Source organism: Panthera leo, chromosome A1, assembly GCF_018350215.1.
Source record: "Panthera leo isolate Ple1 chromosome A1, P.leo_Ple1_pat1.1, whole genome shotgun sequence".
Taxonomy (NCBI): domain Eukaryota; kingdom Metazoa; phylum Chordata; class Mammalia; order Carnivora; family Felidae; genus Panthera; species Panthera leo.
In genome coordinates this window covers 86,600,591-86,672,679 of record NC_056679.1, presented here as the reverse complement: position 1 = coordinate 86,672,679, position 72,089 = coordinate 86,600,591, and the positions used below count along the sequence as shown (strand labels likewise).

The 72,089-nt window shown below is 34.6% G+C and overlaps 1 pseudogene; it reads left to right on the top strand.

The window, feature by feature from the left end:
• The first annotated feature begins 49,705 nt into the window (after window positions 1-49,705).
• LOC122229719 lies at window positions 49,706-63,172 on the top strand (annotated as a pseudogene).
• The last annotated feature ends 8,917 nt before the right edge of the window (window positions 63,173-72,089 follow it).

The window sequence follows — 72,089 nt, the reverse complement described above, 5'->3', positions numbered from 1 at the left end:
ATGTTTCCTTCCAAAGCATAGGGAAGTTTTAAGTTATCATTTCTGCAGATAATATTTCTGCCCCATTTTCTCTCTACCTATTCTGGGATCCATATAATGAAAATATTATTATGCTTGATGGAGTCACTGAATTCCCAAAATCTATTTTCCTTTGCATATTTCTTCTCTCATTTATTTGGCTTCATTATTCTGCATTACACTGACATTTATCTCTCTGATACAGTCCTTTGCTACTTTCAGCCTCTGACTTATTCCATCAAATATATTCTTAATTTCATTTACTGTGTTCTTCATCTCTGATTTTTTTTTTATGTGTTAAGGAACTCAATGATGTCCTCCACTATTTCCTCAAGTCATTGAGTATTTTTATGATCTTTATTTTATTTATTTTCTTTAATTTTTTTTTTTAAATTTACATCCAAATTAGTTAGCATATAGTGCAACAATGATGTCAGGAATAGATTCCTTAGTGGCCCTTACCATTTAGCTCATTCCCCCTCCCACATCCCCTCCAGTAACCTTCTGTTTGTTCTCCATATTTATGGTTCTCTTATGTTTTATCCCCCTCCCTGTTTTTATACTATTTTTGTTTCCCTTCCCTTATGTTCATCTGTTTTGTCTCTTAAAGCCCTCATATGAGTGAGGTCAAATGACATTTGTCTTTCTCTGACTGACTAATTTCACTTCGCATAATACCCTTCAGTTCCATCCATGTCATTGCAAATGGCAAGATTTCATTACTTTTGATTGCTGAGCAATATATATATATATATATATATAATATATAATATACATATTATATAAATATATATATATACTCCATTATATACACACACATTATATACTTCTTTATCCATTCATCCATTGATGGACATTTCAGCTCTTTCCATACTTTGGCTATTGTTGATAGTGCTGCTATAAACATTGGGGTGCATGTGTCCCTTCAAAACAACACAATTGTATCCCTTGGATAAATACCTAGTAGTGCAATCTGGGTCGTAAGGCAGTTCTATGTGTAGTCTTTTGAGAAACCTCCATACTGTTTTCCAGAGTGGCTGCACCAGCTTGCATTTCCATCAAAAAATGCAAAGGGATCCTCTTTCTCTGCATCCTCGCCAATATCTGTGTTGCCTGAGTTGTTAATGTTAGCCATTCTAACAGGTGTAAGGTGGTACCTCATTGTGGTTTTGATTTGTATTTCCCTGATGATGAGTGATCTGGAGCATTTTTTCATGTGTTGGTTGGCCATATGGATGTCTTCTTTGGAGAAGTGTCTATTCATGTCTTTTGCCCATTTCTTCACTGGATGATTTGTTTTTTTAGCTGTTGAGTTTAGTATGTTCTTTATAGATTTTGGACATTAACCCTTTATCTGATATGTCATTTGCAAATATCTTCTCCCATTCTGTCTGTTGCCTTTTGTTTTGCTGATTGTTTCCTTCACTGTGCAGAAGGTTTTTATTTTGGTGAGGTCCCAGTAGTTCATTTTTGCTTTTGTTTCTCTTGCTTCCAGAGACTTATTGAGTAAGAAGTTGCTGCAGCCAAGATCAAAGAGGTTTTTGCCTGCTTTCTTCTCGAGGATTTTGATGGCTTCCAGTCTTACAATGAGGTCTTTCATCCATTTTGAGTTTATTTTTGTGTATGGTGTAAGACAGTGGTCTAGGTTCATTCTTCTGCGTGTCGCTGTCCAGTTTTCCAGCACCCCTTGCTGAAGACACTGTCTTTATTCCATTGGATATTCTTTCCTGCTTTGTCAAAGTGTAGTTGCCCATACGTTTATGGAATGTTTATGGGTTCTCTCTTCTGTTTCTTTGATCTGAGTGTCTGTTCTTGTGCCAGTACCATACTGTCTTGATGATTACAACTTTGTAGTATAGCTTGAAATCTAGGATTGTGATGCCTTCTGCTTTGGTTTTCTTTTTCAAGATTGCTTTGGCCATTTGGCATCTTTTTTGGTTCCATACAAATTTTAGGATTATTTTTTTAGCTCTGTGAAGAACGCTGGTGTTATTTTGATAGGGATTAAATTGAATATGTAGATTGCTTTGGGTAATATAGACATTTTAACAATGTTTGTTGTTCCTATCCAGGAGCAAGGAATGTTTTTCCATTTTCTTGTGTCTTCTCCAATTTCTTTCAAAAGATTTCTATACTTTTCACTGTATAGATTTTTCACCTCTTTGGTTAGATTTATTCCTAGGTATCTTATGGTTTTTGGTGCAGTTGCAAATGGGATCGATTCCTTGGTTTCTCTTTCTGTCACTTCTTTGTTGGTGTATACGAATGCAACTGATTTCTGTGTATTGATTTTATATCTTGCAACTTTGCCAAATTCATGAATCAGTTCCAGAAGTTTTCTCATGGAATCTTTTGGGTTTTCCATATAGAGTATCATGTCTTCTGCTAAGAGTGAAAATTTGACCTCCTTCTTGCCGATTTCGATGCCTTAATTATTTCTTTGTGTTGTCTGACTGCAGAGGCTAAGACTTCCAATACTATGTTGAATAACAGTGGCGAGAGGGGCATCCCTGCCTCATTCCTGACAATAGGGGGAAAGCTCTGTGTTTCCCCATTGAGGATGATATTAGCATTGGGTCATTCATATATGGCTTTTATGATCTTGAGGTATGCTCCTTCTGTCCCTACTTTCTTGAGGGTTTTTATCAAGAAAGATGGTTGTATTTTGTCAAATGCTTTCTCTGCATCTATTGAGAGGATCATATCGTTCTTGTCCTTTCTTTTACTGATGTGAGGAATCACATGAATTGTTTTGCCGATATTGAACCAACCCTGCATCCCAGGTAAAAATCCCACTTTGTCGTGGTGAGTAATTTTTTTGTAATGTGTGATTGGATCCAGTTGGCTATTATCTTGTTGAGGATTTTTGCATCCATGTTCATCAAGGAAATTGGTCTATAACTCTCCTTTTTAGTGGGGTCTCTGTCTGGTTTCAGAATCAAGGTAATGCTGGCTTCATAGAATGAATTTGGAAGTTTTCCATCCATTTCTATTTTTTGGAACAGCTTCAAGAGAATAGGTGTTAACTCTTCTTTAAATCTTTGGGAGAATTCCCCTGGAAAGCCATCTGGCCATATGTTCCTCTTTTTTGGGAGATTTTTGATTACAAATTTGATTTCCTTACTGGTTATGGGTCTGTTCCAATTTTTCTATTTTTTCCTGTTTCAGTTTTGGTAGGGTATATGTTTCTAGGAATTTGTCCATTTCTTCCAGACTGTCCATTTTATTGACATATAATTGCTCATAATATTCTCTTATTATTGTTTTTATTTCTCTGTGTTGGTTGTGATGTCTCCTCTTCCCTTTTTGATTTTATTTATATGGGTTCTTTCCGTTTTCTTTTTGATAAAACTGGCTAGTGGTTTATAAATTTGGAAATTCTTTCAAAGAACCAGCTTCTGGTTTCATTAATCTGTTCTATTTTTTTTTTTTTTTTTTTTTTGGTTTCAAAAGTATTGATGTCTGCTCTAATCTTTATTATTTCCTAACTTCTGCTAATTTTGGGTTTATTTGTGGTTCTTTTTCCAGCTCTTTAAGGTGTAAGGTTAGGTTATGCATCTGAGATTTTTCTTCCTTCTTTATGAAGGCCTGGATTGATATGCACTTTCCTCTTATGACCCCCTTTGCTGCGTCCAAGAGATTTGGGGTTGTGGTGTTATCATTTTCATGGGCTTCCACATAGTTTTTAATTTCCTTTTTAACTTCTTGGTTAGTGCATTCATTCTTTAGTAGGATGTCTTTCAACCTCCAAGTATTTGTTACCTTTCCAAATTTCTCTTGTGGTTGATTTAAAGTTTCAAAGCGTTGTGTTCTAAAAATATGCACGGTATGAACTCGATCTTTCTGTACTTGCTGAGGGCTGATTTGTGTCCCAGTATGTGGTCTATTCTGGATAATGTTCCACGTGCACTGGAGAAGAATGTATATTCTGTTGCTTTAGGATGAAAGGTTCTGAATATAACTGTTAAGTCCTTTTGGTCCAGTGTGTCACTCAAAGCCATTGTTTCCTTGTTGATTTTTGATTAGATTATATGTCCATTGCTGTGAGTGGGGTGTTGAAGTCTCCTACTATTGTGGTATTTCTATTGATGAGTTTCTTTATGTTTGTGATTAATTGATTTATATATTTGGGTGCTGCCACATTTGCCACACAAATGTTTACAATTGTTAGGTCTTCTTGGTGGATAGACCCCTTGATTATGATATGATGCCTTCTGCATCTCTTGATACAGTCTTTATTTTAAAGTCTAAATTGTCTACATATGGCTACTCCAGCTTTGTTTTGTTGACCAATAGCATGATAGATGGTTCTCCATCCCCTTATTTTCAATCTGAATGTGTCTTTAAATCTAAAGTGTGTCTCTTGTAAACAGCATATAGCTGGATCTTGTTTTCTTATCCATTCTGTTACCCTATGTCTTTTGATTGGAGCATTGACTCCACTGACATTTAGAATGAGTACTAAAAGAAATGAATTTCTTGCCATTATGTTGCTTATAGAGTTGGAGTTCCTGGTGTTCTCTGATCCTTTCTAATCTTTGTTGCTTTTGATATATATATATATATATATATATATATATATATATATATATATATATAATTTTTTTTTTCATGTGTTCTCCCCTCAGAGAGTCCCCTTTAAAATATCTTGCAAGGCTGGTTTAGTGGTCACAAACACCTTCAATTTTTGTTTTTCTGGGAAACTTTTTATCTCTCCTTCTATTTTGAATGACAGCCTTACTGGATAAAGAATTCTTGGCTGCATAACTTTATGATTCAGCACTTTGAATATATCCAGCCAATCCTTTCTGGCCTGTCAAGTTTCTGTGGATAGGTGTGCTGCAAACCTGATCTATCATCCCTTGTAGTTTAAGGACTTTTTTCCCTTGCTGTTTCCATGATTCTCTCCTTGCCTGAGTATTTTGTGTATTTGTCTCTGATATACCTTGTTGATGGTCGGATTTTGTTGAATCTTATGGGAGTCCTCTGTGCTTCCTGGATTTTGATATCTGTGTCTTTCCCCAGGTTAGGAAAGTTTTCTGCTTTGATTTGCTCACATAACCTTTCTACCCCCATTTCTCTCTCTTCCTCTCCTGGGACCCCTATGATTCTGATGTTGTTCCTTTTTAATGTGTCACTGATTTCTATAATTCTTAAATCATGCTCTTTTGCCTTAATCTCCCTCTTTTTTTTCTGCTTTGTTATCCTCTATAAGTTTGTCCTCTATATCACTGTATCTCTGTTCTGCCTCATCCATCCTTGTCATTGCAGCATCCATTTGTGATTGCAGCTCAGGGCATTTTTTTAATCCTGACTAGTTTTTACTTCTTTTATCTCCATAGAAAGGGATTCTAATTTATTTTTGATTCCAGTCAGTATTCTTATTATTGTGATTCTAAATTATGGTTCAGACACATTTTTGCATCTGTGTTGATTAAGTTCCTGGGTGTCATTTCTTCCTTCTCTTTCTTTTGGGGTGAATTCCTTTGATTCGTCATTTTTAAGGGAGAAAAGGAATTAATGAGGTAGAAAAAATTAAAATTAAAAAAATATTAAAATTAAAAAATTAAACACACACACACAAAATTGAATAAATGATGCTAGACCTTGGGTGTGTTGTGGTCAGCATTTTGAAAGTGGCTTGAAAGATTAGAGAAAAAAAGGGGGGGGGGAGAAAAAAAGGAAATCGTTTGAAAATTTGTAAAAATGAATACACTGAAGTAGACTAAAATGAAATGATGGAAGTAAAATAGAATTTGAAAAAAATTACACAAAAGTAAAGAATATAGTAAAAAGTAAAGAAAAATATTTCAATAAAATTAAAAATAAAGACGATTTTTTTCTCTTTCTGTATTCAAGGAAAAGAAAAGAAATGAAAATAGAAAAAAAAGTAAAAAACCAACAATGAAATTGAAAAGGTGGACCTGCAAACAGAGTGAAATATGACTTAAATTACTTCGTATTACCCTAGAAGTCAGACTATGAAGCGCTTTATTGTCCATAAACTTATCAGGCCTTGAGACTTCTGTTTATGAAGAGTGATGTTGGCCCAGTTGGGCGGGGCTTAGTGTAAGGGCTCCGTTTTCCACTAGATGGTGCTGCTAACCTATTGAGATGGATTGTTGTGGCACTAGTAGGTGTATATAAGCATGTGAGGGAGCTGTGAGAATGGTGTCACACAGTTACCCAATCTCTACTATCAGAACTCTGTTCTCCCCGATCAGCATTCACACACCCGTCTTTTGTCTTCAGCTTTTGTCCACTCCCCGCTTTTACACTGTCCATGACCAAGCCCCAAGTAGTACCTCTCCCCTGAGTTTTGTCTCAGATGTGGCTACCTTCCCCGGCCCTCCACTTCTGAGGGTCTGCAGCTTTGACACGTTCCACCCCTCTGCAGAGGGTCTCACTGAGCAAAGGTTGAATCCTGGCTGCATCCAGGAAAGTTCATGGGACCATGCTGCTGCTGATGCCCAGAGACTGCAGCCTGGTTCCAGCCTGCCCCAGAAAAAGTTTACAAGATGTTGTAGCAGCAGTGTTTCAGGGATTATGGAAAATCACAACACTCATGTGGCACCAGGCTTCACCCTTAATGACCTTTTCCAGCAACAACAAATGTAGCCGTTCTCTGGGGTCTAATGGGACCAGGTGGTCTCAGTCTCTACCAAATGTCCTTCCAGCAATGGAACCACTTCTCCCATGTGGCACGAGAACCTCCTGGATCCCACTCTGCTCCTGGGGATTTGCTCTTCCTACCAGAGCACAACCAGGTATCTAGCTGCAGAGTTGGAGACATTGCACTCCCCCTGTTTACAGTCTTAATGGAATTTAAACCCTCTTCTTTCTCCCTTTTTAGTTTAGTCCCTACAGCTGTTTCTAATTTTCCACTTTCTCTCCAGCTGCTTTTGGGGGGGTTGCTTTTGCCGCACCCACCCCCCCCATCTCTGTTCTCTGCACGCAAAAGCAGCTCCCTGCCTGCTGCAGCTTCTCTCTCCCCAAGTTCACCTCTCTGCACTGTGTACCTGCTGAATTCTGTAGTTCAGTTTGTGCAGATTGTTGTGTTAATCCACAGATCAGTTTTCTAGGTGTGCAGGATGGTTCAGTGTTGGTCTGGTTGTATTTCATGGACACAAGACACACAAAAAACTTCCATGCTCTTCTGCCATCTTGGCTCCCTTTTATGATATTTATTTTAAATTTTTGATCAAGGAGGAGCTAGTAGTGTAGTAGAGGAGGAATCTAGGCTTCCCTCATCTCTTGAACACATCTAGATAAATTTCAAATTATTTTGAATAAACCAGAAATTTCTGAAGACTGAGAAAATATTGAACAGTTAGATGGCGAGAAGAGGCCACATTTTGGAAGGTAGGATGTGTGGAGATGGTTTTGGGGAAAAATACAGATAGTTGTTGAAGAGGGGTGAGAACACTGGTCATGGTGAAAGGTGAGACAGAGGAACACTCAGAGGATCCCACAAAGAGAATACTTCCACAGAGCCATTGATGGGGAAGGGGAGAGTGGCTGATTTTTGTGAGATTTGCAACCAGCAGGGTTCAGAGATTGGAGTTTTTGAGATCACAAATATGGCTTGTGTAGAGTCCTGTGTACTGTGTACTCTGTAGTGTTTCTGTAAAAGCAGGCAGGTAACCCAGGGGCAAATGGTGCCATCTCAGGATCATCGAAGATGCACTGGGAGAAACTGTTCCCTTGTCTTGGAGTGCAGCTGAGAGATGCATCTTTGTTTCTCCAGGGACAAAAGATCTTGTTGACATTCCCCTTCCCTTCCCCTAACCATCCTTGCAGAGACACCTGCTGAGGATAGCTAACCCAAACATTGGCTGCTTAGTGTGCATTGTTCCTAATTCCATGTTCCTGTGTCTGGTGTGACTGGTGTGACTTATTTTTTTGTCCCATGACACCAACCTGTAGGTATTAACACCCTAAAAGTGCTAACAGTTTTTTTTTCCAGTTTTTTCTGAGTAACAAAAGTGACATTACACTGTTTGCAGTACATACAATTGGTCAAAAATATTTTGAAAAATATTATAACAACAAATATAAAGAATTTATAATTTAAGAAAACTTTTTGGATATGAGTTAGGAATAACTTTTTAAAATATATTTCATGAAATGAAAGGAAAAGAAAGAAAAGGAAAACACAATGGTCCCAAACCTTTGGGATGCAACAAAAGCAGTCATAAGAAGGAAGTGTATAACAATAACAATACAGGCCTACCTCAAGAAGCAAGAAAAGTCTCAAATAAGCAACTTACCCCTACACTTAAGGGAGCTGGGGAAGGAACAACAAATACAGCCTAAAACCAGCAGAAGGAGGAAAATAATAAATATCAGAGCAGAAATAAATGATATAGAAACAAACAAACAAAAAACCCAGTAAAACAAATCAATTAAACAAGGAGGTCGTTCTTTGAAAAAATTAGTACAATTGATAAACCCCTATACAGAATTATCAAAAAGAAAAGGAAAAAGACCCAAATGAATAAAATCACAAGTGGGGGAGGATAAATAACAATGAACGTGACAGAAATAAAACAATTATAAGAGAGTATTATGAAAAATTATTTTGCAATAAATTGGGCGATTTGGAAGAAATTCATAAATTACTACAAACATATAAACTACCAAAGCTGAATCAGAAAGTAATATAAAACTTGGGCAAGACAATAGCTAGGAAGGAAATTGAATCAGTAATGAAAAATTACCTAAGAAACAAAAAGTTCAGGGCTAGATGGCTTTGCAGGGGAATTCTACCAAAGGTGCAAAGAAGATTGAATACCTACTCTTCTCAAACTATTTCAAAAATAGAAATGGAAGGAAAACTGCCAAACTCATTCTATGAGGTCAGCATTACTTTGACTGGAGACAAACACTCTGCTAAAAAAGAAAACTGCAAGTTAATATCCCTAATCCACATGGATGCAAAAATTCTTAACAACAGTGTAGCAAATTTAAGCCAACCATGTATTAAAAGATTCATTCACCATGAGCAAGTGGGATTTATTCTTGGGTCGCAATGGGGGTTCAATATTTGCAAATCAATCAGTGTGATATTAACAAAAGAATGAACAAGAACTATATGGTCCTTTCAATAGATACAGGAAAAGTATTTGACAGAGTAAAACATATATCCTTAATAAAAAACCCTTAAAAAAGTAAAGATAGAAGGAACATACCTTAACCTAACAAAGGCCATAACCAAAACCCCACAGCTAATATCCTCCTTCATGGGGAAAAACAGAGTTTTCCTCTATGGTCAAATAAAAGACATGGATGTTTGCTCTCACCACTGCTATTTAACATAATACCAGAAGACCGAGACTCAGTAGTCAGACAACAAAGAGAAAAAAAAGTCGAGAATGACAAGGATGAAGTCAAACTTTCATTCTTCTCAGATGACATGATGCTCTATATAGGAAACCTGAAAGACTACACAAAAAAAATGCTAGAACTGATACAAAAATTCAATAAAGTCACAGGATACAAAATAAATGTGCAGAAATATGTTGCATTTCTCTACACCAATAATGAAGCAATAGAAAGAGAAATCAAGGATCAATCCCATTTACGATTCACCAAAATCTATAAGACACCTAGGAATAAATCTAACCAAAGAGGTACAAAATCTGTATTCTGCAAACTATTAAACATTTACCAATGAAATTAAAGAGGATAAAAAGAAATGAAATGACATTCTATGCTAATTGATTGGAAGAACTTTGTTAAAATGTTTATATGACCCAAAGCAATCTGCATTTAATGAAATCCTTATCAAAATATCAACATAAGTTTTTACGGAGCTAAAACAAACAATCCTAAAATTTGTATGGAACCAAAAAAGACCCCGAATAGCCAAAGTAATCTTGATAAAGAAAAGCAAAACTGGGATCATCACAATTCTGGACTTCAAGCTAGATTATAAAGCTATAGTTGTCAACACAGTATGGTAGAGGCACAAAAACATACACAGAGATCAATGAAAAGAACAGAAAAACCCAGAAATGGGCCCACAACTATGTGGTCAGCTAATCTTCGAAGAAGGAGGAAAAGAATATTCAATAGAAAAAAAGACAGTTTCTTCAACAAATGGTGTTGCGAAAACTGGAGAGCAATATGGAAAAGAATGAAACTGACCACCTTATATCATACACACAAAAAAGTTCAAAATGGATGATAGACCTAAATGTGAGATAGAAAAGCATCAGAAATCCTAGAGGAGAACACAGGAAGTAACTACTTTGACATCAAGTGTAGCAACTTCTTAGAAGACACATTTTCTGAGGCCAAGGAAAGAAGAGCAAAAATAAACTATTGGGACTCTATCAAGATAAAATACTTCTGGACAGTGAAGGAAACAGTCAGCAAAACTGAAAGGCAAACTTCAGAATTGCAGAATATATTTGCAAATGACATATCTGATACATGATTATCATCCAAAATATATAAACAACTATAAAGCTCAACACCCCAAAAGCAAAAAAATACAGTTGAGAATGGGCAGAAGACACGAATTGACTTTTTTTCCTAGGATGCTGTGGAGTGGGTCTTCCATATGCCACATTTCCTGTGCCCCACTGTGGGGTGGGGATTCAGCGCTGGGCTCTTCCCTGTTCATTCGCCATTCTTGAGGGAATCCTGGTTAGTTTCTTTCACTCCACTGACTAATATGCTTAAATTCAGTGGGTTGCAACGTCCAATTTGATTTGGATGGATAACAGTCATGTGAAAAGATGCCCACCATCCCTCATCACTACGGAAATAAAAATAAAAACTACAGTAATATATCATCTCACACCTTTCAGGATGGATAAAATTAATAACACAGGAAGCAAGAGGTGTTGGTGAAGAAGAGGAAAAAGAGGAACCCTCTTAGACTGTTGGTAGGAATGCAAAATGATGCAGCCACTCTGGAAAACTGTAGAGAAATTCTCAAAACATTAAAAATAGAATTACCCTATGATCATGGAATTAGGCTACCTTACTAATATGTACCCAAAGGATAGAAAAGTACTTTTTGAAAGGGATATATGAACCCCAATATTTATAGCATCATTTTTAGCAATATCCAAACTGGAAAGAGCTGAAATGTCTGTTTACTGATGAAAAAAGAAGATGTGGTTTATATATATATATATATATATATATATATATATATATATACTGTGTAAAATATATAAATTATTATATAAATATGCACAATGGAACATTACCTAGCCTTAAAAAAGAATGAAATCTTACCATTTGGTGTGAATGGAGCTACAGAGTATCATACTAAGTGAAATAAGTTAGTCAGTGAAAGGCAAGTACCATATGATTTCGCTCATGTGTGGATTTTAAGAAATGTAACAGATTGACATAGGGTGACAAAAATGAGAGAGGTAAATGAGAAACAGACTCTGAACTATAGAGAACAAAATGAGGGTTGCAGGAAGGGAGATGGGCAGGCGGATGCATTAAATGCTTGATGGGTATTAAGTAGAGCATTTGTTGTGATGAGCACTGTGTGTTGTATATAAATGGTGAATCACTAAATTCTACACTTGAAACTTAAAAAAATATTAAACTCTCTATCAGGCATTTTACTTATATCTTTTTCACTTTGGTCTCCTACTGTAGTTTTGTCTTGTTCTTTCATTTGTGACATATCCCTCTGTCACCTCATTTTGCCTAATTCTCTTTGTCTGTTTTTGTGTGATAAGAAAGTCAGCTAGGCCTCTTGGTATTGAAAGTAGGGAACGGGAAGCACACTTTTTTCTAGGAGGTGCTGCTACACAAGGTGAACTGGGAGTGGCATGGTGCCACAAGCTGTGCACACTGATGTTCCTCCACTGTGGACAAACAGCCCCCTGGTGACTAGAGTTCCTGGAGCTGTTCACAAAGCACACTCACGTGGGAGAGCAGTGTTAAGAAGGCATGTGCATTGTCCACTAGAGGTTGGGAGATTCAGTGTTCCCAAAGATCGCATTGGTCTCAGGAGAAGATATGTTGCACAGGGACTGAGGCAAGCCTGGCTAGAAGAGTCAGGGTGTGGTGTAAGGAATTTAGGTAGGAACTTCGCTGGTTTCCACAGGTGGCTGTGTGTTTATGTTGGGTGGGAGTGGAGTTGATGCCTGCCAGCTCCTTCACTCCTGCAGAAGCCCTTCAGTGAATTCTGATTTCAGTAACTAAATCTTCCTTCCCAGGCACCTTTCAAACTGCTCCTTCCAAGCTGTAACTCTGTGCGCTGTTTGCTGTGCTATCATTTTAAGGCTGGGGACTCAGATTCCTACTGTCTAACTCTACAGTAGCCAGGCCTGCTGACTTTTAAAGTTCCAGGCTTTAAGTCTGGGTAGTTGTAAGCACCCATGAAATTTGGCCCCTTTGATTTCAAAGCCCGACGCTATGGGAATTCCTCTTGCCCTTGCAGGCTCCCAGGTTTGATGGTCTGTTTCTCTTCCCTATTGTTGCCTGCCCCTCCCACACTCTTGCAGTCTATATTGTTTAGTTTCTCTTCTCAACCTTCTCCTATCTTTTATGATGTGTCCTCTTCTCCACATTTAGTTGTGGATGTTGTGAGACTAGTCTTTGTGCCGTTTTCTGCGTTGTTTCCACTAATGTGAGTGTTTTCCAGTTGTAGCCATGGGAGAAAGTGAGTTTAGGAGCCTCCTATTCTGTCATCTTCCGTGGAAGTCTCCAAGATACCTTCATCTTTTGTAAGGTTTTTTTTTCCTTATGTCCATGTTATGTGATATAATCTTAAGAGAGTATTTTTTATATTTTATTTTTGTAGATATTTAATCATTTGTTTTCATCCAAGATTTTACTTACATTTATTGGATGTATTGTGGTAATTATGTCACAGAGTATACATACATGAAATCATTATGGGGGCAACTGGGTGACTCAGTTATGCATCTGACTCTTGATTTCAGGTCAGATCATGATCCCAGGTTGTGGAACTGAGCCCCTTGTTGGGCTCCATGATGAATGAGCATAGAGTCTGTTTAAAATTCTCTCTTTCTCCCTCTGCCCCTTCCCCACTCATGCTCACTCTCTTTCTGGAAAAAAAAAAAAAACATTATGTTGTACAACCTAAACTAGTATGTTATGTATCAATTACATTTCAATTAAATTCTTGAGTATGAATTACTGGTAAACCTTACTGGAATATTTGAAACATAAACTCTGTTGAAACAAACATTTGTTTTTTGTCATAGTATTAATGGCCGTGTGGTGCACTATAGATATAGTAGATATTTTTTCAGGATATCCATCATGCATATCCCTACTAGTTAGATACTGTTAAATGGTCAAATTATGTTCCTATGATGAGGAGACTTATTTTTTTGTCCCATGACACCAACCTGTAGGTATTAACACCCTAAAAGTGCTAACAGTTTTTTTCCAGTTTTTTCTGAGTAACAAAAGTGACATTACACTGTTTGCAGTACATACAGTTGGTCAAAATACTTTGAAAACTATTATAACAACAAGTATAAAGAATTTATAATTTAAGAAAACTTTTTGGATATGAGTTAGGAATAACTTTTTAAAATATATTTCATGATTTTGATTTTCCTATTCCACAAGAAAAATACTACCATTTACATTATTCATTCATTTCCAAGGGACCTTATATCATCTATATTGCAATTAAGAAAAATATTGTGTGACTATATTTCTTCTAGACTTAACAAAAATAATTAACAATTTGAAACAAATAGACCTTTGGCAACCAAAGCAAGTCAACATCGTTTCAAAGAAAAATATCTTTTGTTTTTCTAAATACAATACAACTAATTTTGCCTTCGGAAATAGGATTGTAAATTCTTTAATGGTATACAAACCTAGGAGAGAACTGGAAGTAAAAAAATTAGTTTTAAAATAATTAATACTTGTATCCATTTAAACTATAATTTAAATGTGAAAAATAATTTGTATATGATTTTAACTTATTTATTGTTTGTAATTTACAAGATATGTACTTATCCTGCATGCCAAACAAATGCCAAAGCATATTGCCTTTGCCAACAGAAATATCCAAAATTATAAAAGTACTGTTATGTAATTCCATTACTCTGTAGACAAAGGAGAAATAATATGAATCATATCCCCCAAGGAACCCTGACAGGTCCAACACCTCTCAAATATGAACCCCTGACCTGAGAATAGGGAAAGAACGACACACACTAGTTCTACTGCATCCAGCAGTGGGCTGGGGGGAGACCTCTCATCTGGCTGCAGGCTCCATCCAAAAATGAAAGTTCCTCATAGGACAACACAAGGAAATTTCCCTGGAGTTCAGTGCTATTGCATGTCTGGAATATGCCTGGTCTGACTCAACTCAAGCCCAGGGTGGACCAGACTGAACCAATAATAACACAGGGACTGAACCCTTCCCATAACAGGCAAAGAGAACCAGTAGAGATGACTGGAAAAAAGGCAAATGTGGATCAACCACAACATTAGGGGCACACAGTGCATACAGAAGACATCACTAAAGCACCATTTCCAGAGAATAGAGGACATTACATTATAGGGCACTACAAGACCTGCACCTCATAACACTACTATTTTCAAGAGCGAGAGACATAGCTAAATTCCCTAACACATAGAAACTCCCACAGGAATTTACACAAATTGAAGAGACAGAAGAATACTTCCCAAATGAAAGAAAGTGACAATATCACAGTAGGAGAGCTAAATAAAACAGAGATAAGTAATATTCCTTATAACAATTTAAAGTACTGGTCATAAAGTTACTCGCTGGACCTGAGAAAAATCATGGAGGATGTAAGTAAAATGTTCAACAAAGAAATAGAAAAAGTATAAAAGAACCAATCAGAGATGAAGAACAGAATAACTAAAATTAAAAATACATTAGAGGGGGAAAAAAGTAGACTAGAGCAAGCAGGAGAATTTAACAGAAGAATTTATTTATTCTGCAAAACAGAATAATGGAAAACAATCATCGTGAATAGTCCAAAGAAACAAACAGTAATAAAAAATTAAAATAAATTAAGGATACTCAGTGACCAACGGAGTTGGGTGACCAACCAACAAAAATAACAACCTTCTTATTGTAGAGATTCCAGGTGTAAAAGAGAGAGAAGAGACAGCAGAAAATGTGCTTGAAAAAATAATAGCTAAAATCTTACCAAATCTGGGGGAGGAAACAAACATCTAGATCCAGGAGGCACAGAGAACCCCCAACAAAATCAACCAAAGGAGGTATCCTACAAGAGAAATAATTATTAAAATGGAAAAAAAAAAAAAGGAGTGACAAAGAGAGAAATGTTACAGCAGCAGGAGAAAAGGCAAACAGTAACCCCATAAAGCAATCAGCTGATTTTTCAGCAGAAACTTTGCAGGCTAAAAGAGATTGGCAAGATATATTCAAAGGATTGACAGAAAACAAACAAACAAAACCCTGCAACCAATAGTCTCTCTAGCAAGACTATAATTCAGAATAAAAGGAGATAAAAAGAGTTTCTCAGAAAAACAAAAAATAAAGGAATTAAGTACCAATCTTACAATAAACTTAACAGGAATCCTTGGAAGGAGAAAGCAAAACAAAACAAAACATAAGCACCATTAAGAACAGTAGAAACACAAAACCAGTCAAATTAAGTATATTTTAATATTAATTTAAAAAATTACAAAAATATTACAAAATATGACACTATACAAGTAAAACATGGTGAGGAAGGTATAAATTTTTTTTATAATGTGCTGAAACTTTAAAGTGACCATGAACTTAATTTTTTTTAATGTTTATTTGTTTTAGAGAGAGAGATAGAGCCTGAGTGAAGAAGGGGCAGAGTGAGAGGGAAACACAGAATCTGAAGCAGGCTTTCGGTTCAAGGTGTCAACACAGAGCTCACTGCGGGGCTCAAACCCACAAACTGCAAGATCATGAGCTGAGATGAAGTCAGACACTTAACCAACTGAGCCACCTAGGTGCTCCAAAGTGACCATCAACTTAAAGTAGATTGCCATATGCATCAGATTTTATATATCCACCTAGTTGTTACTACAAATCCAAAACCATCTCTATAGAGATGCAGAAAATAATGAGAAAATCATGAAAGTATATCACTAAAGAAAGCCAGCCAACTGTGATAAGAAGAGAACAAAATAGAAAAAAAAAAAGAGAGAAAATGTACAAAAACAACCATAAAACAAGCAACAAAATTGGAAAATTAACATGTCGATCAATAGTTACTTTGAATGTAAATGGAGTAAATGTTCAATTTAAATGGTGTCATATAGGGTGAAAAAATGGATAAAAAAGCAAGACCCTTCTATATACTGCCTACAAGAGAATCATTTCAGACCGAAAATACATGCATATTGAAAGTGAAGGGATGGAAAAGCATTTTTCATGAACTTTGAACTGTAAAGAAAGTAAAAACAAAATAGAAAGAAAAATTCAAAACAAAATTTGTTAAAAAGAAGTAAGAATGACATCACCTAAGTAAAAAAGGGACAATCCAAATGATAGAACAATTGTAAATATTTATGCACCAATCATGGGTGAACCCAAATACATATAGCAACTCATAATAAATCTCAAGGAAGTAATTGAAACAAATAAAGTAATGTTAGGGGAATTTAACAAAATAACGCACACACACCAAAGGATAGATCATCCAAACAGAAAATAAACAAGGGAAATATTGGAATAGATGAATTTAACAAATATTCAGACCACCCCATCCTGAAAGAGTGGAATGCACATTCTTTTCAATTGTACGTGGAATATTCTTAAGAATTGATTACAAATTGGGGCATCTGGGTGGCTCAGTTGGTTAAGCCTCCAACTTTGGTTCAGGTCATGATCTCACGGCTCATGGGTTCAAGCCCTGCATGGGGCTCTGTGATGACAGCTCAAAGCCTGGAGCCTGCTTTATATTCTGTGTCTCCCTCTCTCTCCCCCCTTCCCCCACTTGCTCTCTCTCTCTCTCTCTCTCTCTGTCTCTCTCTCTCATAAAACAAAAATACCAATTAGGTAACAAAACAAATTTCCACAACTTCAGAATGATTGAGTCATACCATGTGTCTTTTCTGAACAGAATGTTATGAAACTAGAAATCATCAACAAGAAAATTTATGAAAACAATACAAATACATGGAGGTTAAAAAGCATGCAATAAACAATGAATGGGCTGATCAAGAAATCAAAAAGGAAATCACAAAATACATACAGACAAATGAAAATGAAACAAAATGGTCCAAAATCTTTAGGATGTAGCAAAAGCTGTTCTAAGAAGATAGTTTATAGCAATATAGGGCTACCTTCAGAAGAAAAACAAATATCAAATAAACAAACTAACCTTACATATAAAGGAGCTAGAAAAAGAAAAACAAAAAAAAAACCCAAAACCAGTAGAAGGAAGGATAATAATAAAGATTACAGTAGAAATAAATGCAAATGAAACTTTAAAAAAATAGAAAAGATTAATGAAACGAGGAGCTGCTTATTTGACTTGAAGAGATTAATGTATTTATAAAACTCTAGCCAGATTCACCAAAAAATTTAAAAACAGAGAACTCAAATAAACAAAACAATAAGTGTTGGATAAAAAACGAATAACACCAGAGTAATACAAATAATTATAAGAGAATACTTTAAAAATATGCCAAAAATAGGACTACCTAGAGGAAATGGATGAATTCAGGAAACCTATAATCTTTGATACCTGAATCATGAAGAAATAGATTATGTGAATAGACTGATTACCAACAAGGAAATTCAATTAGGGATGAAAAATTTTCAACAAATTAAAACCCAGTACCAGATGGTTTCACAGGTGAATCCTACCAAACATTAAAGATGAGTTAATCCCTTTTTATCTCCAAAACCTGCAATAACTAGAAGAGGAAAGAAAGCTTCCAAATCTATTCTATGAAGGCGGCATAGATACCAAAACCAGATAAAAACACTGCAAATAAAAATAACTGTAGGCCAATAACTCTGATGAACATACATACAAATTTTTCAATTAAACGTGAAGAACAAAGATGGCAGCATATTAGGGGGACCCTAGTCTCATCTCCTCCTTTGAACACAACTAGATAACTATGAAATCATTTCAGATACCCCATAAATCCACCTGAAGACTGAGAGAACAAAACTACAGCTAAAGGGAGGGAAGAAGCCACATTGAAGCAGGTAGGAAATATGGGGATGTGGTTTTGGGGAGAAACATATCTTGGGTGCTACAGAGAAACAGAGATATCTTGTTTGCAGAAAAAGGCCGAGAGAGAGAAGCACACAGGGGAATGCGATGGGAGAATGCTTTCCCAAGGGCATTGGTTGGGAAAACGAGAGGAGTTGATTTTTTTGTCAGTTCTTGCAACCAGGAAGACTGAAAGACTGGAGTCTTAAAGGTCTGAAGGCTTGGTTGGGATAGAGCCCTGAGAGCATTGCCCTACTCCTGGAGAGAGGGTGGGCAAACTACAATACACACTACATGGGAGCAGAACATGTAGAAACACCAATCCGAAGAGCCTCTGAGGTATAAAGGGGATAAAGTATTCACTCTTCTTGGAGTGTGTCTCTGAGGTGTAGCAATCACAGAGATGCCTCTCCAAGGAAAAAGGAACGGGTTGTTGGACTTTTAGTTTTTTAATGTTTATTTATTTTTGAGAAAGAGTAACAGAGTGTGAGGGAGGGAGAGGCAGAGAAAGAGAGTGGGAGACACAGAATCTGAAACAGGCTCCAGGCTCCAGGCTCCAGGTACTGAGATGTCAGCACATACCCTGATGTGGGACTTGAACTTGAACACAATGATCATGACCTAGGCCAAAGTTGGATACTTAACCTACTAAGCCACCCAGGCATCCTAGGCCTAGAGTTTTAAAAGTCAGCAAGATTGGCTATTCTAAAGACTGGAAGACACTCTGCTCCCTGGAGAAAAGGCAGGCAAACAATTGGAAGATAAAAATTATGGAAATAGCAATCTTCAAAATGCCTGGACCACAATGGGGAGATTATTTGCACTTCTCAGTGTGCCTCCTGGAGAAGCAATGTGCACAGAGGCACCTGTCCAGGGACAAAAGGGTCAGCTGGTGAGTTTTCCCGCTCCAAAGACTCAGCATAAATGCAGAGCTGATTCCAGTAAACAGCACAATGCCAACACTTGATGCCTAGCTTGCTTATACCAATCCCACATCCCTGCACTCTGGAAGTACTGCCCTTCTCAGTCAAGCTTGTCTCAGTCCCAGTGTGGTGGACCCCTTCCCCAGATGACCAGCCCAAGCCTTTGTCCTAAGCACATTTCTCAATCATAGAGTTCTGCAGGTCTTCAGTTGTACTCAGAGTATTATTGGAGATCACCTAACAAGTCAACCAGAGCACACCTATATAGAATTCACCACACTCTGACCAAGGACCAAACACTGTCCACTTCAGGCAAAGAGAGCCTCTGAAGATGAATTTCCTGAAGGATAGAGCAGGCAAATGTTAACATCAGATCACACACAAGGCACACAACAGACATCCCTGGTAGCACCAGGCCTAGATACTATATGACCTCTTCTTTATAAACATATTACTCTTAGGAGCAAGAAACATGCCTGGCTTTTTTTAAACACAGAAGCATGCAGAGACTTAGGCAAAATGCTAAGATGGAGGAATATACCCAAATGAAAGAACAAGATAAGATCATGGCCAGAGATCTGAATGACACAGATATAAGTAACATGCCTGATGGAGAATTTAACGAAACAATCATAAGGATACTGACTAGGCTTAATAAAAGAAAGGAAGACTTCAGGGAGGCCTTTCCCACAGTCAGGAAAGGGATTAAAAAGTCTGTCAAAAATGAAAAAATGCAGAGCGCCTGGGTGGCTCAGTCAGTTAAGCGTCCAACTTCGGCTCAGGTCATGATGTCGCGGTCCGTGAGTTTGAGCCCCGCGTCAGGCTCTGTGGTAACAGCTTAGAGCCTGGAGCCTATTTCAGATTCTGTGTCTCCCTCTCTCTCTGTGACCCTCCCCCGTTCATGCTCTGTCTCTCTCTATCTCAAAAATAAATAAACATTAAACAAAATTTTTAAAAAAATGAAAAAATGCAATAACTGAGCTTCAAAACAGATTTGTGCAATGAATACAAGGAATGAAGAATCAGAGGAATGAGTAAGTGATATAGAAGATAAAAAATGGATAAATAATGGAACATAATTAAGCTGAATTTAGGGTAATAGCAAGTACATAAAAGGTAATAACATATTAGTATAGCAAAAGAAGAGGAGAAAGAAAATTTATTTGAGGAAATAATATCTGAAAATTCCCTAACCTGGGGAAAAAAAAGAGATGCCCAGATCCTGCAGTAGCAGAGAACTCCCATCAAAATCAACAAAAGCAAGCCAACAACCAGTCATGTGGTAATTAAAATGCAGAATATAGTGATAATGAAAAAAAATATTTTAAGTAGGAAGACAAAAGTAATCCCTAACTTATAAGGGAAGATGCGTAATGCTAGCTGCAGATCTCTCAATAGAAATTTGGCAAGTCATGGGGCAGTAGTGGCATGATATATTGGATGTGCTCAATGGGAAAATATATAATGAAGAAAACTCTATCTAGCAAGGCTTTCATTCAAAATAGGATAGAAAAAGAGTTTCTAAGACTAATAAAAGTAATGGAATTTGCCCTACTAGACAATCACTGCAAGTTATATTAAAGGAGACACTTTGGGTGGAAAAAGAAGGTGAAAAGTGAAAAAGATAGGAAAAGAAAAGAGAGAATCTCCAAACACTATGACAAAACAAGTAATAAAATGGGACTAAATACACATCTATCAGTAATTATTCTGAATGTAAATGGACTAAAAACTTCAATCAAAAGGCATAGAGTGTCAGAATGGTAAAAAAAAAAATGTAGTTATATGGTGTCTACAAGAAACTCACTTTCGGCCAGAAGACAGCTGAAGATTGAAAATCAGAGGATGGAGAAACAATTATCATGGAGAAGGACATCACAATAAAGCCAGAGTAGCAACATTTATATCAGAAAAACTAAATTTAAACCAAAGACTGTAACAAGAAAAGTAGGGCACAATACCATGATAAAGAGGTCTATTGAACAAGAACATCTAACATTCGTAAATATTTATGTCCCCAATGTGTGGACTCAACTATATAAACAATAACAAATATAAAGGAACTCATTTATTAGATCATACCATGTATATCTAATCTATCAAGCTCTTTTCAACAACCAGACAAAAATACATCTAGGATCTAGCATCATTTATATGATTTGTGTGTGTGTATGTGTGTGAGTGTGTGTGTGTGTGTGTGTTGATTTTAATTTTTGAATTTAACTTTTTTACCTTGTTAATTCCTTTCTTTCCTTCAAAAGGAAAAAACAAAGGATTTTACCCCAAAAGAGTGAACAGGAAAAAAACAACAGCCAGGGACTGAAACAACATAGATACAAGAAAGATCTCTGAACCTGAATGTAGAATCACGATAATAATACTAGCTTGTGTTGAAAATAGATTAGAATCCCTTACTGAGGAGATAAAAGAAGTAAACTCTAGTCAGGATGAAATAAAATATGCTTATAACTGAGCGGCAATCTCGAATAGACGCCACGGCGACAAGGATGGATGAAGCAGAGCCATGAATCAGAAAAATATGCAGCCAAGAATTCTTTATCCAGCAAGGCTGTCATTCAAAATAGAAGGATAAATAAAAAGTTTCCAAGACAAACAAAAATTAAAGGAGTTTGTGACCACTAAACCAGTCCTGTAAGAAATTTTAAAGGGCATTCTCTGAGGGGAGGGAAAAAAAAATCAACAAAGAATAGAAATGACAAGAGAACGACACCAGAAACTCCAACTCTACAGGCAACATAATGGCAATAAATTTATATATTTCAGTACTCACTTTAAACATCAATGGACTAAATGTTCCAATCAAAACACATAGAGTAACAGAATGGATAAGAAAATAAGATCCCTCTTTATGCTGTTTACAAGAGACCCACTTTAGACTTAAAAACGTCTTCACATTGAATGTAAGGTATGCAGAACCCTCTATCATGCTAATAGTCACCAAAAGAGAGCCAGAGTAGCCATACTTGTATCAGAATATCTAGACTTTAAAATCAAGACTGTAACAAGTGATGAAGAAGGGCATTATATTATTAAGGGATCTGTTCACCAAGAAGAACTAAAAATTGTAAACACTTATGCTCCAAATGTGGAAGTATCCAACTATATAACTCACTTAATCACAAACATAAAGAAACTCATTGGTAATAATACTATAATAGTAAGGAACTTCAAAACCCCACACTTACAGCAAACTTACAGCACACTTCAACACTTACAACAATGGATAGATCATCTAAAGAGCAAACCAACAAGGAAAAAATTTCTTCAAATGATACACTGGACCTGTTGGACTTAACAGATATATTCAGAACATTTCATCCCAAAACAACAGAATATACTTTCTTCTCCAGTGCACATGGAACGTTCTCTAGAATAGATCACATACTGGGACACATATTAGCCCTCAAGAAGTACAAAAATGTCAAGATCATGCTGTGCAAATTTTCAGACCACAACATTCTGAAACTTGAAATCAAGGACAAGAAAAAATGTGGAAAGATAACGAATAATTGGAGACTAAAGAATATCTTACTAAACAATGAATGGGCTAACCGTGAAGTTAAAGAGAAAATTAAACAGTACATGGAAGCTACAGAAAATGGTAACACAACAGCCCAAAAGCTCTGAGATGCAGCAAATGTGGTCATAACAGGGAAATATGTAGTAATTCAAGCCTTCCTGAAGAAGAAAGAAAGGTCTCAGATACACAACTTAATCCTACACCTGAAAGAGCTGGAAATAATCAGCAAACAAAACGCCAGACCAGGAGAAGACAGGAAAGAATAAAGATTAGAGCAGAAATCAATGCTATCAAACAAACAAACAAACAAACAAACAAAAACAGTAGAACAGATCAATGAAACCAGAAGCTGGTTCTTTGAAAGAATTAACAAAATTGATACACCAGTAGCCAGTTTGATCAAAAAGAAGAAGGAAATGACTCAGATAATTAAAATCAAGTATTAAAGAGGAGAGATCACAACCAACACAGCAGCAATACAAACAATAATAAGAAAATGTTATGAGCAATTATATACTAATAAAATGGGCACTCTGGGGTAAATGGACGAATTCCTATAATCATATAGACTATCAAAAATGAAACAGGAAGAAATAAAAAATTTGAACAGATCCATAACCAGTAAAGAAATCAAGTTAGTAATAAAAAAAAATTCAAAATAACAAGAGCTCAGGGCTGGATGGCTTTCCAGGGGACATCTACCAAACACTTAAAGAAGGGTTAACACCTATTCTCTTGAAGCTGTTCCAAAAAATAGAAATAGAAATAAAACTTCCAAATGGTTTCTGTGAAGCCAGCATTACCTTAGTTCCAAAAACAGAGACACCACTAAAAAGGAGAACAATAGACCAATTTCCCTGATGAACATGGATGCAAAAATCCTCAACAAGATATTAGCCAACTGGATCCAAACATACATCACAAAAAATTACTCACCACGACAAATTGGCATTTACACCTGGAATGCAGGGCTGGTTCAATATCTGCAAAACAATTCATGTGATTCCTCACATCAATAAAAAAAGGACAAGAACCATATGATCCTCTCAATAGATGCAGAGAAAGCATTTGACAAAATGCAGCATGCTTTCTTGATAAAAGCCTTCAAGACAGTAGGGATAGAAGGAGCATACCTCGAGATCATAAAAGCCATATATGAACAACCCAACGCTAATATCATCCTCAATGGGGAAAAATTGAGAGCTTTCCCCTACGGTCAGGAAGAAGACAAGAATGTCACTCTAGCCACTGTTATTCAACATAGTAATTGAAGTCTTAGCCTCTGCAGTCAGACAACACAAAGAAATAAAAGGCATCCAAATCGGCCAGGAGGAGGTCAAACTTTCACTCTTCACAGATGACATGATACTCTATATGGAAAACCCAAAAGATTCCACCAATAATACTGCTAGAATTGATCCATGAATTCAGCAAAGTTGCAGGATATAAAATCAACGCACAGAAATCAGTTGCATTCCTATACACCAAAAGCAATAGAAAGAGAAATCAAGGAATCGACCCCATTTACAATTGCACCAAAAACCTTCAAATACCTAGGAATAAACATAACCAAAGAGGTGAAAAATCTGTAAACTGAAAAGTATACAAAGCTTATAAAAGAAATTGAAGAAGAAACCAAAAAACAGAAAACATATTCCATGCTCCTGAATAGGAAGAACAAATATTATTAAAATGTCAATACTACCTAAAGGAATCGACATATTCAATTCAACCTCTATCAAAATAACACCAACATTCTTCACAGAGCTAGAACAAACCAAACAATCCTAAAATTTGTATGGAATCAGAAAAGACCCTGAATAGCCAAAGCAAACTTGACAAAGAAAACCAAAGCTGGAGGCATCACAATCCAAGACTTCAAGCTGTATTCCAAAGCTGTAATCATCAAGACATCATGGTACTGGCAGAAAAACAGACATTCAGATAATGAAATACAATAGGAAACCCAGAAATTAACCCAAAAAAGTGTGCCCAACATATCTTTGACAAAGCAGGAAGGAATATCCAATGGAATAAAGACAGTTTCTTAAGCAAATGATGCTGGGAAAACTGGACAATGACATATAGAAAAAGGAACCTGGGCCACTTTCCTTCACCATACACAAAAAGAAACACCAAATGGGTGAAAAACCTAAACATAAGACAGGAAGACATCAAAATCCCCAATGAAAAAGCAGGAAAAGCCTCTTTGACGTCGGCCACAGCAACTTCTTACTCAACACATCTCTGGAGGCAAGGGAAACAAAAGCTAAAGTGAACTATTGGGACCTCATCAAAATAAAAACCTTCTGCACACCAAAGGAAACAATCAGCAAAACTAAAAGGCAACCGACAGAATGGGAGAAGACATTTGCAAATGACATATCAGAGAAAGGGTTAGTATTCAAAAATCTATAAAGAACTTATCAAACTCAACACCTAAAAAACAAGTAATTCAGTGAAGAAAAGGGCAAATGACATGAACAGATACTTTTTCAAAGAAGGCAAGCAGATGACAACCAACACATGAAAAATTTCTCAACATCACTCATCATCAGGGAAATACAGATCAAAACCTTGATGAGATACAACCTCACACCTGTCAGAATGGCTAACATTAACAACTCACACAACAACAGAGGATGTGGAGAAAGAGGATCTCTTTTGCACTGCTGGTGGGAATGAAAAAAGGTACAGCCACTCTGGAAAAAAAGCATAAAGGTAACTCAAAAAATTAAAAATAGAACTTACCCTATGATCCAGCATTTGCATTACTAGCTATTTATTCAAGGAATACAGGTATGCTGTTTCAAAGGGGCATGTGCATCGCAATGTTTATAGCAATAATATCAACACTAGCCAAAGTATGGGAGAGCCCAAATGCACATCGGTGTAAAAATGGATAAAGGTGTGGTATATATATATATCCAATGAGTATTACTCAGTGATCAAAAAGAATGAAATCTTGCCATTTGCAGCTACATGGATGGAACTAGAGGGTATTAAGCTAAGCGAAATCAGTCAGAGAAAGACAAATATCATAACTTCACTCATCTGAGGACTTTAAGATACAAAACAGATGAACATAAAAGAAGCAACACAAAAATAATATAAAAACAGGGATGGGGACAAACATAAAAGACTTTTAAATATAGACCAGAAACAGAGGTTTGCTGGTGGTTTGAGGGAGGGGGGATAGGCTAAATGGGTAAGGGACATTAAGGAATCTACTCCTGAAATCATTGTTGCACTATACACTAACTAACTTGGATGTAAATTAAAAAATAATAATAATTAAATTACTTAAAAAAGAGAGGAAGAAAACAAACTGAATGTTATTGGAGAGAGGTGAGTTGGAGATTGGCTAGATTGGTGATGGGTATTAAGGATGGCAATTGTGATGAGAACAGGGTGTTATATGTAATTGATGAATCACTGTATTCTCCTGAAACCAATATCGCACTGTATGTTACCTAACTACATTTTAGAAAAAAGAAAAAGAAAAAAGAAAAAGAAATGGGCAGAAGACTTAAATAGACATTTTTCCAAAGGAGATTTACAGATGGCCAACAGAAAAATGGAAAGATGCTCAACATCACTCATCATCAGGGGATACAAATCAAAACTTCAATTAAATTCCACCTTACACTTGTCAGAATGGTAAAATTAACAGCACAAAAACAACAGGTGTTTCTGAGGGTGAGGGTAAAATGAACACTCTCACACTGCTGATGGGATTACAAATTGGTGCAGCCACTCTGGAAAACAAAGAGTTAATACTAGAACTACCCTATAATCCAGCAATTTTAGTACTAAGTATATACCTAAAAGATACAAAAACAATAACTCAGAGGGACACATGCACCCTGATTGCTTATAGAAGCATTACCAACAATACCCAAATTATGGAAACAGACCAACTTTCCATTGACTGAGGAAGGCATAAAGATGTGGTATATACCCAGCCATGAAAAAGAATGAAATTTTGCCATTTTCAATGATGTGGATGGAGCTAGAGAAGATTATTCTAAGTGAAATAAGCCAGGCACAAGAAGACAAATACCCTATGATTTCACTCATATGTGGAATTAAAGAAACAAGTGAACATAGTGGGAGAGGGAAAGAATAGAAAACCAAGAAATAGACTCTTAACTATATTGAACAAACTCTTACCAGATGGGAGGCAGGTGGAAGATAGGTTACATAGGTGATGGGGATTAAGGAGGGCACTTGTGATGAGCACCAGGTATTGAATTACTAAATTCTACACCTGAAACTAATATTACACTGTTAACTAACTGGAATTCAGATAAAATTTGAAGGAAAAAAATAAAATATTATGAAACTGAATCCAATAATATATCAAAAAATCATTCACGATAGTCAATTGGGATTTTTTCCCCTGAGATGCAAGTGTATTTCAATATTCACACATCGATCAACACATAACATGATGTCAAAATTTAAGGATAGAAACCATATGATTAGTTCAGTAGATGCAGAAAAATCATTTAACAAAGTAAAGCATCTATTCATGATGAAAACTCTCAACAGAGGAGGTTTAGAGGGAACATACATCAGTAGAGTAAAGGTAATGTATGAAAAACTGAGAGGTAGCATCATACTAAAGGTATGATGGTAAGACTCCACTAGAAGACTGCTAGAATTGATAAATAAAGTTAGTAAAATCACCAGATATAAAATCAATATACAGAAATATGTTGTATTTCTATAAGCTAATATTGTAGTAGTAGAAAGATAACAATCCCATTTACAATTGCAACAAAAATATTGTAATACCTAGGAGTGAAACATATCCAAGGAGGTGAAATGACTGTATGTGATAACAATAAAACATTGATGGATAAATTGAAGATGACACAAAGGAATAGTAAGATATTCCATGCTCATGGGTTGGAGGAAGACACATTATTAAAATATCTGTACTACTTAATGCAAACTACAAATTTATTGTGTTTCCTATCACAATACAAACAATATTTTCCACAGTCCTAGAACAAATAACCCTAAAACGTGTATGGATCCACAAAGTATCTTAAATAGCCAAAACAGTCTTGAAAAAAAAATAACAGAATTGGAGATATCACAACCTCAGATTTCAGGATATACTACAAAGCTATAGTAATGAAAATAGTATGATTCTGGTAGTAAAATAGATACAAAAATCAATAGAACAAAATAGAACCCACAAGTACACCCAAGATTGTATGGTCCATTAATCTTCAATAAAGAGAAATGAATATCCAATAGAAAAATATAGTATCTTCAGGAAATAGTGTTTAAAGAAACTGGACATATGCCAGAAAAACAAAACAAAACAAAACAAAGAAAACTTGACCACTTCCTTACATCATACTAAAAAGTAAATTCAAGGTGAATTAAATAACTAAATGTGAAACCTGAAACCATAAAAATTCTAAACAATGGCAAATGTAGTAATTTCCCTGACATCAGTCATAGCAATATCTTTCCTGATTTGTCTCCTGAGTCAAGGGAAAGAAAAAAGAAAAGTATTGTGATAACAACAAGAACGACAAGAACAACAACTTTAGCACAGAATTTGACACGATCAACAAAAGTAAAAACAACCTACTGATTGGGAGAAGATATTTGTAAGCGATATATCTGATAAAGTGTGAGTATCCAAAATGTGTGAAGAACTAATACAAATCAACACCAGAAAGACAATAATCCAATTAGAAACAGAACACATGGGCAGAACACATGAATAGCAATTCCTCCAAGGAAGATTTAGAAATGGTCAACTGATACATGAAAAGATGCTCAAGATCCCTCATTATCAGGGAAATGAAATCAATAGCACAAAGAGTTCACCTTACAGAGGTCAGAATGTCTAACTTGAAAAGCACAAGAATGAACAAGTGTTGGCAAGGATGTGGAGAAAAAAGAACACTCGTGCACTTTTGGGGTGAATGCAAATTGGTGCAGGCACTATGGACAAAAGTATGGAGTACCTTCAAAAAGTTAAAAATAGAATTAGCATATGATCCGATAGTTCCACTGGGCATTTACCTAAAGAATATGCAAACGCAATTTGAAAAGACCTATGTATTCTTTATTTCATCATTATTTACAGTAGCTAAGTTACGGAAGCAACTTGGGTCCATTGATAGATGGATGGCTAAAGTAGATGTTGTGTAGTCACACAATTCAACCATAAAAATAATAAAATCTTGCCATTTCAAAAACATGGATGGGTCTATAGTGCATTATGTAAGTAAAATCAATCAGAGAAAGGCAAATATCATAAGATTTCTCTTCTATATGGAATATAAGAAACTAAACAAATGCACAAAGACAAAATAGAGACAAAACAAAGAAAAGGAAACATAAATATAGATACCAAATTGAATGTTACCGGGCAGGTGGGTATGGGAGTGGTGAAATATGTGAAGGGGTGTAAGAATACACTTATTGTAATGAAACTCAGTAATGTATAGATTTGCTGAATCACTATATTTTACACCTGCAACTAATATAACATTGTATGTTAACTAATGGAATTAAAGTAAAAACTTAGAAAGCAAAAAAATAAAAGTTCAATGGAAGTATGAGAGATAAAATAAAATTTCCTCTTTGTGTATGTTTTTATAATATTTGTGCGCACATATAATTTCTTCAGTATATTTTACTAAATATGTGAATGGAAAATTCCTGTATCCTTACACAAGTCATTCTGAATTATAGAACAAAAATTTAGCCTTTGAAACAAATTCACAGATTAGCACATTTTAACAAGATCAATAGAAATAGGAAAGGTAAATTTACAGGCCAGCATATTCATTACACAGACACAAATCTACCAAAGAAATAAATTAAAAAAACATACATTTGTTAAATTCAAAATGCAATGTTTAGTTTTAGAAAGTCTTTCTATTCACTATATTAACATAAGAAAAGCTAAAAGTATTATCATTGTAAAGAATTTAGAATCTACAAAATCCATTTTTAGGGTGAGTAATCATTAGTAAGTTATAAAAAGAAAATGTAGGGGTTCCTGGGTGGTAAAGTGGGTTAGGTACCTGACTTTTGATTTTAGGCTCAGATCACAATCTCATGGTCATGATATTGAGCTTTGTGTCAGGATCTGTGTTGTGCATGCAGTCTGCTCAAGATTCTCCTACTCACTCTCCCCTTGTCCTTCCCCAGTCACACACTCTCTTTCTCTAAAAAGAATGAAGAAGGAAAGAAAGAAAGAAAGAAAGAAAGAAAGAAAGAAAGAAAGAAAGAGAGAAAGAAACAAAGAAAGGGAAGTTTAGAATCATTTTTTAAGGTGACAAAGAAATCCCTATTAGAATAGGAAGTGATCTGAGACATAGAAAGAGTAAACATTGTCAAGTGTTCATTTCCCACATAATATTAAAATTAAGCAAAAACGTTCAGATCCAATGTTACCAGAATCTGGAAAACAGAATTTTACAAAAGAATAAAGAGTGTTGAAACAAACAAACAAAAAATAGTGACTTGGAAACAGTAAGACCATGTTTTCAACATTTTTATCTGCCTCTCAATAGGTTTGGAGGTGTTATGGCAATAAAATCTTAAAGCAGCAACAGTCTAAATGTAGTGACATGCCATATTCCTATTATGAAACTTATGTTCCTGGTTATAGAGGGAACGGAGTAGACCTCACACATATTATTGCATTTGTGACACTTCTAACCAGTCTTGGGGGCCACCTGAAAGACAATGATGCAAGGAGGATGTTTTACATACAGAACTCAGAACACTGACAGAGAGTATGGAGGTTGTTGCTAAAAAATGCTACAATAAGAACTGATAAACCACAGATCCCTGAGGAAAAAAAATTGCTAGTCAATGTATACAAAGATTATCAAAGGCCCATAAGAAAAAGATGAAAGAGATTCAATGGTAATTTAACACTTTCAGAAGTAGAGATGCATACAGAAGAATTTAGAAATCCACATGAATACTCACAGTAAGGTAAATTGAGGAAACACTGAAAAATACTCAAGTCTTTTCCAAAGGTTGATCCCCAGTGCAATGTTGTCAAAGTGTAGAAGAGTACCCCAAGCATAAAGCCAACATGTAAAAACTGAGTGAGCTGTTTGTATGTTTCTTTTTTTTTTTTCAGTGTTTGAATCTTTTAGTTCCTGTAAATCAAATAAATCTTTTTCAAGGTACTAGATTAACACAAACTAAAGTGAACTAAAGGAAAAGTCACTAAACATAACAAGGAACTGTATTTCCAAAATGCATTAGGTTGGTACTAAACAAATTTCTAGAGCCTTTAGAAATTTAAAAATAGCTATATTTGCAGAAGAGTAAACATATAACTTCCAGTTACACATTATAATAGCTAAACGTCTAATATCCACATACACAAATAAATCATGACACACAAACCTTCATACCAAATCTGTCCTAGGTTTTCTATCTAAATCAACCTCTTCAGGCTCTAGTCTTTAATTCTCCCATAAATATTTTTAAAGTAGTAGTAACATACTAAAACAATTTTATAAGCAGTCAAAGATCTCCTCCAAAAAACTGAATACCCACCCAGTCGGGAAAAAGTACATTGAAATGGCAAGAAAGTTTGTAGGGTTTTTATTCATATTTGTCTCATCACTTCCCTAGTGCTGCTAGGAATAATATAGTGGGGAGGAATGTCAAAAATCCTTAATCTTACCCTATGGCTAGATGGAGCAGAGCATAACTTATTGGAAACATTATAAACAGTCTGAAGTATGTCTTAGGTACTCTTTTCTGTCTCCGCTGAGTCAGAGACCAGACAAGCAAACATGACATAGCTATGATTTCGGTCTGGCAAAATCTGAAGAAAACAAACGCTGCTACCATGATATGCATGAGATATGCATGGTGCTATACATTTGAAGATAGTAGGATCAAGAAATTATGGAGAGAGGAATACAATAAAATATCTGACACCCAAGAAGATACTGGGGTATGAATCTCTAAACACTATTTTAAAATAACTGCGTACGTGGGGACAATTAGGGGAGGGGGATGGAAATCACATTACCGGGGAGGAAATGTGCTGAGAAGAAAATCTGAGGATATCTTAAACCTATTGCTTAGCCTGATACCAAGGCTCAGAACATACGCTTCTTTGACAGTAAGGAATTTTTGGAAGAGGAGGCTGTTTTTGTAAATGCCAATTATTTAACAAACCATCAAAAGGCATTTCAAGAAACAGGAAAACAGATCATTCAAAGAAACAAATAGGGGAAATGGAAAATAGCAGCAGTGTAAGAAGACTGTATACTAGACTTGTCCCATTAATACAAGTAGATAACTATTAAATCTGCCTAAATACCCCAGAAATCCACCTGAACACTGAGATAATGACTCCACAACTGAAAGGAGAGAAGACACCACGCTAAAATGGTAGGGAGTGCAGAGATATGGTTTAGCGGAGAAAAAAAAATCATGGGTGATGCAAAGGGGAGCTGTGTTCACAGAGAAGGACAAGAGAGAGAGAGAGAGAGAGAGAGAGGGATGAGTATACAGGGGAATACACTAAGAGAAGATTTTCCCAAAGTCATTGGCTTAGAAAATTAGAAGGGTGGAATTTCCTGAGTTCTTGCAAGCAACAATGCTAAAAGCAAGGAGTCTTAAAGGTCATTGGGCTTGGCTTGTACAGAGCCTGGAAGGCAAAGTCCTGCTCTTGGAGAGAAGGCAGGCAAACAACTGGGAAGCAGGCAGCCTGGAAACAGCAAATTAAAGAAATGCTGTGACATATGGAACAGGGGGATTATTCACTCTTTTCAGAGTGGGTATCTGAGAGGCAGCATTCACAGAGACAGTTGTAATGAACATAGGAGCTGACTTGTGCCTTTACCCCGCCCTGGCAATCAGCATGAGCACAGAGCCAACTGTAGGAAGCAACAAAGCACCAATATTGGCTACCTAACTTGCTTACCCCAAGCCCCACACCCCTGCACTCTAGCAGGAATACTCCCCACAGCCAAGCTTGCTATAGTTCCATTATCATGGGTTCCTACCCCAAAAGACTAGCATAAACCTCTGCCCATACCATGTGTCCAGACCAGAGAGTTCTGCAGTGCCTCATTTCTGGTGGAGTTGTTGTCGGGTCTCATTTCACAAACAAATCAGAGCACACCTAGGTAAAACTATGATATTCAGGCCAAAGATGAAACACTGCCCACAACAGGCAAAAGAGCATCTGAATACAACTGGCCTGAAGAATAAAGTAGACGAAACACAAGACCATAGCACACATAGCACACAAAGAAGACACCTCTTGAAGCACCAAGCCCTGGGCATACACAACATCTTTTTCATGAGCCCATGACATTTAGGAGCAGGAGACATAACTATCTTTTCTAACAAAGAGAAGAAGGTAGAGCCGTAGACAAAGTTCAAGGATGTAGGAATTTATCACAAATGATTGAACAAGATAAAACCACAGCCAGAGATCTAAGCAACACAGATGTAAGTAACATGCCTGACAGAGGACTTAAAGCAAAAATCATAAGGATGCAAAGTGGACTTGACAAAAGTATAAGAGACATCAATGGACCCTTAACACTGAGACTAAATATTTAAAAAATAAACCAATAAGAGATGAATAAAGCAATAAACAACATTAGAAATAAGTTTGACGCAATGAACTCCAGGTTTGAAGAAGCAGAGAAACAAATTAGAGAACTGGAAGACAAAATAATGGAAAATAATGAAGCTGAAAAGACAGAGAAGAATTATGCAGCACAAGAATAGACTCAGTGAACTCACTGACTAAATCAAATTTAGTAACATTCTTATTATAAAAGTTCCAGAAGAAAAGAGAGAAACAAAGGGAAGAAAATATATTTCAAGAAGAAAACTTCCTTAATCTGGGGAAGTAAACAAATATCCAGAGGCATAAGGCACAGAGAACTCCAGTAAAAATAAAATAAAATATAAATAAATAAATAAATAAATAAATAAATAAATAAATACAACAACAAAAACATGCCAAAACCCAGACATGTTATAGTAACATTTGCAAAATGTACTGATAAAGAAAAAATCTTTAAAGCAGCAAGACACAAGAAGTCCTTAACATACAAGGGAAGATCCATAAAGCTAAATAGATATTTCTTAACAGAAACTTGTCAAGCCAGAAAGGAGTAGCATGGGTTATACAGAGTGCAAATTGTGGAAAATATGCAGCCAAAAATATTCTATCCAGAAAGGCTATCATTTAGAATAGAAGGAGAAATAAAGAATTCTCCAGACAAACAAAAATGTATGGAGTTTATGGCCACTAAAACAGGTGTGCAAAAAATATGAAAAGGGATTCCTGGAGGGAAAGGGAGAGAATAAAAGTGACAAAGAAAATAAAGAACAGTTAATATGTCAAAAAACAAAGACAAAACAAGTTAAAAAATGGCAATATGCATATCTATCAGTAATTACTCTAAAATTAAATCGACTGAATGCTCCAATCAAAAGGCAGGGTGCCAGAATGGATTAAAAAAAAAAAACAACAAAAAACGCATCTCTATGGTGTCTACAAGAGATTCATTTTAGACCTAAAGACACCTGCATATTGAAAGGGAGGGGATGGAGAAATATTTATCATGCAAATAGATGTCAAAAGAAAACCAGAGTATCAATACTTATTTCAGAAAACTAGACATGGAAACAGACTGCAAAAAAAGATAAAAGAGGCCACATATCACAATAAAGGGGACAACACAAGAAGAAGATTTAACTATTATAAATATTTATGCCCCTAACATGATTGTATCTAAACATATAAAACAGATAATAAAAAACATAAAGGAAATAATCAGTAACAATGCAATAAAAGTAGAGGGACTTTAATAACCCACTTGCATCCATGGACACATCATCTAAAAGGAAAATTAACCAGGAAAATACTTTGAATGACACACTGGACCAGATGGATTTTGGAGATATGTTCAAAACATTGCATCCTAAAACAGCAGAATACACATTATTTTCAATGCCACATGGCACATACTCCAGATTAGATCATGTTTCAGTCACAAAAAGAGCCTCCACAAATTAAAGCATAATGAGGTCACACCAGGTTGATTTTCTGACCAGAAAAATATGAAAATAGAAGTCAACCACAAGAAAAAATAGGAAAGACCACAAACACGAGAATGTTAAACACCATGCTACTAAATAATGAATGGGTCAACCAAAAAAATCTAAGAAATAATAATAATAATAATAATAATAATAATAAAATGCATGTATAAAAATGAAAACACAATGATTCACAAACTTTGGTATGCAGCAAAATCAGTCCTTAGATGGAAGTATATAGCAGTACAGGTCTGCCTTAAGAAGTAAGCAAATTGTAAAATGAATAACCTAAACTAACACCTAAAAGAACTTACCAAAAAATCATAATAATAATAAGGCCTGAAGCCAGCAAAAGAAGAAAATAGTAAATATTAGAACAGAAAAAAATGATAGAGAAACTAAAAATAAATAAATAAATAATAAATAATAAATAAATAAATAAATAAATAAATAAATAAATAAAAACAGATCAGTGGAACTGAAAGCTGATTCTTTGGGGGAAAAAAAACGGTAATAAAATTAATAAACCTCTAGTTAGACCTTACAAGGGGAAAAGAGAAAGAATACCCATAAACAAGATCACAAATGAAAGAGGAAACACTATAAAAATATGAACAATTAAAAGTACATATTATGAAAAACCATATGTCAAAAATTTCACATCCAAGAACAAAAGGTAAATTCGTAGAAACACACAAATTACTAAAATGAGAGGGAAAAACTAGAAAATTTGAAGTGAATGATAACCAGCAAGGAAATTGAGTCAGTAGTAATAAAACAAACAAACAAACAAACAAACAGAAAACACACACAAAAAAACCCTCAAACTAACAAAAGCTCAGGGCCAGATCATTTAACAGGTGAATTCTACCAAACATTTAAAGGAGAGTTAATACCTATTCTCTTCAAACTATTCCAAAAAATAGGAAAGGAAGAAAAACTTCCGAACTAATTTTATGAAGCCAGCATTACCCTGACACCAAAACTCAGTAAGATTCCACTAGAAAAGAGAAATAGAGGCCAATATACCTGATGAACATGGATACAAGCATTCTCAATGAAAAATGAACAAAACAAACAATAGAATTAAAAAAAAAATCATTTACCATGTTCAGGTGGGAATTATGCCTAAGCTGCAAGTGTGTTTCAATATTTGGAAATCAATTAACATATTACACCACATTAATAAAAGAAGAGATAAGAACCATATGATTATCTGAATAGATGCAGGAAAAGCACTTCACGAAGTACAACATCATTCATGATAAAAATCCTCAACAGGTAGGTTTAGAGGGAGCATACCTCAACAAAATAAAGGTCATTGCTTAAAAATCCACAGTTAATATCATCCTTAATAGGGAAAATTTCAGAGCTTTTCCTTTATGGTCAGGACAAAACAAGGATGCCACTCTCACTACTGTTATTTTACATAGCATTGGAAGTCATAGCCACAGACATCAGAGAATATATACAGATAAATGTCATCCAAATCAGCAGGGAAGAAGTAGAACTTCCACTATGTGCAGAAGACATCATACCCTATATAGAAAATCTGAACAACTCCAAAAAAAAAAAAAAAGATTGCTAGAATTGGTACACAAATTCAGTAAAGTTATAGGATATAAACTAAATGTACAGAATTCTTTTGCATTTCTATACACGTATAATGAAGCAGTAATAAGAGAAATTGAAGAATCAATCCCATTTACAACTGTAGCAAGCACAATAAGGCATTTAGACATATAGCTAACCAAAGAATGAAAGACCTGTGCTGTGAAAACTACATTACCCTGATGAAAGCAATTCAAGAGGACACACAAAAAATTAAAAGAACTTTCATGCTCATGTATTAGAAGAACAAATATTGTTAAAATGTTGATCTTTCAAAGCAATCTACATATTTAATGTAACCACAATCAAAATACATGGAGCATTTTTCACAAACCTAGAACAAACTATCCTGAAATTTTCAGGGAGCCACAAGAGACCCCAAGTATCCAAAGCAGCCTTGAAAAGGAAAAGCAAACCCAGAGACATCACAATTCCAGATTTCAAGTTATATTAGAAAACTGTTGTCATCAAAACGGTATGGTATCATCACAAAATAGACACATAGAGCAACTGAACAGAACAGAAAACCCAGAAGTGAACCCACAATTATTTGGTCAACTCGTCTTTGACAAAGCAGGAAAGAAAATCCAATGGAAAAAAAGATCTCTTCAACAAATGGTGTTGGGAAAACTAGATAGCAACATGAAAAAGAATGAACCTGGACCACTTTCTTACACCATATACAAAAATGAACTGAAAATGAATTAAAGTTGTTTTTTTAATTTTTTAATGTTTATTTTTGAGAGAGAGAGAGAGAGAACAGGAGTGAGGCAGGGGATGGGGGTGGTGTAGAGAAGGAAGGAGACATAGAATCCTAAGCAGGCTCCAGGCTCTGAGCTGTCTGCACAGAGCCCCCATGCAGGGCTCAAAGCCGTGAACCACAAGATCATGCCCTGAGCTGAAGTCGGACGTTCCACCAACCAAACCACCCAGGCGCCCCAGATTAAAGTTCTTAATGTGAGTCAGGAAACCTTCAAAATCCTAGAGGAGAACACAGGCAGTAGCATCATGGATATTGGCCATAACAACTGCTGATTAGATATGTCTCCTGAGGCAAGATAAACAAAAGCAAGAGTGAGCAATTGAGACTTCATCAATGCAAAAAGCTTCTGCACAGGGTAAGAAATTTAAAAAAAAAGCCATCTAAGAAGTGAGAGAAGGTATTTTCAAATGATGTTTCTGGTAAATGGTTAGTATCCAAAATATATAAAAACTTGTAAAAGTCAACACCCCAAAAAACAAATAATCCAATTAATAAAAGGGCAGAAGTCATGAGTAGACATATTGGCAAAAAAGTCCTAAAATGGCTAACAGACTCATTAAAAGATGTTCAACATCACTGATCATCAGCGAAATACTGAAATCAAAACTACAATGAGATATCACTTCACACCTGTCAGAATGGCTAAAATTAACAACACAGGAAACAATAAGTATGGTGAGGATGTGAAAAAAAGAGTAAACCTCTTATACTTTGTTGGTAATGCAAACTGGTGCAGGCATTCTGGAAAATAGTATGGAGTCTCCTCGAAAAGTTAAAAAATAGAACTATCCTATCATCCAGCAATTTCACAACTAGGTATTTATCCAAAGAATACAATGATATTGATTTGAAGGAATACCTACCCCCTGATGTTTATAGCAACATTATCAACAATAACCAAATCATGGAAACAGCCCAACCGTCCATTGACTGATGAATGGGTAAAGAAGATGTGGTATATATACAGTGGAATACTACTCAGCCATAGAAAATAATGTAATCTCGATATTTGCAAGGATGTGCATGGGGCTACAAAGTATTGTACTGAGTGAAATAGGTCAGTCAGAGAAAGACAAATACCATATGATTTTACTCATAGGTGAAATTTAAGAAATGATACAAGAAATTATAGGGGGAATTATAAGAGAAGAAAACCATGAAACAGACTCAACTATAGAGAAAAAAGTGAGGGTGACTAAAGGGGAGATATTGGGGTATGGTTTCAATAGGTGATGAGGATTAAGGAGAGCACTTTTTGTCATGAGCATCATATGATTTTCTAAGTGATGAATCACTAAAGTGTACATTTGAAACCAATATTACACTCCATGTTAACTAACTGGAATTTAACTAAAAACTTAAAAAAAAATAATGATATAAATTGAGAATAATTTAAGATTATTCAGCAACATTACCAAGTGTAATAATATTTTATTATAGAAATCCCTGAATAAGTGAGAAAGAAGGGGGCAGAAAACTTTCAGTTGAAGAAACAATAGCTGAAAACATCTCTAACCTGGAGAAGGAAACAGACATCCAGATCAAAGAAACACAGAGAGCTACTACAAGATGAACCCACAGAGGTATACAGAAGAGACATCATCATTAAAATGGGAAATAGTAATAAAAACAGATATTTATAAAACCACCAAGAAAAAAAAAGTTACATATTGGGGAAATTCAATAAGGCTATATCATCTTATTAACCAGCAGAAATCTGTAAGCCAAGAGAGAGTAACAGGATATACTCAAGGTACTGGGGAAAAATACTGGAAATAAAAATACTCTATCCAGAAAAATTATCATCAGAATGGAAAGAGAAGTAAAGCATTACCTAGGGAAATATATGTTAAAGAAGTTCATCACTGCTAAACCATTCTTGTGAGAGATATTAAAGGAAAGTCTTTGGGAATAAGAGGCCATAAGTAGAATTTAGAAAATTATAAAAGGTAAAAAAAAAAAATCACAGGACAAAATGCACAATTAAGATAATAAATCAGTAATTTATAAAGCTAATGTGAAGGTTAAAATACAAAGAAGATAAATTATGTTTATAAAAATTAGTAGAGATACACAAAATAAAAGTATGTCAAATATGACATCACATGCCTAATACATGAAGAGGGCATTACAAATTTGCTGCATTTACAATGTGTTTCAATTTAAGCAACTATCAATTTAATAAAGACTTCCATACCCATAAAATGTTATATTTGAACCAAATGATAACCACACAGCAAAAGTCTATAATAGATACACACACACACACACACACACACACACACACACACACACACACTCACACACACACACCAAATAAATGAATGGAAAGGAATCCAAGCATTATATTAAAGACAGAAAACTATATAAACCACAGGGGAAGAGAATGAGAGAAAACAAGGAATAGAGAAGAACGACAAAAACAACAAGACAACAACAAAATGAGAATAAGCACACATCTATAAATAATTACTTTTTATGTAAATGGAAAAAATTCTTCATTCAGTAGGTTTAAGGTGACTGAACAGATTAACAAAGAAAGATGTAGTAGCCATAGTTGTATCAGAAAAAGTGGACTTTAAAACAAAGAGTGTAGCCAAAGAAAAATCTGGGCACTACATAATGAAAAAGGGATCAATCCAACCAGAGGATATAACAATTGTAAAAATCTAGGCAACACATCAGAACACCTAATACATAAATCAAATAAAACAGACATGAAGAGATAAATTAACAGTAGTATAAAATATGTTGGAATATTAATGTCCCACTTCCATAAGTGGATAGATAATCCAAACAAAAGTAATGAAACAGTGTTTCTGAACATCACATTAGAGCAAATGGACCTAAAACATATGTACAGAACATTTGATCCCAAAACAGCAAAATACACATTCTTTTCAAGGGTACATGCAAAATTCTTTGAAATAGATCACATATTAGACAACAAAATAAGTCTCAATGAATTTAAGAAGATTGAAATGATACCCAGCATCATTTTGACCAAAAAGGTAAAAACTAGAAATCAATTACAAGACAAAACCTGGAAAAAAAAAAAAAAAAACAGAAGTACATGGATACTAAATAACATGATACCAAACTCAACAATGAAGGGATCACCAAAAAAATCACAGAGAACTTAAAAATATGTGGGAAAATAACAATGAAAACAAAATGATTGAAAATCTTTGAAGTGCAGGAAAAGTATTTCTTCACTCAGATGAGTGAAGTTATGATATTTGTCTTTCTCTGACTGTGTTCGCTTAGCTTAATACCCTCTAGTTCCATCCATGTAGCTGCAAATGGCAAGATTTCATTCTTTTTGATCACTGAGTAATACTCATTGGATATATATATATACCACACCTTTATCCATTTTTACACCGATGTGCATTTGGGCTCTCCCATACTTTGGCTAGTGTTGATATTATTGCTATAAACATTGCGATGCACATGCCCCTTTGAAACAGCATACCTGTATTCCTTGAATAAATAGCTAGTAATGCAAATGCTGGATCATAGGGTAAGTTCTATTTTTAATTTTTTGAGTTACCTTTATGCTTTTTTTCCAGAGTGGCTGTACCTTTTTTCATTCCCACCAGCAGTGCAAAAGAGATCCTCTTTCTCCACATCCTCTGTTGTTGTGTGAGTTGTTAATGTTAGCCATTCTGACAGGTGTGAGGTTGTATCTCATCAAGGTTTTGATCTGTATTTCCCTGATGATGAGTGATGTTGAGAAATTTTTCGTGTGTTGGTTGTCATCTGCTTGCCTTCTTTGAAAAAGTATCTGTTCATGTCATTTGCCCTTTTCTTCACTGAATTACTTGTTTTTTAGGTGTTGAGTTTGATAAGTTCTTGATAGATTTTTGAATACTAACCCTTTCTCTGATATGTCATTTGCAAATGTCTTCTCCCATTCTGTCGGTTGCCTTTTAGTTTTGCTGATTGTTTCCTTTGGTGTGCAGGTTTTTATTTTGATGAGGTCCCAATAGTTCACTTTAGCTTTTGTTTCTCTTGCCTCCAGAGATGTGTTGAGTAAGAAGTTGCTGTGGCCGACGTCAAAGAGGCTTTTCCTGCTTTTTCATCGGGGATTTTGATGTCTTCCTGTCTTATGTTTAGGTTTTTCACCCATTTGGTGTTTCTTTTTGTGTATGGTGAAGGAAAGTGGCCCAGGTTCCTTTTTCTATATGTCGTTGTCCATATAACTTCCAGTTGCACATTATAATAGCCAAACGTCTAATATTCACAAACAAATAGATCATGACACACAAGAAAATAAATAGGTAAATATGGCTGAAAGGAACAAATTAATTGTCATAAATTATTCAAGAAAGAGCATAGAATTTGAAGTGACCAGACATAGACTTTAAAGCAACAAACACAAAATATGACAAAATTGTAAAACAAACAAATAAAAACATGGAAAAATAAATCAGAAAAATATATGCATAAAATTATACAAACGAAATGATGTAACTATGATATTAACTCAAATCAAATAGTAGAGGTGGAAAGAATACAAATTGATATCAGTCATTCAGTAGTAAATTCAGCAGTAGATTTGAATAGACAGAGGAAACAATCAGAAAATTTGAAGATAAGACAACTGAAATTACTAAATCTGGGTATCAGAATTAAGATAGAAATAATCAGAGACATAGGAACCTATTGAATTCCATCTAGTAGACAAGTATACACATTATAAGAGCCTAAGGGAAAAGAAAAAGAGATGGAGAGAGGGAAAGTGGCAGAAAGAATATTTGAGAAAATAATAGACAAAATTTTCTACATTTGATAAAATACATGAATTTAAGTTTTCAAGATTTTTTTAAATATGGAATTTATTTTCAAATTCGTTTCCATACAACACCCAGTGCTCATCCCAACAGGTGCCTTCCTCAATGCCCATTACCCACCCTCCCTTACCTCCCACCCCCCATCAACCCTTAATTTATTCTCAGTTTTTAAGAGTCTCTTATGGTTTGGCTCACTCCTCTCCTACCTTTTTTTTTTCCTTCCCCTCCTCCATGGTCTTCTGTTAAGTTTCTCAGGATCCACATAAGAGTGAAAACATATCGTATCTGTCTTTCTCTGTATGACTCATTTCACTTAGCATAACACTCTCCAGTTCCATTCACGTTGCTACAAAAGGCCATATTTCATTGTTTCTCATTGTCAAGTAGTATTCCATTGTGTATATAAACCAGAGTTTCTTTGTCCATTTATCAGTTGATGGACATTTAGGCTTTTTCCATAATTTAAAGTTTTCAAGAATTTTAAGTACCTCCATAAAGGATAGACCTAGAGATTCATATGGTTGTTTTCATAGTAGACAAAGGTTTTATATCCATATTTTTGTTCACAACAACAGACTGGTAGCAGTGTAAACACATACAAATGAGAGTTTGAAGGGAATTCCAAGTCATACATAAGTTTCTTCAATTCAGCTTAAACATAAAACAGCCTTCTTTCATGTCCTTTCTGCATGTCTTTATGTATTTATTGAGTCGTTGACGGTGAGTAATGGAGAAAAATTTAAAAAGTTAAGCCGTATAAAAAAACAAGTGACTTTTCATAAGGGGTTTCTTAAATTCCTCAGTATGGACAGTATGTTTATATGAAAATATAAAATGTCTCAAAATAAATTTGATGTCTCTAGTTATCAAACAATTATGCACATCTGTCAAGGGAATGGGATATTTGTGTTTAGAAAAAAATATTTAAACTGAAACTTAATTGGGATGTTGCTTCACCTTGATAGTACCAAATTTATCTTTCTTAATTTTACCCTTACCTTCTTCAGCTGAAGGAACCTCCACATTGGAGATGGCCAACACCACTAGTATGACAGATTTCATCCTCATTGGATTCTCAGAGATTCATGACCTTCAAATGTTACATGCTACTCTGTTCTTCTTTAACTAGATGACATCTCTAATGAGAAATACCCACATCATCACCATAACTGCTCATGACCACAATCTTTTTCTCCTTGTATTTTTTCCTGAAACACCTCCCACTTTTAGATTCCCTTCTAAATCTGACATTGTACCCAAATCTATTTTTCATTCAATAAAACACACAAGGACCATCTCTTTTCTGTGCTGTGTCACAAAGAAGTTTTTGTTGCTTTAAATGGCATGTTCAGAACTGGTCCTACTTACAGTGATGCTCTATGACCACCAACTAGCCTTTTGTTATTGCTTACATTATGAGGTCATCATAAACAGGAAGTTCTGTGTGCAGAACTTCTTGCAGCAGCTTTTGGTTCAGCTGGTGCATAAGTGGGGTCATGTACACCTTCTTATTAACCTTTTCCAGCTTCCTCTTAAAAAAAAAATTTGTGATGTCTCTTCCTCAATGAAGATTTCATGCTTTGCCACACATACTGTAAAACCTGTCACAACTGTCATATTTTCTAGCTCTTAGATATTTTATTACTTTCATAATGTCCTACACTTGTGTATTTCTGACCTTCCTGACAATCCTACTAGCACAGGGAATATCGAAAGTCTTCTCCACCTGTCTGCCTCATCTCTTAACCATAACCTTATTTTTTCTCAACTGCCAGTGAACACTATTTGAGGCCCAAGTCAGGTATTCCATCTCTTCTGGACCTTTGTCTATCTTTTCCCTTTGGTACACTTCCAACTCTAAATCCCATGATCTACAGCTTGAGAAATACAGACATCAAAGATGCTCTAAGAAAGGTAAATTTGGGCAAAATCCTGTCATGTTGTAACTCTATTATCTGGTCTTTCTCATGTACAATATTTACTATTGATATTTAACCAGATTTTTTAGGTTTATTTATTTATTTGAGAGATACAGACAGCACAAGTAGGGAAGGGCAGTGAGAGGTAGAGAGAATCCCAAGCAGGCTCTTTTGTTGGGAAGAGAAATCACTTTGCATTTATTCTTATGTAAGTGTATTTTAAATATATTTTCCAGCTTACTAAACATATGTGTTACACAATGTCAACTAAACATTATCTTCTATGCCTTAATTGACATAGATAGATGATAGATAGATAGATAGATAGATAGATGATAGATATCAGCATTTTTCTGATTTTTTCCTTGCTTGCAAAAAACACTGCTATTAAGCTTATTTAGCAAAAATCTATGTAAACATGTATATTGCCAGTTCAACAACTCGAAACTTGAATTCACCATCAGATATGTGGATATTTAAAATTCCAAATCTTTAAAAACTTCAAAAAACTTTTTTTTATAATCCACTTTCACCAATGCTTCAGAATATTTGCTTCTCTTTGAATCTTTGCTGTAACTATTTAAAATTTTCTAATATTTTCTGAACTATTTGACAAAATAATATTCCATAGTTATTTAAATTTGATTTTCTAGTGAAATTAAATAACTTGACATACATTTATTAATTCTTTATGCTTATTCTTGGAATTCTTCACATGCACTTTGCCTGTATTCATATTTTTATACTAATTTGAGGAGTCCTACATATTTTATGGATATGACAGTGCAGAGCCCAACATAGGGCTTGAACTCACAAACTGAGATCATGACCTAATCTGAAACCAAGACTTCGAAGCTTAACTGACTGAGCCACCCAGGTGCCCCTTAACTAAATTTCAAATAGAGATGATACATCATTTTGGATTCATCTAGTTCAGTCATAAGTGTTGAATGATGTCTGTGTGTGACTTCACATTGAAATTTATCTGTTGTCTGAATCAGTGATGAATTTTGTTACCTGATCTCAATGTCTCCATTGTTCTTTGGGTTTAATTTTGGAGACTGCTAATTACCTTCTGTTTCTTCTTTTTCTTTTACTTTATTCATAGTATGTAGTTCAGTTAGTGTTTTTTGTTTGTTTTGTTTCTGTTTTTGTTGTTTTTGTTGTTGTTTGTTTGTTTTGCTTTGTGGTTTTTTTCTCCCTGGAAAGATAACTTTGTCCAGAATGGCAAGCAATCTAATAAACTGTGGGCTAATTTATTTCAGTCATATGCTTTGAAGGCATCTTTCTGTAACAACTCAAATGTCTGGTATTGTCCTCTTATTGTGCTCTCTAAATCTGTTCATTCAATTTGGACTTTGAGTCCATTAACTACTTCAGATCTAACCTTCAGGATAACATTTGAAATGGTATAGAATTTTGCAAGAGAGACAGGAATGGGTCAGTCAGTATATGTTCATGAAAGTATTGAGTATTTTCAACCAGTTATCTGGAAAGCATAAAACGGAAAACAATAAAACTCCAGGTTATTTTCTCAGAACAGATACTTATGAGTTCACTATTTAAATTATTTATAGGAATCATCTGACCCTATGTGATTACTAAAGAGACTATCATGTGGGCCTTGTAACCTTATACCAAAAAATGATGTAGACTGTGAGATAGCTTAAGTACTTAAGTAGAATCTTCTGATGACACTGAATCATGTAGAGCAGCACCATTCAGGAGATGTTCTTCAGTGATGAAAATGTGGCTAGTGTAATGGCAGACATAACATTTTAGTTCAATTTATTTTCAACTAACATAAATTTAAGTAGTCACACATGGAAGTTGACTACTAAAGTGGACATTCACAGATTTGGAGTGAAATAATCTAAAATTTTAAAGTTCTAATATCTAATAATACAATAAACCTTACATACTTTACTTTTTTTCTTATATTTTGTGCAAACATTCTCATTTCAGCCATTAGTCTACAGAAAAAAAAATATATATATACAAGATGATGATGTATATGTATATATGAATATCTTGTATATATGCGTATATACATATATATACAAGATGATGAGGCTCATATTTACTTCAAAGAGAGAAATCCATCTAACCAGGGACCTGAAACTACAGTGAAATTTTGAGGAACAAGTAAAGGAATTTGTTTAAGATGCCAGTTTTCATTAAGAAAGAAATAAAGGATTATTGAATATTTTATAAATACATTATGTGATGATTTATGCTACTCTGAACCATTAACAATCGAGAAAACAAACAAACAATTGAAACAAAATATTGACCAATTTCAAAGAAAAGCCAGGGAGAAAAAGTTCTTATCTGCCCAAGGTTTTTACCTATTCATCAGAGCCTATACAAATGCTAATGACCTTATAATAAAAATAGCTACATCAAATGATTAAGAATTTATAATATATTTTATTTTTTTAAGTAACATCTACACCCACTGAAGGGCTTGAAATCACCACCCTGAGATCAATAGTCACATGCTCTACCAAATGTGTCAGACAGGTGTCTCTATAATATGAAAAACAAAACAAAACAAAACTTACTCTTGATATAGCTGGTTTCTCTTATAAGAGCATTATGGTAAGACTCAAAATTTGTTTCTGTTGAAGAGAAAAAGAATAAGCTTGTAGTATGATAAAAATGATAAACAGGACACTGTTTTGCATTCTGGAGAATTTCTTGATTATTAAAATAAATAAATAAATAAACAAATACTAAATAAATAAATAAATAAATAAATAAATAAATAAATAAAACTTCCAGTACTCTCTGATGTGTTTTAGCCACTGTAAATACAGTAAAATATTGTGAATTTAACTGGTGTCACTTTCCCTTTAAGAAACAAAAACTGTGTTATGTAAACCCCAACCAGAAATAGTTCAAGTCAACAGCATGTCACTTTGTTTTCATAATAATAGAATAAGCAAGTAGCAAACACTTGCTTTATAAAGTTGTCTATAAAATAAATAAATGAAACAAAAGATAATTTAACAAAGGAAAGACATTTTAATCACATTCAACACAAGAAGACATTTTAAAATTTAAAACAGAGAAATTATTCTAAATTTCCTATTGCAGATGGGAGAGATAAAATCATGAACTGGCCAAAACATTTTATGAAAAGAGCCAGTGTATTAATGTAAGCTGTGTTTACAAGATGTCAAGTCATATTGCTAAAGTTATGTATTGTTAAACAATATATGTGAGAATATTTTCTGATTTTTCCCCCCAAAATTGGCCATTTCATGTATTTAAATATAATACATGCTTAGGAAGTGGATATATACTGAAAGAACTTTGAGGAGCATAACAGAAAATGACTAGATTTCCTTGAAATGAATATTAGTTGAGATCTGGATATTAAAGATACTGCCAGTGATAAGATTCATAACACAAAAAATAGGAGAATTATAGAAAAGATTTAAGTTGCTTTGGAGAAAGCTTAAATCACCCTGAACAAATTGACATTGGAAATCTGGACTTAAAAATACTTCTAGTGGAATTTAGAAGGAAATGGGGAGTGTATCATTGGAATCTGTCTTCAGATGAATTATTGATATGTAGTCCAGAATGTGTTTTTGTCAGTTACACAGAAGGCAGAACTCAGACATAGTCAACTCGAATATTTAAGGACCTTTTCAAGCAAAGTTTCTAAGTTACAGTCAAGTTTACCCTTGCTGCTTATAGTACAATGTGAAATAAAAGAGATGAATCAAGGATTGCAATGCTAAAAAACAACCACAAAACAGACCCTACTAAAGGAAATTGTCAGTTTATGCACACAGTAAAATATGCCAATATTCAGAAATATCCACTGTAAGGATGATATTGGGAAATAGCTGAGTGAATGGTTGTACTAGCTTTTGTTAAAACCTTCTCAAAATCAAAAGGTCAGGCTATTCACACAGGAGTGAGGATATTTCTTATGGAGCTTCTCAATCAAGATCCTTCCTCTTGGAAGTTTAAGAACTTGTATCTCAGCAGTCTCAACAGAAGCCAAAATAGATGAGATCTTGGCTCTGGATTGTCCTGCATTTTGAGATTTTGGTGTGATTTTTAGTCCTGAAATCACAGTTTTCTTTTAGGTCAAAGCGATCCTTGACTTTTAGTATGCCAACTTATTCTTACTGTAAGGTAACAACTTGTAAGCTCTTTACATATTGTAGCTCAAACTCAAAGCCTGTAAGTTTTATTATACAATTGAAATAAAGTAGTAAGGCACTGCTGAAAGATTCAGGAATTTAAAAAATGCAATACAATGGATTGTTCAGAGACCACACATATATATACATAAATTCTAAGAGAATGTTGACAGTGCACCGAGGAGAAACAATAAACTTTTCAATAAATGATGATAGATTACACATACACAGAGTCATACCCTAATATAAAATAAAATAAAAATAAATCTCCATATATATCCAAATTCTAGTATATTAAAAACTAAGTACATTGAAAATTTTATGTTTCATCATAAACAAGACAGAAGTTCACTATGTCTATTTTTTGACATGTATTGTAATTATTAACCAATGTAGTCCAACTAGACATGCAAATAATACAAATTGGAAATATATTAGGAAATATATTTTTATTTGCTTTGGTATGAGTATACACTTAGTATATCCAAAAGATTCAATCAAAACACAATATCAAAAGTGATATCAAAAAATAGTCATTCCTTTTGTAAAATATTTTTAGTCATGTCCAATGAAACAAATTTTGTCAATCATATTTGAGGTTTGTTTGACATGTTAGGATTGGTAGAATTTTCAGAAATTTCACAATATATAGTTTTTTCTATACCATCTACAATATTCCTGCAACTCAGAATAATACACTCAAAAATGATAACAATTTTACTAGTTTATAGTTCATGGATTTTCTTGCTACACACAAAATGGTAATTTACTGAAGAAACTATCAGTAGGCATTTCAATCACAAAATGCAAAGGTAAATGAACAAGAATTAATAAAATCATTGACTCCTCTATGTGTTTACCTGAAAAGTCTCCACACCTTGAAATGTGTTATAGAAACAATTTCTTTTGAATAGTTTTCCTAAGAGCCCCTGTCAGATAACTATTCCTTAGGCTATAGATGAAAGGATTTAACAAGGGAGTAATCACAGTGTACATGACAGCTGCTGCTTGGTCTTTTTCAGCTATATGGGAGTTGGAGGGACATAAATAAACGCCAATTATTGTGCCAAAAAACAAGAGGACCACGCAGATATGAGAAGAGCATGTGGAGAATGCTTTAAATTTCCCTATGGTTGATGGCATTCTGACTATAGAATAACCAATGAGTATGTAAGAAACTAAAATACAGATAAAGCTTACCACCACCACCAGTCCCCCCTCAATAAAAATAAATAACTCATTGCTATGGGTATCTGAACAGGACAATTTTAGCAGTGGTCCAATATCACAGAAGAACTGAGGAATTTTGTTATCCTTACAGAAGGATAATTGAACCAATAAGATGGTGTGTATCTGTGCACTCAAGATTGCAAAGATCCAGGAGGTGGCCACCAGACGAGCACAGAATTTGGGAGTCATAATGGATAAGTAGGACAAAGGAAGGCAGATGGCCACAAAACGGTCATAAGACATAATAGGGAGAAGTAATGTTTCCATCCCTGAAAAACAGATAAATAGGTACATTTGCATCATGCAGTTATTAAATGAGATAGTAGAATTTCCTGTCTGGATGTCTACAAGCATTTTGGGAACAGTAGTGGAAGACAAACAAAGGTCAATCAAGGATAAATTGCTAAGGAAATAATACATAGGGGAGTGAAAGCAAATATTTGATATACTTGTTAGGATTATGAGAAGGTTTCCAACCATGGTGGTCAGGTAAATGCAGAGAAGCAGGAAAAAAAGGAGTGGCTGTTTGGCTGGATCATCAGAAAACCCCATGAGGATGAACTCAAAAAAGGTGCTTTGGTTTAGCATCTTCATAAATTCTATCATCTGTATGTAACTCTTGTGATAAATATAGTAGTATGAAGTTCATCAAACAGAATTAATCAGGTCATCAACCCATGGGAGGTGTTCACTCTGAAAATATCATAAGAAAGTTTTATTTGAGGGTATGGTGTGGTCATGGTTTCTCATCATCAAGTTGGTGCAAAATTAATTTTATTTTCTATTAACATTTTATCACATTCAAACTGAGCTCTTAAATACATTATCTAATTTATTTTAATTTATGTCACTTGGAAATATTACCCAATTGTACTGAAGAAGAAATGGAGACATAGAGTTTAAGACTTGTTCATGATCATAAAGATATAAATAAGTGGAAATGATATTTCAACACAGTTTTCCTGACTAAATGTTCTTTTTCAATTCACAAGGGGCTTAAATTTCACCATGAAAATGTGAAACATAAAAGTATTTAAACCTGGTTGCTTTTGTACTTATATCAAAAGTAAGAGTTATGATCTCTATTCAATTTTCTTTTTACTTTACTATCTCCAGAAGACTCATTCTAGATTATTTTTTACATCTGGTCTCAGAGTCTATTGTCTTTATCATAACAATTAAACCATAACAATGTAGTCACCCCTTAATGTATGTTTCTCTCATTAACCTGCAAGACACTGGATAATAAAGTCTATGTCATGTCTACTTTTGTGTGTCAATGTTTTAAAAGACATTGGCTTATGATAGAACTAAATAACATAGACTTAATGCAATAATTAGATAAATAATTCTTAAAACAGAATAATTTGTGAAACTATAGCTATATTTTCCATTTTCAGAAAAGAATTAGTAAGTAATTCATAAAAAATACATTGGAGTAATACACAAACTTTGGTTCTCTCCATTTCTGGGAGTAAATCCATACAAGAGAATTATTAATTAGCAAATAAATGACTTAAGTATATCAATAAAAATTACATAATTCCATGTGAAAAAACATGGAGAGAAAAGACTTCAAAGATTATTAACCCTGTAGCTCTGAAATAAAAATCTCTTATTGATAGTTTTCTGATTCACAGAATATCAAATAAAACAGCTACTTTATCGCAATAATTATACAGAGTGAGTATAAAGATCAGACATCTTGCCATTTGTGTTATTTAGGTCACCTGTGCCTACCTTGTTGAAGGTTTCGACTACTTCTTACAGTTGAATGAGAGGTTTATTTTTTGAGTCAACTTAATGCTCTTGGAGTGGATAGAAGTTTAGTTTGCAATTTGTAATATATCAGTTCCAAGAAGCATTAAAGTGTGTGGATTTTTGAGATATAATTTTGTCAAGAGACCTCTTATAAAAAACAAATGTAACCAGAACATCAGTTTTTTCTCACATCATCCTGGGTGTGTAAATTTATATATTTTTGAAATATATCAGGGGTATTTGGAGGCCCTAGAGCTAACATGTCTTTGGAAACTACAATAATTTGTCTTATATTTATTGATACAAAGGGATTTTCCAAACATAGACAATTGTATGGTTCTGTTGAAACACAAGTAACCTCTAAACGAAGAAAAACAAAGTACTGATTATTGAATCAATCATAAAAGAAGATAGAGTAAACTCCCATATTAAAGGTTAAAGAACTCAAACGTAGAAACTTCAAAGGATATTATGTAAAATCAGTACCTAAGGAGTCCATGAAAATAACTATAATTCCTGAATATATTTATGGCTCAAATCAATTGTGTTTGTTTCAGTTATCAGGTCTTGGGTGGAGAAGCTCTTGCTCAAATATCATGATCAATCCCTGGAATAGACAAAATATGTAATATTTATTACAGAGGATCATGTGTATAATATGCATATTTAGCAAATACATACTAGAACAAAATATTGTACGTGTTGCCTGCATAGTTGTGTTTCATGAAATAAAAATATTTTTCAAAATGTTGAATTTACCATATAAATTAAGTTGATATTGTTTACATGTTTTGTAGTCTTATTAGCATAAAATCAATGAGTAGTTTATCTCATATTACAAAAAAAAAGAAATTCAGAAATGTGTAAGTCATATACATTTAAATATTTTTACAATAGCTTTGTCTACACTTATAGAAGCAGACTGTTAGAAAAGCTTTTATTTCAACATTCTTTAAAAATGAAAACTGCCACCCATAACTATAGTTTTCAGATACTAAATAGTATCAATACCTCTAAGCCTTGTTAGAATTTGTGTAGACATCTGTGTACAAACATCTAGAATAAAAAAAACCCACAAAATATCTAAAGTCAAGTTCTACAGTGGCAGGAGAATACTCATTCTATAAATTCTAAAGTTCCCCACATAGAGATTATATGCATCATATGCAGTCAGTGACATTTGTAAAAAGCTGAAATAACTCACCTAAATTAATGTGATATTTTTGGATGCTTTTCATTGCTTTCATTTCTGATTCATTTCATCAACAAATGGGTTGAATAGATCCACCAGTTTACTCTTCTGTGGCACTGATAAAGCTTGCCCATGATGAATTGATAGTGAACATAATAATGTAACTGAAGAATGTGGGACTAAATGAGGTAAGGAAGCACATAGAACATTTACATGTTCTTAGGGAGCTTCCAGGACAGTCTGTTCAATTCCCCATGAGAAAGGGATACCAAGCAGATATTTAATCTCGGTTGTGTGCCCCAGAGACATTTTCTCTAGAGGACAATGAAGATTTATAATTTTATCCCTTCCTTTTGTTATATTCACAGTAATTCAACTATAGAGGTTTTCACCATAGAGATTGGGAAATTGTTAAATTTCCCAAGAGTTTCAATTAAAATATTCTCTAATGCATAATATCAGATATAAAATGATAGTAATATCACCTGATGGTCAGAATTCTACTAGATATAATTTGTCCCCTTATGAGTAAATAAATGCCCTCTAACCAAATTGAGTTCTGTTATTGTTTTTCCTCTTTTCTAGCATGCTCTAGTTTGACATGGCATATTTAATCTAAGAGTATTTATACCCTTTATGACATTTATTTCTTCCCTTATGAAGTTGTTTACATTTGGGCTAAAAAGCTCTGCAATAAAGACTACATATATTGTTTATACCAGAGCTTCCAAGACTTCGTAGAAAAGTGGAAAATTATCCTCTATTAAAATGTGTGAAAATTTGGTAAATAAAATAATAAATATTGCATTGAAACTATGGAAATATAATGGAAAAAACTGTATTTTGTAATGGATGGTATTTAAAGCTTGGAATTACTTGGGCGCCACCCTTCCTTACTTATTACCTCATTTAAATGAAATTAGTGACTACTGGCATTATCAAGCAATCTATTTTCAAATATTTCTACTTTGTCATTATTTCCATGTTTTTCCTTTAAACATCCTTTTTAGTTAGTAACATTTAAAATTTATAAATTTATAATTGTTATAGTTTTGTGTTCTCCCATGGGCAACATTGAGGGTGATTTTCTCAATATTTTACATGTCACCATTTACAAACTATTGTTGAGGATAGATCTTAAACCAGATAGAATTGTAAAATAATTTAATGTTTACATATATGTATTTGGCAATTAACATATTTACTAGTATTGTGAAAGCTTTATCAAGCTATAATTAACATACAACATTGAGCAAGTTTAAGGTGTACAACATATTGACCTGATATATGTATATATTACAAAATGATTACCATAGTAAAGTTAGTTCTTATGTCCATCACATCATAAAATTACATTTGTTGTCTGTGTGGTAAGAACATTTTAGATTTACTCCCAGTAGCTTTCCAATATATAAGACTTTTGTTGACTATAGTCACTGTGCTATGTATTAGGTCCCCAGCACTTATTTATATTATAACTGGGAGTCTGTACCTTTTGACCAGCATTTCCCATTTACTCCAACCTCCCGGCTCTGGGCAACCAGCATTTTGCACTCTGTATCTATGAGCTCAGCATTTTATGATTCTACTTATAAGTGTTATATCCACAATTCAACCAAGTAAATTTAAAATTTTATTTGGTTTTATTAAATGATTCATGAATTGAGCAGCATCCCATCTAGCAAGTAGAGGGCAGCTCCAAATGTCTACCAAAAGGGAAAGACTAAAGGTTTGGCAAAAAAAAAGTCATAAACAGAAAAGAAAAAAGAAAAGATTATTAGGTAATCTTATCTTCATTTTGGAATAGTTTGTCTTAATAGGTGGATTATCTGATCTTCTTATGGGGGATAGAAAAGGTCTCTATGGGGGATAGAAAAGGTCAAGAGACCTCCTACAAAAAACAAATGTAGCCAGACCATCAGTTTTTTTTTCTCACATCATCCTGGGTATATAAATTTTTATATATATATATTTTTTGAAATATATCAGGGGTATTAGAAATTGTCATTATGTTCATTATGAGCCCCAGTTTGGAGACTTGGCTGAAGTAATACCATTTGGGACCTTGCGTGTGTGTATGAGTTCATTCAATATTTATCTTCCACATTTACCTTACTTATTACACTTAGAATAATACCCTCCAGGTTTATCCATGTTATTGCAAATGGCAGGATTTCCTTCTTTTTAGGAATAACAATATATATCTATATGGATATATATAGATGTCTATGTATATCACATATCATAATGGGTCTTATGTTGTTTTTTATGTTTGTTTATGTTTTGTTTTGTTTTTGTTCAGGTATGTTTTGTTTGTGTTTTAGGTATCGTTTATGTTTTATTTTGACTATAGTGAATAACACTACAATGAACATGAACATGGAAATATATCTTCAAAATAGTGTTAGTAGTTATATACGCTTTTCTTTTCATAACCTTGCTATCTCTTGCTATCTCTTGTCTTAATTTAGAGATATTCCAATAATTGTGAGGTATTATAAATTGTTTTTATTTTATTTACATTTCGCTGATGATTAGTGATGTTGAGCATCTTTTTATTTGCCTGTTTGCCAGTGTATGCCTCTTTTTAAACAATGCCTAACTTCTCTGACCATTTTTTCAATCGGATTATTTGTCTTTTTTTTTTTTTTTTGCTATTAAGTTGCTTAAGAGTCCTATATATTATGGATATTAACCTCACAACAGATAGATGGAATGTACATATTTTCTCCCATTATGTATGGTGCATTTAAATTCTTGATGGTGATTGCTTCTTTTGCTGGGTAGATGCTTTTTAATTTGATAGAGTCCCACTTATTTAATTTTTTTGTAGCCTTTGCCTTATGCATCATAGCCAAAAAAATCATTGCTAAGACCAATGTCAAGGTGAATTTTTTCTAATTTTTTATTAGCTTTATGGCTTTCAGTCTTACGTCCATACTTTTCATACAATTTCTGTTGTTTTTAATGAATGGTGTAAGATAGGGGTAACATTCTTTTTGCAGGTGAACACCCAACTTTCCCAACATCATTTGTTGGAGAAGATATCCGTTTTTCTATTGAATACCCTTGGACACTTTGCCAACTTCTATTTATTTATTTTTTTATGTGTATTTATCTATTTTGAGAGAGGAAGAGCATGGGAGGGGCAGAGAGAGACGGAGAGAGATTCCCAAGCAGTATCCACATTGTCACCTCATAGCTCTGTGGGTCTCAAACTCACAAACCATCAGTTCATAACCTGAGTTGAAATCAAGAGTTAGATGCTTAGTCAACTGAGCTACCTATGTGATCCTCCTTTGTCAGATTTTAATTGAATGCATATGCATGGATTTATTTGTAGTTTCTTGATTGTAGGTTCTATTGCTTCATAGGTTTCTTTTTATATTAATATCATATTGTTTTGATTGGTATAGCTTCATAATGCAATTTGAAATCAGGTTGTGTGATGCCTCCAGGTTTGTTCTTCTTTCTCATAATTGCTTTGCCTCTTTGGATCTTCTTGTGGTTCTATATGAATTTCAGATTTTTTTTTCCATTTCTGTAAAAAATGCCATTGGAATTTTGATAAAGATTGCATGGAATCTATAGATGTTCTGGATAGTTTGGAAATTTAATGATGTTCATAATTTGCAATTAATTTTTCCAGTGAACATGGAATATCTTTTCATTTCTGTCTTCTTCAATTACCTTAATTAATGTTTTATAATTTTAGTGTATAGATATCTGTTTTTGTTTATTTCTTAGTGTTTTATTGTGTCTGATGCTATTATGCATGGGATTGCTTTATTTTTATATATTTCATTGTTAGTACAGAAACATGACTAAATCTGTGTTTATTTTGTATCATGTTAATTTATTAAATTTCTTTATTTGTTCTAGTAGTTTTTCATGGAATTTGTAGTTTTTCCTCATATAAAATAATGTCATCCACAAACAGGGACAATTTTACAATCGGGATGCATTTTGTTTGTTTGTTTTGCTTGCCTAATTGCTTTGGCTAGAGTATTCAGCACTATGTTGAAAAGAAGTGGGGAGTGAAGTCACTATTTTGTTCCTGAAATTAGGGAAAATCTTTCATCCTTTTACCTTTGCATATGATGTCAGTTGTGGGCTTGTGACAATAGATTTTATTTTCTTGATTCATCTTGCTTCTATACCCAATTTGTTGAAGATTTGTATCATGAAAGATATCTTATATTGTCAAATGCTATTTCTACATGTACTGAGATGACATAATTTTTATCGTTAGTTTCTTATCATAGTATATCATGTTTATTAATTGGCATATGCTGAACCATCTTTGCATAACAGGAATAAATCCCATGTGGTCAAGCTATATATTTCTATAAATATGTTGTTGAATTGTGTTTGTTAATGTTTTGTTTAGACTATTTGTATCTACATTTATCTGGAATATTGACCTTAAATTTATTTTCTTTTAGAGTCCTTATCTAGTTTTGGTATCTTAAAAATGGCCTTGTTAAATGAATTTGGAAGTGTACCTTCCTCTTCAGTTTTTCAGAATAATTTGAGATTTTTGGCATTAACCTTTCAATGTTTGTTAGAATTCACCATTGAAACCATTTGGTCATGCCCTCCCCCCACCCCGGCCTTGGGAGGTTTTTGATTAATGATTTAGTATTCCTGTCGTTGCTTTGTTCAGATTTTCTATTTCTTCATGAGTCACAGATGATAAATCATGTTTCTAGGAATTTATACATTTCATCTAGATTATCCAGTCATTTGGTGTATAAATTATTTTGGTAGTCTACTATAATTCTTTTAATTTTAAATTATCATTTTTTATGTCTTCTCTATCATTTTTATTTTATTTATTTGTATTGTCTCCTTTTTTTCTTTCCTTCAGCTAAGTTTTTTCTGTTTTTATTTTTAAAAGGCAACTCTTTGTTTCATTGATACTTTTATTTTTTTTCTAGTACTTTATTTGTGATCTGTATAATATCTTTAAACGTTTATTTTTATAAATTTGGGCTTTGGTCTCTTTTAGTTATTTCTTTAAAGAGTAAACATAGTTGTTTATTTGAAATTTTTTACCTTAATTTAGGTGTTTCATAATAGACTTTTCTCTTAGCACTACTTTAGCAGAATTTCATACCTATTTATATATGGTGCTTTAATTGGTTGTTCAGTAGTAAGTTGTCTAGTTTATGAATTTTTTATGAAGTTTTCAGCCTTCCTCTTGTTATTTCTTTCTAGTTTACTATCATTGTGATTGAAAGAATATACTTTTTATTATTTTAATATTTTTAAATTTGCTAAGACTTGTTTTATGAGCTAATATGTTATCTATCCTAGAGGATGTACCATGTGACCTTCGGAAGAATGTATATTCTGATGCAGTTGAATAAAAAGTTATATACATGTATGTTATGCTCGTTTGGTTTAAAATATAGTCCTAGTCCAATTTTTCCTTATTGACTTTTCTGTCTGTATGATTTATTCATTGTTGAATTGGGGTATTAAGTTTTCTATACTTATGGGTCTATTTTTCCATTTAGATCTGTTATTGTTGACTTCATATATGTAGATGCTCTGATGTTGGGTCTGTATATATTTACAATTATTATATTCTCTTGATTTATTGATCTCTTTGTCATTACATAATAACCTTACTTTTATTTTACTGAAGATTTTGACCGAACGTGTACTTTGTCTGATGCAACAATAGCTAGCCTTGCTGCCTTTTGTTTTCCATTCATATGGAACATTTCTTCCATCCTTTCACTATGAATCTACGTTTTCCTTAAAATTAATGTGCTCTGTGGACAGCATATAGCTGGGACCCTTTTTTTTTCTTCTCCCCCCCCCCCCCACCTTTTTTTAAGTTCATCCACTTTATGCCTTTTAATTGGATAATTTTTTCAATTTACTTTAAAAGGCATTACTGATAGAAAAAAACTTATTAATGCAATCTATTATGTTCTGGAAAATGATTTTAGTACCATGGTGGGGCAAGTTATTCTTTTCTAGCCCTTTTTTTTATACAACTAACTTGACATCCATTACCAAACAAATGCGCCTCTGCCCTTTATACCAAGAGACCTGAGACATTTCTAATTTTCCTGTGCAGCCCCCCAAAAACAATATCTCAATTAGGGCTGCAGATACAAAGGAGGTGGGGAAGCTGCTTTAGTCCCTTCTACTATAATTACACAAGGAAAGAGTAGAATGGCAAATTCAAAGTGTTGAAAAGCAAAAATTGGCAACCAACAATACCATGCCAAGAAAGATTATCCTTCAGATATGTAGGAAGAATAAAGTTTCTTAAGCAAACAAAATATAACAAAATTCACCACCACTAGATCTTCCTTGCAAGGTCTCAATGAACTAGAAAAAGAAGAAAAAAATAAGCTAAAAAAAAGCAAAAAAAGGGAAATAATAAAGATATGAGCAGAAATAAATAAGCTCAAAACAGTAATGAAAAATGATTAGTACAACTAAGAGTTCATCTTTCAAGAATGTAAACAAAATTAAGAAAGCTTTACATAGGCTAAGAAAAAAATTGTGAATCCTCAATAAATAAAATTATAACTGTAGAAAAAGACTTTACATCTAATATGACAGAAATTCATAAGATCATAAGAGATTACTATGAATAATTATATACCTACAATTTATACATACAACCTAGCAGGACAGAATCATGAAGAAACATAAAATCTAAACAGATCAATTAGTAGGAAAGAATTAAAAACAGTAAAGAAGAAACAAATACTCCCAACACAGAAAACAACCCAGATCAGATGGCTTCACTGGCATATTCTACCAAACATTTACCAAAGAATTAATACCTATGCTGCTCAAATTCTTCCAAAAATTGAAGAGGTGGAAACACTTTCAAAGTCTTTTTACAAGGCCAGCATTACACTGATACTAATGATAGATAAGAACATTACAAAGTAGAAAACTATACACCAATATCACTGCACATATTAATGTAAACATTTTCAACAGAATATTTCCAAACTTAATTCAAGAATCAGTTTAAAAGTGTTCACTTTAGCCATTTGGGATTTATCTCTGTGATGCAGTAATGGTTCAACATACTCAAATAAAATGCAACCTTTTACATCAATAAAATGAAAGATAAAAATCACTTGATCATCACAATAGATGCAGAAAAGCATTTGACACATACAATGTTCTTTCATGATAAAAAACCTTCTACAGACTGGGTATAGAACAAATATACCTTACCCTAATAAAGGTCATCTACATCCAACTGCAACAGGCTTTATACACAATGGTGAAAAAATTGAAAGTGTATCTTCTAAGATCAGAAACAAGACAATGATGCTCACTTTCACTACTCTTATTCTATATAATACTCCAAGTTCTAGCTAGAAAAATTAGACAACACAAAGAAATAAAAGGCAACTGATTCTGAAAAGTACAATTAAAATTGTCAGTAATTGTAGTTGATATCATTTTGTATATAGAAAATCTCAACAACTGAACAAAGATACTATTGGAACTAATGAACGATTTCAATAAAACTATAGAATATAAAATCAATATCAGAAATCAGTTTAATTTCTACACATTTATTTATGTATATATATACATGCATATGTATATACATATGTATATGTGTGTGTATATATATATATAGAATACAACATATAGGAATAAATTAAGGCAAGGAATTAAAGATATGTACAAGGAAAAATGCATGCCTTTTTTGAAGAAAATCAAACAAGACACAAACAAATGAAAATACATCCAGTGTGCTATGATTGGAAGAATTCATAGTGTTAAAATGCCCATACTGCACAAAGTCATCTATAGATTCAATGCAATTCTTATCCAAATTCCAATGGCATTATTCACAGACATAGAAATAGCAAAAGACCTAAAATTTGTAGGAATTGCAAGAGCAAATAACCAAAGCAAACCTAAGAAAGAACAAAGCTAGAGATATTTCACTTCCTGGTTTCAAACTATATTACGAAGCTATAGTAATAAAATAGTATGTTATTGGCACAAAAAAATAAACACACACCAATGGAACCAAATGGACAGCACATAATTAAACACCCACATGTATGATCAACTAATATTTATTAAGGTAGTCACCAGTCACACCTGGTGAAAATATGGAAAATAAAAAGAGAGGGAAAGAATAGTTTATTTAACAAAAGTTTGGAAAACTGGATACATACATGCAGAATAATGATGTTAGACCCACCTCTCATGTCACTCACAAAAAGATAATTCAAAAAGATCAAAGACTTAAACACAAGATATGATACCATAAAACTAGAAGAAAACATTAAGATATGGCACCTCACCAATGGTCTTGGCAATGGTGTTTTGGAAGTGACACTGAAAGCAGGAAAAACAAAAGTAAAAATTAACAAATAGGAATCAAATATACTTAAAATCTTCACAGCAAATGAAACAGTCAAAGAAAAAAATGAAAAATCAACCTACAAAATGAGAAAAGTTTTACTAACCCAATATTAAATAAGGGGTAAGTATCCAAAATATATAAACAACTCGTAAAATCAAATAAAGGAAATAATTTTCTTACAAAATGGTCAGAGGAACTGTGTAGACAGAGAGAGTGAGAGAGGGAGGAGAAAATCGGGGAACACACCTGGAGAACATTTCCTCAAAACATTGTTCTGGAAAAAGACAGGGGCTAAATTTTGAGAGTTCTTGCAATCAGTGAGGATTAAAATCTGGAGTCCTAATTGTCAGTGGCCTTGGCTGTGATAGATCCCAAAGGCACTGTCCTCCTCTTAGAGAGAAAGCAAGCAAACAACCCAGTGGCAGATGGTGTGGAAACAGCAATCTGAAGAATGCCTGGTGCACACAGGTAGAGATTATTTGCTCTTTTTGGAGCACAGTTCTTAGGGGCAGCATTCAGAGACACCTTTCCTGGAACAAAGGAGCTGGCTGGCACTATTTCCCTCCCATGCTCCTTAGCATAAAGACAGAGCTACTTGCAGAAAGCAGAACAGCATCTATACTGGCTGCCTAACTAGTTTACACCAAGCTCCAGACCCCTTAATTCTGGTAGGACTGCCATTCTCAGTCAAGCTTGCATCAGTCCAGCACAGTGAGGCCATTCCCCACAAGATAAGCCTAAACTCCTACCCACACCACATCTACTGACCAGAGAGTTTTGCAGGGCCCCAGTTCCTCCTGGTAGGGATGATGACAAGTTTTATTACACAAACAGACCAGAGCACACCAAGTAAAACTTGCCAAATTCAGGTCAGAGACCAAACACTGTCCATAGAAAGCAAGGAGAGCCTCTGCAGATAACTTGACTGAAGGATGGAGCAGCCAGAACAAAATATCAGAATACACACAGCACACACCAGAGACACTCCATGAAACCAAAGAGCATGGACATTACATGACCTCTTCTTCATAAAGCCATTACTTTCGGGAGCAGAAGACAAACTGGCATTTCTGACACACAGAAAATGGTACAGATAAACAAAATGCGAAGAAGGAGAAATTTATCTTAAATGAAAGAACAAGATAAGGTAACAGTCAGAGAGCTAGGCCAAACAGGTATAAATAACAATAGAAAGATAATAAGATAAATATTCTATTATGGATGATTTAAAGCATTGATCATAATGATACTCACTGGGCTTGAGCAAAGAATAGAAGACATCAGTGACACACCACAGAGTTAAAAGAGTTAAAAAAAATAAATCATTTGAAAATTCAATAAACAAATTGGAAAAAGGCTTCATGCAATGCATAGTGGGCTGGGGGGAGGAGAGGAATGAATTAGTGACCAAAAAAGACAAAGGAATGGAAAAAAACTGAAAAAAATAAATAAAACAATAATGCAACACAAGAATAGACTTAGGGCAAAAAGTGACTCTATTAAACATAATAACATTTAACTATAGGAGTCTAAGAAGAAGAAAAAGAGAGAGGAGAAGGGGCAGAAAATGTGGTTAAGGAAATAATAGGTGAAAACATCCACAATCTAGGGAAGGAAACACACATTCAGATGCAGAAGGCACAGAGAAATTCCATTAAAAAAAAAGTAAGCCAACACTAAGATATATTGTTATAAAATTTGGAAAATGTGACAAATAAAAATCTTAATATAGTAAGGTGGGACAGTTTGAGCAAGACCAAGACAGAACCAAAGCCAGGCACAGGCAGGGGATATGGTCCCACCAAGAACCGAAGAAGGCACTGAATGTATACTCAATGTCCGTCACCAGCAATAATCTAAGACAACACGACATGCTGGGCCTGGGTCAATGAGTCTCTGCAGCTGAATCTGACAAAGATCAAACAGTTGCACTCAGTAACTGCTTATCATCAGTTTATGGGCATGCTGTTCCTTGGCTCCATTGCCTTGAAGAAAGTGAAATTCCACACTAAACTAGAACACGAATACATCCAGAACTTCAAAATACTACAAGCAGGTTTTAAGACAATTGGTATTGACAAAATAATTCCTGTGGACAAGTTAGAAAAGGAAATTTTCAAGGCAATTTTGAATTTGTTCAGTGGTTCAAGAACTTTTTTGATGCAAACTATGATGAAAAAGACTATGACCCTATAGCTGCCAGACAAGATGAGAAAACTTTAGTGGCTCCCTCCCTTGTTGCTCCAGCTCTAAACAAACTGAAGAAACTTCTCAGCTCTAGGAGTGCAGCTCCACAGAGGCCCTCTGTGACCCACAGAACTACTGCAACCCCTAAGGTTGACCTGGGTTTGGTGCTAAAGAATCTGGTGTGGGCAACTGGGATGATGAAACAGCTAATTGATGCAGCAGGTCAACGTGTTGAAACTTAATGTTGAAGACTTGGAGAAAGAGATTTCTATTTTAGGAATCTAAGGAACATTGAATTGATTTGCCAAAATAACAAGGGGGAAAACAACCCTGTACTGCAGCGTACCATGGGCAATCTCTATGCCACAGACAAAACTTTTGTGATAGCTGATGAAGGGGGCCCACAGGAGGAAGAAGAAGAGTGTTAACAGTCTGGACCAGCAGAGCAATATCCAAATTCTTCACTCCAAATCATATGCTTAACTGTAAAATATTTCCTTTTATTATTCTTAGGGGACGCACTGATTTCTTTTCATGAGCAAAAAGTACCTCTTGTAAAGAACACTGCAGAAGTTTCACTCTTTTTCCAATGAGTTTGAGTTAGGGGCTTTCATTTTATAGCAAGGCAGTATTAACATCCAGCTGTTTCACCTAGGCTGCAGCTCACAGAGGCTGACCATGGGGCTCCCCATGTGGATGCTGGTAACACTGATTAAGGAAGACATTGTTTTCAAAATTTTTTAATGTTCATTTATTTTTGAGAGAGAGAGAGAGAGAGAGCATGAGCAGGAGAGGTCAGAGAGAGAGGTAGACAGAGAATCAGAAGCAGGCTTCAGGCTCTGAGTTGTCTACACAGAGCCCACTGTGGACTCAAACCTGTGAACCGGGAGATAATGACCTGAGCTGAAGTTGGATGCTCAAAGAACTGAGCCACCCACGTGCTCCAGGAGGTAGTGTTTTTATGTAATATGCTGAGGCAGATACCTCAGTAGAAAAAATGTAAAGACTGATTTGAATTTTAAGCTAATGTGAAATCTTGGCAGTGTACATTTTAATAAATAAATGCCTTAAGAATATTTAAAATATGCTTCCATATTTCAAAATATACAAAAAAAAACCTGACATATTTTATGTGTCTGATGTTGTGTCTGGGAAGGAACGGCCAGATCTCTGGAACTTTGGAATCTGCTGTTCACAGGTCTTGCAGGGCTGCTTGAATCTAAAAAGGTCTAGGCGTTGGCCCAGAAGAGAAGTTTAAAAAGTCACTCTGTAAAGCCATTTGTTGTCTTTGGCCAATTGTATCCTTGCTATAATAAGCAAAAGGCATTGTTGCCTGGACTAAGACAGGTTGTGTTCCAGCCCTGACATGTTTGAGTTGGAGAGACTGAATTTCAGTGAACATTTCTCTGACATTTTTCCCAATTATCCCTGAAATTTCAATGTATTGGTTTTTGTTTGTTTGTTTGTTTGTTTTGGTGGAGGGGATGAATTGTGTTCAGTTTATAAATCTAACAACTACTTTTGGGGACTTGCCTACATCTCTGGGATTTGAACGGGGGTCATGTCCCATTTTACTGTATTTTAAGTTTACATTGAACACGCTTCCTTCTCTGCTCCCTTTTCCCACTGGGGACACCTCTTTCACTCCTTAAAGTTCGCTGCTTAGAGTGTAAGTTCAGCAGGTAGGTGGTCACACTGAAAGTTTCTCTGAACCTCTGTCAGAGGGAGTGACCAGTGAATGCCATTGCTACCCTGGGACCTACAAGACTGGGTGTTCCCAACACCTGCTATCCACAGCCTTCCACTGTTATTGAAATACTTTGCCAGTGCACTAATCTCCTTGGAGATAAAATTTGTTAGCATGTTGGCAAATGTTAATTTTCTTTTGCAGAAAATCCAGGACCATGTCTGAATTAATAATTAATATTTAAAATACTTCATTCCTTAACTCTTACTCATTTGTTCTATTCCCAGCCTATTCAGTTCCTTAGTTTGGAAGAATTATGCCAAATAATTTTGTCACCCACTACTGAGACTGTTGAGACCCTGATGTATTTCTTTTGATTTGTTTCTCGTGGTAGCTTGTCCTAAAATGTGTGTATAAAGCAGATATTTTATGATAAAAATTATTATGTATTGAATGTTCTATGTGGGATTAAGAGAAAAACCCAGATACAGGGATTAACAATGCCAAAAAGTGAAAGTAACTAGCCATTGTTCAAATAACAGTGGTGCTATTTCTCTTTTGTGGCCTTTTAGACTTCTGTTGCCCTAAAATCCCATTTTATTGGGAACCCATTTTCCACCTGGTCTTTATTGGTAAGGTTTTTTTTCCTATGTTAAATAGTTTCTAAATCAAATTCCGTATTTCAAAAAAGAAAAGAAAAGAAAAGCAGCATGGCGAAAGAAGTTCTTAACTTACAAGGGGCAATCAATAAGGCTAGCTTGAGATATCTCAACAGAAACTTGGAAAACCATAAGGGAGTGTGCTGAATGGGAAAAATATGCAGTTAAGAATATTTGATCTAGAAAGGCTATCATTACATGCAGAAGGAGAGATAGTTTCCCAAACAAACAAAAACTAAAGGAGTTGTGACCACTAACACAGCTATGAAAGAAATATCAAAGGGGACTCTTTGAGTGCAAAGTAGAGACCAATAGTGGCAAAGCCAAGAGAGGATCACAGAAAATTTCAAGACACAATGACAAAACAAGCACTAGAATAGCAATAAATACACATGTATTGATAATTACTTTGAATGCAAATGTACTAATGGACTAAATGGAATAAAAGATATAGGATGTCAGCACAAATAAAATATACTTCTGCATGCTGCCTAAAAGAGATTCATTTCAGACCTAAAGACACTGAAACATTGAAAGTGAGGGGGTGAAGAAATATTTATCATGCAAATGGCTGTCAAACCACTGTCCTAGACTCTAAGTTGAAAATTCTCTTTTGGCCAGCGAAAGAGTGGGATGCAGGACAAAAAGCAAGAGATGGCTAATGTCTGGGAAAAGATACAAGCCCTGAATAAGGGTCTTGCCCTGTATTTATTAAGATCAGAAGGCTTACAAATGTGATGGACATGCACAATGAGACAATGAATCGGTGAATATTAATTCATGGGCATAATGGAAAAGGGGGTTTTGAAGATATACAGTGTTTGTAGTTTGGGTCAATATAAAACAAAATCCTGGCGCCGGGCAGAAGGACAGATGGTTGTTAATGGCAGACAGGAGACACCATGTCTCTTTATCTTAGCTAGCCTAAAGGATAAAGCAAATGGAACAAATAACCTGGGGTTAACAAGGCACCTTTTCTTTTGTTAATCAGCTCTGCTCTGGGCAACTTCACCTGCAGCTCAGTGCAGCACTTTATACTCCAGTTTACCTGTTTACCTAACTTGGTCCTTCCTGTGAAATCAGCTTTCTGCTATAGTACTAAATTGGTGGTGGTCGGGGGGGGGGGGTGTCTTTGCCCTGAATGCCTAATATTGCTTACCTCATATACCTTTGAATTGGGTGTCTTTGCACCTTTCTCTATTCTGGGGCCTTTGCTCCTCCCTCTCTACTCAGGGGACTGCACCGCCTCTCTATTCTGAGGTGCCTTTGCACCTCCCTATTCTTGGGTTCTAATTTTGTTTACCCAAACTCGGGTGTGAGCATCCTATGCCTTTGTACTTCTTTATGCCTTGTTAATCCATTGGTATAAGCCTGGGGGATTCTTAAGCTTATTCCCCACAGAAATAAATAGTCACAATGCTTACATTGGACAAAGATTGTAACAAGAGACAAAGAAGGACACAATATAATCATAAAAGGGACAACCCAAAAAGAAGATATAAAAATTGTTTATAAACTCTACATGGAAGCACCCCAATGTATAAACTAATTAATAATGACCGTTAAGGAAATTATTGATAATACAATATTAGTAGGGGACTTTAACACCATACTTACCAGAAAGTACAGGCCATCTAAAAAGGAAATCACCAAGGAAACAATGCCTTTGAATGACTCATTGGACTAGATGGACTTAACACCTATATGCAGAACATTCCATGCTAAAACAGCAGAATACATGTTCTTTTCAAGTGTAAATGGGAGATTCTCCAGAATAGGTCACATATTAAGTCACAAATCAGGACTCAAAAAGTACAAAAAGATTGAAAACATGCCTTTCATCCTTTCTAACCACAACACTATGACTATAGAAGTCAATCACAAGGAAAATTTGGAAAGAACACAAATACATGGAGATTAAACATCATGCTAGGAGACAAGAAATGAGTCAAGAAAATCCAAGAAGAAATAAACAAACATGGAAAAATTGAAATGAAAACACAACAGTCTATAACCTTTTGGAGGCAATAAAAGTGGTCCCAAGAGGAAATTAGATAGTAATACATCCCTAACTTAAGAAACTAGAAAAATCTCAAATAAACAATCTAACTTGAAACCTAAGGAGCTACCAAAAGAAAAACATATGAAGCCTAAAGCTTTCAGAAGGAAGGAAATAATAAATCTCAGACCAGAAATAAATGATAGAGAAACAAACAAACAAAAACAAAAACAAACAAAAAGAACAGATCAATGAAGATAGGAGGTATTTCTTTGAAAACAATAAATAAATTGATAAACCTCTAGTCAGACCTATCAAAAAGAAAAGAGAAAGTACCCAAATAAATAAAATCTCAAGTGCAAGAGGAGAAATAACAACCAACACACAGAAATATAAACCATTATGAGTTTATTGTGAAAAACTATATGCCAAACTAGAAGAAATAGAAAAATTTAGAGAAACATATAAACTGCCAAAACTGTAGCAAATAGAAATGAAAAACTGACCAATAAGCAGCAAAGAAATTAAATCAATAATCAAAATCCCCCCCAAAACACAAGTCTGGAGCCAAATGTCATCACAGGTAATTTTAACCAAATACTTGAAGAAAAGTTAATACCTATTCTTCTCAAACTACTCCAAAAAATAGAAATGGAAAGAAAAGACCAAATTTATCCTTTGAGGCCAGAAATATTGTTATGGCAAAACTTAATGAAGACATTACTAACAAAAGGAACTACAGGTCAATATCCCTGAGAAACATAGATTCAAAAGTCCTCAATAAAATGCTAGGAAACATTAGAAGTCAAGATGGCTGAGTAGTAAGGGGACCATGGGCTTGTCTCTTAAACACAGCTAGATCAACATCAAACCATTTTGATCCCCTAGAAAATTGATCTGAGGATTAACAGAACAATCTCCATAATTTGAGGGAGAAAATGTTGCAGGTGTGGAGAGGTGATTTTATGGGATATAAGAGCTACAGTGTTTCGAAAAGGTGGAAGCCTTTTCATGGAGAGAAGAGAGAAGGGGAGATGGAGCAATGCATCAAGTTCACAATAGAAAAGCACTCTCCCTTAAAAGTAGCTAGAGTAAAAGAGTGAAAACAAACACAAGGTACTGTGTAAGAAAATTCTTCCCCAAAATGACTGAAAGCGAAAAAAGAGAGGGTTTCCATACCAACTGTACTTATAAACACTGTAGCACAAAGTCCAAAGCTTCAGAGCTCTGCGACTGGTGATGTTTAGACTAAGAAGCAAGGAGGAGCCCTGGGAGTGGGCAGCAACGTCTAAGGATTCTGGGTCACCCGGGGAGAATTGGTTCCCCTGCTTGGAGTACATTTGGTAGATGTGATACAACCTCTCCATGGGCAAAGAACCCAGTAGATGCCACACAACTGCCCCTTTCACTAGTATGTGAATGCAGCAAACCCTGGTGCTACCTGTTGTCTCCCAACTTACCATATACTCTGAGCCTCTGCTGCTATACATTTTCTTGAAGAAGCCAACAGCAGACAGTGTGGCAAGACCCTCCCCCAGAGGATTAGTGAGGGTCCAAGCCTTGGGTTTCTTAGAGGTGTGGAGTTATGAAACACAGCTGTGCATGAGTTAAAACTCTGGAGGGAGGCACCACCTGGCGAGCTGACAGCTCAGACATAGATAAGTGGGAAGGCAGGGAGCTAATGGAATCGGGAGACACAGTAGGGGGTGATTGATCACCCATTTGTGAAGGTGTGAATGTCCTGCTCTGTATACAAGAGAGCTGGGAGAAGCAATTTTCACCATTAGCCCACCAGCACTGATCTACCCCAGTGAACTAAAGAGGGCCACCAAGTGGAGAACAGAGCCTTAAACCAAGCCCCACCTGCTGTACCCTACAGGCAAATCTCCATTAAGGAAATATGACCTGAGAATCAGAGCAGCAGATCCTTCCCCTAGAAGAACAGCACAAATATCTTCCTCTTGCTCAGTCTACTGATCATAAAGTGCTGAAAACCTTCAGCTGTAGGGGAAACTGGATATAAATGCTTTGGGCTTTTTGCTTGTTTTCCTGTTTGCTTTTTGCTTCTGTTTTTGCTGTTTTTTTTTCTTGTACTTTTTATTTTATTTTAATTTTTTAGTTTCTTTTAATGTTTATTTTGTTTTAGTCTTTTCTCCTTTTTCAATAAGACTTCTCTTAACAAGCAGATTAAAGCAAGCCTAGGGCCTAGCTCCCTTTGTATGATTTTATTTTTTATTTTAATTTAATATCTTTATCATTATTAGTTTTTATTTTCTGAAATGAAAAGGCAGAGGAATTCTTGCCAGTGGAAAGAAAACTAAGAAATGACAGCCAAGGATATAATCAACACAGATATTAATAAGATGTCTGAAATAGAATTTAAAACAGTTATAAGGATTCTAGCTGGGCTTTAAATAATTATAGAAGACACTAGAGAATCCCTTACTGTAGAGATACAACAGCTAAAATCTAGTCAGGCCAAAATTAAAAATACTATAACCAAGATACACACTAAAGTGGATACCATGACAGGAAGGATGGTTGAAGCAGAGGAATGAATTAGTGATAAAGAAGATAAAATTATGGAAAAGAATGAAGTTGAAAATAAGAGAAAGGAAACAAAGGTAATGGATCACAAAGGTAGACTTAGGGAACTCAGCAACTTATTAAAACAAATTAACATTTTTGGGAACATGGGTGGCTTAGTAAGTTAAGCATCTGATTTTGCCTCAGGTCATGAAGTCATGGGTGTGAGTTCAAACCCCATGTAGGGCTCTACGCTGTCAGCTCAGAGCCTGGAGCCTGCTTCAGATTCTGTGTCTCCCTCTCTCTCTGCCCCTGCACTGCTTGCACTGTCTCTTTCTGTCTCTCACTTTCTCTGTCTCTCTCTCTCTCTCTCAAAAATAAATACTTAAAAATTTTTAAAAACTAAATTAACATTTCTATCATAGGAGTCTCAGAAGATGAGATAGAATAAGGGGCAGAAACTTCATGTATATATTATATATTATATATTTACAATATATAATATTTGTATATATAATTGAATATATAATATATAATATATATAATGTATATATAATATGTATATATATATAATATATAATATATGTATTTTAGGTATTTTATATACAATATATATAATGTATATATAATATGCATATATATTATATATTAAGTATATAATATATAATATACAATATTTATATATATACTATATATTTATATATATACTTATATATATTTATATCTATATATATTTATATATATATATTTATATATATACTATATATGTGTATGTATAATATATATGTGTATATAATATATATACATACACACATACACACATATATATGTGTGTATACATATATGTGTGTATATGTGTTTGTGTGTATATATATAATCTCCAACTTGGGGAAGAATAGATATCAAAATTCAAGAAGAACAGAGAATTCCCAGTCAGTTAAATAAAAAAAAAAAAAAAGCAAAAAAAAGAAGAGCATTGCTCAGACATGCCATAGTAAAATTCACAAAATACACATACAAAGAAAGAATCCTGAAAGTCAGAAGTGAGGAGTAAATGTATCAATCTACAAAGGAAGACAGATCAGGTTCACAGCACATCTGTCCATAGAAACTTGGCAGGCCAGAAGAGAGTGGTAAGATATATTCAATGTGCTGAATTGAAAAAAAATATGCAGGCAAATATAGTCTATCCAGTAAAACTGTCACTAATAATAGAAGAGATAAAGGCTTGACCAAACAAAAACTAAAGTAGTTAATGACCACTAACTGAGCTTTGCAAGAAATATTAAGGGGCACTCTTTAAGTGAAGGCAAAAGGCAAAAGACAACAAAAACTAGAAAGGAACAGAGAATATCACCAGAAACACCTCAATTTTACAGGTAACAAAATAGCGCTAAACTCTTACCTTTCAATAATCACTCCAAATGTAAATGGGCTAAATGCTCCAATGAAAAGACATAAGGTATCAGAATGGATTAATCAGAATGGATTAAACATAGAAACAAAACACACCTATTTATTTCTAAAGAAGACTCCTTTTAGACCTAAAGACATGGGAAGATTGAGAGTGAGAGGATGGAGAACAGTCTATTATGCTAATTGATGTCAAAAGAAAACTGGAGAAGCCATATTTATATCAGACAAACTAGATTTTAAATCAAAGACTATAACAAAAGATAAAGAAGGACATTATATCATAATTAAAGTTCTTACAAAAAAGAAAAAGAATAGGAAGGAAGGAAGGAAGGAAGGAAGTCAGTCTATTTTGTTTGATATGAGTACAACTACAAAGCTTTTATTTCACTTTTATTTACATGGAATGACTTTTCCCATCACATCACTTTCAGTCTGTAATCTGTCTTCAAGTCTGAAATGAGTCTCTTGAAGGTATATAGTTGGGCCTTGTTTTTTGCATTTAGTTACCTTATATCTTTTATTGGAGCATTTAATCTATGTACATTTAAAGTAATTATTGATATTTATGAATTCATAGTTATTTTGTTAATTTTCTGTAGTTCTTCTGTATCTTTCTTTCTCTTTTGCTTTCTTACCTTGTGATTTGATGACACTTTAAAGTATTATTCTTGAATAGAGCAGCCAATATGGCAGAGAAGTAGGGGGATCCATACTTCCTGCATCTCTCAAACAAAGAAGGGCTGAAGCCAAAGGACATTGAAGCTCAAGAGTATGCAAGGAAAAGAGACTGAGTTTACCAGCGACAAACCGGGACTACTTAAAGGGCCATAAGTTGGTGATTGTGAACTGAGGGAGACAAAACAGGCCTCTCAGGCACTGAGGGGAGGAATCCCCTTCTGCAGAGAGACAAAGGGAAGTGGAAGAGTGGCTGGGGAAGTGTAGGACACTATCTGGACAAGAGTAAAAACCTCGGACTGGGCTGGAAAGGGATCCCATCTCTAACTGCAGAGTTTTCTTGGGACTAGGGCCAGCTGCCCTGTTCTCACACCCAGGGAGGA